This window comes from Herpailurus yagouaroundi, unplaced genomic scaffold (genome assembly GCF_014898765.1).
Source record: "Herpailurus yagouaroundi ecotype Mexico unplaced genomic scaffold, PumYag 192, whole genome shotgun sequence".
Lineage (NCBI taxonomy): Eukaryota > Metazoa > Chordata > Mammalia > Carnivora > Felidae > Herpailurus > Herpailurus yagouaroundi.
The window spans coordinates 19,200,212-19,271,532 of NW_024412423.1; the positions used below are offsets into that span (position 1 = coordinate 19,200,212).

General features: G+C 47.3%; 2 protein-coding genes across 2 annotated transcripts; both read left to right on the forward strand.

Annotated features, from left to right (window-relative positions):
- Window positions 1-27,688: 27,688 nt before the first annotated feature.
- Window positions 27,689-29,768, forward strand: IL3 (interleukin 3). The gene is made up of 5 exons (XM_040444743.1): window positions 27,689-27,847; window positions 27,945-27,980; window positions 28,995-29,087; window positions 29,217-29,252; window positions 29,362-29,768. The coding sequence occupies exons 1-5, from the start codon at window positions 27,689-27,691 to the stop codon at window positions 29,467-29,469; spliced, it is 432 nt and encodes a 143-aa protein (XP_040300677.1). The 3' UTR covers window positions 29,470-29,768.
- Window positions 29,769-41,490: 11,722 nt separating this feature from the next.
- On the forward strand, window positions 41,491-43,714 carry CSF2 (colony stimulating factor 2). The gene is made up of 4 exons (XM_040444744.1): window positions 41,491-41,761; window positions 41,858-41,899; window positions 42,558-42,683; window positions 43,402-43,714. Exons 1-4 carry the CDS (start codon window positions 41,603-41,605, stop codon window positions 43,501-43,503), a joined length of 429 nt encoding a protein of 142 aa, XP_040300678.1. The 5' UTR covers window positions 41,491-41,602; the 3' UTR covers window positions 43,504-43,714.
- Window positions 43,715-71,321: the final 27,607 nt, after the last annotated feature.

The window sequence follows — 71,321 nt, forward strand, 5'->3', positions numbered from 1 at the left end:
AAAGCTCATATACTAAATACAAATACTACATGAAATTTCAAAAATTTTCAGCCCCCAAATATTGGTTATATGAGGAGCTCTTATAAATTAGTTAGAAAAAACACACCTGGGGGCTCAGTCCGTTAAGCATCCGACTTCGACTGAGGTCATGATCTCACGGTTCATGAGTTAGAGCCCAGCATCAGGCTGTCTGCTGTCAGTGCAGATCCTGCTTCTGATCTCTGTCTCCCTCTCCTTGCCTCTCTCTCTCTCTCTCTAAAAAAAAAAAAAAAAAGACAAAACACACCTGGAAAGAATCAGGAGCAAGTAGCTGACTAAGCAATAAAGAAAGGAAAATACAAATGGCTAGTAAAAATATAAAAAATAAGTCAATCCCACAAATAATCAAAGAAAAATTCAATGGAAAGAAGGTATGTCTTTTCTATCAATTATCAAAGTTTAAAACATGGTCATAGATTCCTCTGGAAAGAATTTAGGACATGTGTTTGCATCAGCCTTTTTTTGGGTGGGAGGGCAATTTGGCAAAATGTACAGAAATTTTAAGTAAAGCACATTCAATCCAGCAATTCCACTTCTAGGAACTTAACTTCAGGAAATAATGTGCAGAAATAGCTATAAATGAATTTTCAAAGATGTTCAGCGTGATGTTACCTATAGTATAAAAAATGTGAGGTCATTTTTATACTATTAAAAATCTAACAATATCTAACAATAGTGAGTTTGATAAATCAATTATCATAAACACATACTACAAAATATTTTGTAGTCATTAAATATAATGGCATAAGAGAATACATAATGATGCAGAAGATGTTTACGTTGCATTAAGTGAAAACAAGTTATGAAATCCATTCTAACAACAAATATTTATTGAGTGGCTATCTCGTGGTAGTAAAAGCAGTGAATAAAGCAGATAAAATTCCTACTGTCTCACAGAAGCTTTCATTCCCTGACAAAATGTATAAACTGGAATGTAACTTATATAGTCCCAATTAACAAAAAGAAGATGTGGTTGGAAGGACATCAGGAAAGACACAAAACTGATGTGTCAAAAGTAAGGCATTGTCTCTGAGTTTGGGATTGAGGCTGGTTTTTGTTTTCTTTTTTGGTACTTCTCTGAGTTTCCTAAACTTTTTGTAATGAAAGTGTATCACATTTGTGGCCAGAAAAAAAAAAGAAGTCATCTTTTTTTCAAAGAATGCAAGTGGAGACCCATGAGTAGGTGGCATTTTGAAACAGGGATTCATTTTAGCACACATCATCTGGTGCTGTAGAGGACGTAGGCTGGGGTGAGGGTGGGGGTGAGGGGCAGTGGGGAAGAGCCCCATCAGCAGATGTGCATGTAGAATCCAGATAACACAGGATGAGCAGTGGGAGGAATGAAAAGTCCAGGCAGAGGAACATATTAAAAGTCTTTCTCTAATATCCTCCCCCACAGAATCATATTGATCCTGATTACAGCATCTTTCCCATGAGTCAATGTCCTCTCTCATCACCAGGCATAGCTGAGGCCCAGGCCTCCCGTGAGCAGCCAGGACACTAAGACAGGTTGCTCACTGCCTTGACTCAATCCTTCCTAACCTAGAATTTTTTTTTTAACCTCTGCTACCTTTTTGGAAATTAGGTTTCAGAATTGATCACTAATTATTTGATCATTTGTTGTTCATTTTTACTCATCAAATATTGTCCCTTTGGGCCCCTTCCAGTGTCCAGGCAGCAGGTGGCTGAGATCCTTTACTATATCTGAGCTGTTAGAGACCCCCTCACCCTACCCCCAACCATGAGTCCAGCCAATGCCAAGCCAAGTCTCTCTCTCCCACAGAGACCTGAGATCCTGGAGTCAGCCATGGAGAGATCTTGCCCCCTGGAAATACAGAGATGATCCGAGCATGCTGACCATCTCTCACGTGGCTGCTTTCACTGGTGTGGATGGAGCTCTGGGCTGGGGGGTTCATGTTTTCTCTTTGTCACATGAGCTAAGAGACAAGACAGATAAGAAGGAGGTGTTAACACCTCAAAACATTATCATGACATGTGTGATGGCTTGGCCCCATATTGTAGGGCTTCTCTCAGCCCAGGTACCACCATCATCCTAGGGCAGCTTCCAAAGGTGACCTGGACTGTAAGGACCCTGTTCCAGCCCTCTCCTTCCAGTCATTCACTTCTGTGACTCCTCTTCCATCGCCCTTACCCTCACACGTCTCACACAAACACAGCCTCGTGACTTTCCAGCACTCATGCCAGCTGTTGGAACTCCACTGTCCTTCATCCTTCATTTCCATTCCTGTTCAGCCCCAAGCCCACTGCTGCCCATTCCCCAATTCCCCATCAGTCACCTTTGTCCTGTTCAGTGCACAGGACTTACCCTCTGTGCTGATGCCACAATAAATGGGCCTCAGTCCTCTCCATACTATTTCCATCCCTGGGCCAAGCTGGGCCGCAGAGAAGAGGTGGGTGTATCACATTGTGACCATGTTGCCAAATCCAGGATCCACATCCTTGTTCTCCCCTTGCTTTTTTGCTTACCAGTTTTCAACTTAGTTCAGGGAAAACATTTTTCTCTTTTATCCATGACAATACATTCCCTAGGCTTTCCTTTCACCTAGCTGGCTGCTCTTTTGTATTCTCCTTTCTGTGCTTCTCTTCAGGAGCATTCCTACCTCCAAATATTGCAGTGCGCCAGGGATGAGTCCTTAAGTCACCATCTACACTCACTCGCTGGTGCCCTCCTACTACTATATACCAGTGACAACTAAATGTTGATTTCCCTGTCCAGTCTCTCTCCTGAGCTTCACACTCCTAGATCCAGCCTTCCCCTTGGTAGCTCCCATTGGACACCTAAGTCCATCTCCAATGAGCCACCACTCTGTGGACATTAGGGCTGTTTTCCCAGCATCCATGCCATGCCTCCTGCTTTGGTAAGCAGGTCCTCCTACCCACAGCTGCATGGGTGGTCTCTAATTGGTGAAGAAAATTAGTATAACCCCATTCCCATTGGCCACAGTGATTGGTGATTTAAACTGGTCCAGTAAAATTGAACAAAAGTTCAGGACTTTTGTTTAATAGTTGGGCAGTAGAAGCTTCCTCTAGTAGGGGTCAGGACTAAAACCAATGCCGCCATTTTGCACCACTGTGGGAAGCCAGACTGAGGACAAAGCAAGATTTGAGGACCCATGGAGAAGCTTTGATCAAACCATGTCCAAAATCGGGACTTTTCAGTTGTCAGAATCAATACATTCTCCTTGGTGTTTAGGCCAGTTTTACTTGTACTTTCTGCTACTTGGTAATAGAAGCATCATGATCCATATAAGAGCAAACAGAACTCTCATATTGCCACCACCCCATTAACCTTCTTTTCTGTGATCTTCCCCCATTTCAGTTCATGGCAGGCCATTCCATTCAGTGGCTTGGCCAAAATCCTTCAACTCATCTATGACTCCTTTCATACTCTCACTCCCCATATCCTGTCTGTCATCAACTCCTCTCAGCATTACTTTCAGAATTTATATGCAGCCCAACCACCCATGCTTACTCTTGTCCCATTGCTGTCCACTCTGTCACAACAGCCAGACTCACTTTTGAAAATTTAAGATCAGGTCATCAGCTTGGCTTAAAATCCTTCAACTTGCAATAGAATTCAGACCTAAGGCTATAGGTGATATAGGCCTGACTACCTTTCTGACTCACCCCCTTCCACTGCCCCCTCTCCATCTACACTGGTCTGCTCTTCCTCAGAGACTCCCTGGAACCCATGAAAGACCCTGGCACTGTTCTTCTGTATCCCCATTCTTGCTATGCTTGCCTGTCTCTTGTTGCTCATGTCTGAACTCAGATGTCTCCTCCCAAGGAAGCCTTGTCTGAAAAACCCAGTCTCATGGTGCCCACCCAGTCAAACTTGGTCATAGTTCCTTGTTTTACTTTACTAATAACACTTATCAGTGTCTGCAGCTATCTTGTTTGTGAATGTGTTCACTTCTTTATTGTCTGTCTCTGTCCCTCTCCTGGGAGCTCCTGGAACTCCGTGTTCATTGCTGTATCCTAAGACCTAACATTCACTGTGTTTGAACAGTGTGAATTCCAGTGATGTGCATGACCATCACAGAAGCACAAGATGGTCAAGCCTCACTAATGTGGGATGCTCTGCCCCACTGCAGTAGAAGCTCTGAGTTCTCTGCCAGGCTTCTGGACAGAGCAGGGATGTGGAGACAGACGAGAGAGTGCAGAGGAGAATCTGAGAAGCTTTTAGGAACTGGGGGTTCAGATGGCAGTTCACATCAGTTTCCAGCTGTGCTATGGAAAAAGCGTCAGAGAAAAAGAGCCCAAGAAACCTCTGTGGCTGTAGTCATGGGAAGCCCCAAGTCAGAGAGGTCATGGGGTGAGGGTGTGTGGGGAGGTCTGAAGTCACCCTGAGGCCTGTGGTCACAGATTCTACATTTTCCAGGGCCCAGAGGTCCTGGAGCCAGCAAATGCAATGACCAGGGAAGCTCCACGGGCAGAAGATGCCATCTGGGAGGGAGTGGGCACTGTGCCATCATGAGCGTTGGGTCAGATCCGGGACTCTGCTGGACTGAGGTTACTCAGGCCCAGGCTGGGGAAGGGGTACTGTACACATTTCCTGGCACATGCTTCCTTTCTCCTTTTAGAGGAGCAAACGTTGTTGCTGAGGCTTTGGCCACAGCTTCCTGCCTCCTTCTGAGATCAGAAGCCACAGTCACTGTCTTAGTGGCTTCCCTGTCAGAAGAGTCTTGACTTCAGAGACACAGGGCTGGGCACACTGTTCCTACCCCCAGTTTCTCCCGAGACAGGTGTTCAGTGAGCCAGGGGCATGCTTCCTGGCAGCCACCTTGCTGTACTGGGGAGGGGCAGACCTGGCTCCAGATAGACAAAACAGCTCTGGGCAGACCTGCACTCCGCATAGGCAGGACAGGGCACTCTGTCACTCTAGCTTCACATTCTGGAAAATCCCACCAATATTCTGGGCAAAGGGACAGATGGAAGTACTGCAGGGCCACCTGTGGTCTACCATCCCCAGGCTATGATCCTCACCCAAGCTCTCACTGGCTCTAGGACGGATACCTCTTCCTCATACTCTCTTGACAAAGTCACCTGTCTGGGGGCCATTTTCTCCATTATTTGCAGGCTGCTGACCATGCTGCTTCCTCTGCTTAGAATACCTTCCCCTGCTGTCTTCTCTCAGCTAACTTCTCATCTTATCCTTCAAGGGTCATTCATGGGACCCTCCTCCTGGAAGCCCTCCGTAAACTCCTCCTGGCAGGGTGGAGAGCATCCCTCTCTGCTTCCACAGCCCCTGAACAAACTGTAGTTCTCAAGGAGGCTGCCACTGAGTTCCCTGAGAGCCACATTGACCACGGTGTGTAAAATCACTATTCCTCCCTCCTCTTGTCAACATTCCTGGTTCCCTTAAACTGCTCGACTTTTTCCAAAGCATTTATCACCTTCTGACATACTATGTAATTATTTATTAGCAACTGATTTCTGTATTGTCTCTCTTTCTCCCTCCTGAGTTTCACAGGGGCAGGAATCATTGGCTATTTTTTCACTAATGTATCCTAAGCCCTTAGAACAATGCCTGGCAATTAGTGGGGGATCAATAAATATTAGTTCAATGAATGAATGAATGAATGAATGAATAATAGTAACCTGTTTACTTTTTGGTAAACTTCTTGAGGGCAGGGTCTGAAGATAAATCACCTTTCTTTCTTTTTTTGAAATTTTTTAAATTTAGTTTTGAGAGAGAGAAGGAGAGAGAGAGAGAGAGAGGGAGACTGAGTGGGGGAGGGGCACTGAGAGACGGAGACACAGAATCGGAAGCAGGCTCCAGGCTCTGAGCTGTCAGCACAGAGCCCCACGCAGGGCTGGAACTTGTGAATGGCAAGATCATGACCTGAGCCGAAATCGAATGCTTAACTGACTGAGCCACCCAGGTGCCCCAATAAATCATCTTTCTACACTGAACATTCAAGGGCATGGGGAGTGACAGACCTTGAGGAGCCATGCCTTGAACACCAGTCCACAGAGAAACTCTGAAAAAGTTGAGGAATAGGGGAGTGAAATGGCGAGATTTAAATTTTGGAAAGATTCCATCAGGTTTCTGGGCAGAGTAATTGCCAGGGCATGACTGGAAGACAGGACTCTAGGGAAGAGGCTGTAGCAGACATCAGGAGAGAGGTCATAGGAAAGGGGGCAAGGGGCAAAGCTAAGAAGAGTTTCCCCTATAGGACCGAGGGTGAGCTTGGAGACAGAAGTGATATGAGTGGGCGATGTGGAGGTGAGGGGCATGTGGAAGTGAGGATGACCACCTGGCTTGGGTGTCTGGGTGGATGTAGGTGCCAGTCAGCCACTGGCATGGTAACACTGGGAAGAGAAGGCTCAGCTAGAGGAAGAAGAGCCATTTTATAGTGAAATAAACTTCAGGTCCTTGTGGAGCATCTAAGGGGAGAGGTCGGCCTAGAGGGGGTGAAGGTAGTCATCCTGGTCTGAGTAATATAATAGAGTTCCAAGACTAAACCCAAAGAAGGCTGTTTGGGGGCAGGCAAAGGAATAGTTATAAAGGCAGAAGAAGTTGTCCGGGGGATAACCAGGAAGGCCTGGCCCTAGGAGGTTAATGACCAGCAATGTGCTGGGACAGGCTAAGAATTCTGAAAACATTCAGTGAGATCACTGGGGCAGGTGCTCCCTAAAACTGAATGCCCATGTGCTTCAGCTAGAGCAAGATGCAGTGCCCTCTTCAGGGCAGTACCTTGGGTATGCGACTAAAAGTCCACACTGGAGCAAAGAAAAAAGGAGAGATTAGGGTGGGGAGAGAACAGAACTGCCACCCAGACCTCAACCCCCTCCTTGTCACTTGTGGTTGCTGGGCCCTTGCTCTTCTTATCAATTTTCCTTAAATCCCAAGGAGCCAAGGATAGAAGATTGGATGACAATGACATAAAAGGAGAATGTTGGGAAATACTAAGCCAGTTGTTTTCCTGGCAAATTCTGTTGCCTCATAAGGCTTCCCTGATTCCTGCGGTTGGAATATGAGGCATACAGGACTTCCAGGGAGGGATGTTAACTCAGAAACAGAGAAAAGGCTGTTTGGGGAGCTTTCAAAAGCCTAGGCTCTTAAGGGATTCAGGACACAAGAATTGACTGCAAAATGGCTTAGGGCCAGACCTCTTATCCATCCCGATAAAGGTTCCTCAACTGGTAGAATGGGGTGTTTGGCATAGGGGCAGGCAAGGGGAGAGTAAGGATCCCTAGGAAAATAGCAGCCAAAATCCTGTCCCTTCCTTGGGTTTGTCAGAAGGATTTAAGGGATCTCAGTACAGAAGGGTGCTTCATTTTCTGGTTTAACTAGAGGTTTTCCAAACCACTAAAGGAGGAGAAAATCATTAAAACAAACAAACAAACAAATTTTTAAAAAACTAACCAACCCAAAATAACCAAAGAAAGAAAAGAAATAGAATAGTCAGGAAAAATGAAGTCATTGTATAACATAAAAAGTTTATCCAAAATATAACAGTAATATCACATTCAAATTAAAATACAACACTCCAGCCAAAAGATAAAGATTGTCACACTGAATTTGAAAACAAAATGAAGGGCACCTGGGTGGCTCAGTCGGTTAAGCATTGGACTTCGCCTCAGGTCATGATCTTGACGTTTTTGTGTTGGAACCCAGTGTCAGGCTCTGTGCTGAAAGCTCAGAGCCTGGAGCCTGCTTGGGACTCTGTGTCTCCCTCTCTCTCTCTCTGCCCTTCCCCTGCTCGTACTCTGTCTCTCGCTCTGTCTCAAGAATAAATAAACATTTAAAAAACTATAAAAACAAAATGAGAGACACACCTAAAATATGATAGAAGTCAAAGGTAAAATACTGGAGAAAGATACAACATGCAAGCAATTACCAAAAGAAAATGAAGTAAGACAAAATAGATCTCAAGGCAAACATCTTTTCAGAAACAAAAGAGTTTTTAATATTCATTGCCCCTTGACAGCAATGGACTATTCAATTCAAGAAGATACAATTTAAGTATTACATGCACTATCTCAAAGTACATAAAGAAAAACTGGCAAAACTGTAGGGATAATTAGACAAATTCACAATGATGGTGGAGGATTTTCACATACCACTCTGTGACTCACCACATAACATATGAAGAATTTCAGGGTGACTGGGTGGCTCAGTCGGTTAAGCTTCCGACTTCGGTTCAGGTCATGAGTTGGAGCCCCACATCGGGCTCTGTGCTGACAGCTCAGAGCCTGGAGGCTGCTTCGGATTCTGTGTCTCCCTCTCTCTCTGACCCTCCCCTGCTCATGCTCTGTCTCTGTCTGTCTCTCAAAAATGAATAAAACATTAAAAAGAAAAGAATTCTAAAAATTCAATAAGAATACAGATTTGAGCAATATAGTGAGAGTTCTGACCAAGTGGACATTTTGATAAATGTATTTTGTACAAAATGCTGCATTCAATAACTAAAGAGTTCAAATTGTTTTCACATATACATAGAACATTCATAACAATGGACCATATACTATATTCGAAGGATGACATGATCTAGAGCTACACTGCCTAATATGGTAGCTGGTAAGCATGTGCTAAGCACTTGAAGTATGGCTAGTCCTAATGAAAATGTGTTATTCATGTAAAATATACACTGCATTTTGAACACTTACTACAAAAAATCTAAAATATGGCATAATAATTTTTATATTGATTACATGTTGAAATGATACTATTTTGGACGCATAAGGTTAAAGAAAATACTTTATTAAAATTAATTTCCATTTGCTTCTTTTCACTTTTTAAAATGTGGTTACTAAAAAAATTTAAATTATATTTGTGGCTTCCATTATATTTTTAATGAATAGGACTGATAGAGAACATATTCTCTGACTACAATTAAGAAGAAATCAGTAACACACACACACACACACACACACACACACAAAGAGAGAGAGAGAGAGAGAGAGAGAGAGAGAGAGAGAGAAAAGAAAATAAGAAATAAAAGAAAATTAGAAATCACCAAAAACCTTGGACATTAAGAAATACACTTCAGGGCGCCTGGGTGGCTCAGTCGGTTAAGCGTCCGACTTCATCTCAGGTCATGATCTCACAGTCTGTGAGTTTGAGCCTCACATCAGGCTCTGTGCTGACAGCTCAGAGCCTGGAGCCTGCTTCAGATTTCGTGTCTCCCCCTCTCTCTGCCCTTACCCTGCTCATGCTCTGTCTCTCTCTGCCTCAAAAATAAATAAAAACATTAAAAAAAAAAAAAGAAATACACTTCAAAAACACCCCATACGCACATGTCAAAGAAGAACGCAAAATAGAAATAAAATATTAGAACTGAGTAACAAAAACCAGCTTATCAAAATTTGTGAGATATAGTAAAGTTTAGAGCAGGATTTGGCAAAATCTAGCCCCCAAGCCAAAACCAGTCTACAGACTGATTTTATAAATAAAGTTTTATTGGAACAGCCATTTGCATTTGTTTCTTGCCTGTTATTGCTTTTGTGTTATGATGGCAGAATCAAGTGGTTCTGGGAGAAACCTGCCAAGCCAACTATAGTTACTATTTGGTCTTTTACAGAAAAAGGTTTTGGTTTAGAGCCTTCATTACATATATTGGAAAAGATTAAAGGGTGAAAAGTAACAAATTAAGCATGCATCTTAAGAAGCTTGACAAAGAACAGCAAGATAAACCTAAATAAAATGCATGAAAAAAAATTATAGAAAGCAAAGAGTAATGAAATAGAAAATAAGCATACAATATAAAGGATAAAAAAAACTTAAAGTTGGTGTTTTGAAAACACTAAAACAATTCACAAACTTTTTTTTTTTTTAATTTTTTTTTTTCAACGTTTATTTATTTTTGGGACAGAGAGACAGAGCATGAACGGGGGAGGGGCAGAGAGAGAGGGAGACACAGAATCGGAAACAGGCTCCAGGCTCTGAGCCATCAGCCCAGAGCCCGACGCGGGGCTCGAACCCACGGACCGCGAGATCGTGACCTGGCTGAAGTCGGACGCTTAACCGACTGCGCCACCCAGGCGCCCCAATTCACAAACTTTTAATGAAATAATAAAGAAAGTAGAGAGAAAAATTAACAACCAATACCAGGGCCATCACTACTGATGCCACAAATATTAAAAAGATAAGAGCATATTTTGAAAAGCCATATGCTAACAAAATTTAGAAAAAGTTGGGGCGCCTGGGTGGCGCAGTCGGTTAAGCGTCCGACTTCAGCCAGGTCACGATCTTGCGGTCCGTGAGTTCGAGCCCCGCGTCGGGCTCTGGGCTGATGGCTCGGAGCCTGGAGCCTGTTTCTGATTCTGTGTCTCCCTCTCTCTCTGCCCCTCCCCCGTTCATGCTCTGTCTCTCTCTGTCCCCAAAAATAAATAAACGTTGAAAAAAAAAATTTAAAAAAAAAAACAAAAAAAACACAATTTAGAAAAAGTTGACAAATTAATATAAAATATGACCTCAAAATTGATTCAAGGAGAAATAGAAAACAAGAATAATCCTATAACCCACAAAGTTATGGATTCAGTAAAACTCCGACCCCAGTGGCTTCAACAGTGAATTCTACAATTCAAGAAAGACATAGTTCCAATCCTACAAAAACTCTTGCAGAAAATATAAAATAAGGAAACACTGCTGTGTTACCAAACTAGCATCACAGTCATTCTCACTAGACTGATCTTATCCTTTATTATCCAAAACAGAACACTTTTGAGAGCGAAAGGCAGTGCTATTCATAATGATGCCAGGAAGACAAGTATAAAATGGAGTTATCTCAGACAAATCAGAACTTGTATTTTCTTAAATCTCACTGTTAAACAATGATGCGACATCCTAAAAAAAAAAGTTAAGATACACAAACTAGCAATATATAAAAATGGTAATAATATATGATGACCATGTTGGGTTTATCTGGAATATGGATTATTTTATTGTAACATTAGAAAATAAATTAATGTGACTCACCACAGAAACAGATTAAAAAAGAAAATACAGGGATGACTGGGTGGCTCAGTAAGTTGTGTCCAACTTTTTTTTTTTTTCCACGTTTATTTATTTTTGGGACAGAGAGAGACAGAGCATGAACGGGGGAGGGGCAGAGAGAGAGGGAGACACAGAATCGGAAGCAGGCTCCAGGCTCTGAGCCATCAGCCCAGAGCCCGACGCGGGGCTCGAACTCACTGACCGCGAGATCGTGACCTGGCTGAAGTCGGACGCTTAACCGACTGTGCCACCCAGGAGCCCCAAGTGTCCAACTTTCAATTTCAGTTCAGGTTATGATCTCATGGTTAATGAGTTCAAGGCCCACATGGTGCTCATCATTGACAGCACAGAGACTGCTAAGGATTTTATCTCTCTCTCTCCCTCTCTCTTTTTCTCTCTCAAAATAAATAAATAAACACTAAAAAAAACACATATGATCATCTCAAAATATGTGGAAAAAAATTTGATAAAATCCTTTTCCATTCATGATAAAAGCTCTCAGCAAACCCAGGAATACAAGGGAACTTCCTTAATTTGATAAAGATATCTGCTGTATACTTAGAGGAAACAACACACTCAAATGGTAAAATGATGTAATCTTTCCCTTTGAGATCTGTAACAAGACAATGGTGCCTATCACTACTTCTATTCAATATTGTACAGAATGTCCTAACCTACATAGTAAAGAAGAAAAAATATATATAAAAATAAGAAAAGTAGCAGCAAAATGTCTCTATTCACACATGTTAAACTTTATATATAAAATCCAAAAAGATCTGTAAATTAAGTTTTAATATTGATAAGAGAGTTTACATATTTGCTAGGTACAAAATCAATCTATAAAAATAGATTATATTTCTCTACACAATAAAAAGACATTTATTAATATAAATTTTTAAAAATATATTATTTTTTATTTTTATAAATGTTTTTATTTATTTTTGAGAGAGAGCACAAGTGGGGAAAGGGCAGGAGGGGGGATAGAGGATCTGAAGTGGGCTCTGCATTGACAGTGGCCAGCCAGATGTGGGGCTTGAACTCATGAATCATGAGATCATAACCTGATACAAAGTCAGCTGCTCAATTGACTGAGCCACCCAGATGCCCCTAAAAGATTATTTTTAATATTACACCAAAATACCAAATTCCTAGGAGTAAGTTTAACAAAAGATATGTAAGTTTTCTACTGAGAATTTTTTTTAACTTTATTGGGAGACATTGAAGAAATAAAAAATAGATATACTATATTCATGGATTGTAAGTCTCTATATTTTAAGGATGCCATTTTACTTAAGTTGATATATAGAATCAATGTAATTCCAAAGTCCCAGAAGTTTTGGTTGTGTGGTGGGGATGGGGGAAAAGTCGACAAGCCAATTTAAAATTGATGTGGATAGGGGCGCCTGGGTGGTGCAGTCGGTTAAGCGTCAGACTTCAGCCAGGTAACGATCTCGCGGTCCGTGAGTTCGAGCCCTGCGTCAGGCTCTGGGCTGATGGCTCAGAGCCTGGAGCCTGTTTCCGATTCTGTGTCTCCCTCTCTCTCTGCCCCACCCCCGTTCATGCTCTGTCTCTCTCTGTCCCAAAAATAAATAAAAACGTTGAAAAAAAAATTTTTTTTTAAAAATTAAAAAAAAAATAAAATTGATGTGGATAAAGAATAGCCAAGATACTCTTAAGGAAGGGAGAAGGGGGAGGACTTGCTCTACCAGATACCAAGATGTATTATAAAGTTATCATATTTACAACAGTGTGATATTGGTTCAAGGGGAGACAAATAGACCAATGGAATAGCACAGAGTTCCCAGAAAGAGACCCACATCCATATATATATGTGAACCCTGGAAATATGATAGAGATAGTGATGCAAATCAACAGGAAAGAGCAGTCTTCTCAAAAAATGGTGCTGGGACAAATGAATATTAATATGTAAATAATTAAATCAGAGCCTACCTCATGCAATCTAGGTCAATTAAAAACATCAATGTGGAAAGCAAAACTATAAAGTTCTTAGTATACAAGAAAATCTCACAGTCATTAGGTAGGGAAGGAAGGAAATCCTGAAGAAGATACAAAAAGCACTACCTATACAGAAAAGATTTAACTGTGTATGGTCCCAATTTGCAATAGTTTGACTCAGGATTTCTCCATCTTATAGTGGTGGGAAAGTGATACATATTCAGCAGAAGCCATACTACGAATTTTGAATTTTTATCTTTTCCTGGGATAGCTATGTACAGTAGGATACTCTCTCGATGCTGGGGAGTGGCAGCTCCCATTCAGCTACCCCATCACAAGGGTAAACAATCAATATACATATTGCCACTTTCAGCACAGTATTCAATAAATTACATGAGATATTCAACACTTTATTATAAAGTAGGCTTTGTGTTAGATGATTTTGCCTAACTGTAGGTTACTATAAGTGATTGGAGCACATTTAAGGTAGGTTTGGCTACCCCCACGAAGTTCAGTGGATTGGGTGTACGAAATGCATTTTCAACTTAACGATATTTTCAACTTCTTATGGATTTATCAGGACATAACTCTGTTGTAGGCTGAGGAAGATGTGTACATTAAAATGAAGAACTTTGTTTCTTCAAAAGATACCATGGAATGATGAGAGAAGAAACAGAATGAGAGAAGATATTTGCAACATGTATAATCCACAGAGCATTAGTATCCAGACAATTTAAAGAAATCCTGCAAATAAGAAAATAGCAGTAAATCCCAGAAAAAAAATGGGCAAAAGGTTGACTAGGCATTTCATAATATAAGGAATCCAAAAGGTCAGTAAACATATGAAAAGTTTCTCACCCTCATAGTAATCAGGACAAAGAAAATTTAAATCAGATGTCTATCAGATTTGTATAAATTTTAAAAGTCTGACAATTTCATGAAGCACCTGGTGGCTCAGTCAGTTAAGCATCCAACTCTTGATTTTGGCTTAGATCATGATCTCATGGTTGATGAGTTGAAGCCCCACATTGGGCTCTGCGCTGGCACCACAGAGCCTGCTTGGGATTCTCTCTCCATTTCTCTGCCCCTCCCACCTCATGCTGTTTCTCACTCTCTTTCTCAAAATAAAAAAATAAAATAAAAAGTCTGACAAGTTCAGACAATATCACATGTTGGCAAGGATGTGGAGTAGCAGGAATTCTCAAATACTGTTGGTGGGAATGTAAATTGTCTGGCATTGTGAATTCATTTATTTATCATTATCTAGTGAAGCTAAATATATTCCAAGACCCAGAAATTACACTCCTAGGTTTGAGTATATACACATGTAACTACAAACTTCGGCTTAAAATTACATAGATTTATTATTTGACAGTTCTAAAGGTCAGAAGTCTTAAAAGGTAGGGCTGCATGCCTTCTGGAAGAATCTGTTTCTTTGACTTTTCCAGCTTCCAGAGGCCTCCTGAATTCCTTGCCCATCCATGGCTTCTTTCTCCATCGTCAGACCGTCAGTGTAGCCTTCCTTTTCAAAACCCTCCCTCTTTCTCTGACCTCTGCTTCCTTTGTTCCATCTCCTTCTCAGGATCTGACGCTCTTGAATCACTCTTATAACCCTCGTGGTTAATCTAGAATAACCTTCCCATTTCAAATTCCATAGTTTAATCATCTCAACAAAAGTAAGGTAACAAATTCACAGGTTCCAGATATTAAGACACGGACATCTTGGTCATGGGGGTGATTGGGGTTCATCTACTCTGTCTAATAAATATATGAACATGTGCACCAAGATAATTAATATTCACAGCATATTTTTTTGCAGTGAAAACTGGAAACAACTAGGCTCCATTCACTTAATGTTTAAAAGCAGGCAAAGCTAAATGATATTGTTTATGAACACATATGAAGGTGACAAAGCTTAAAGAAAACGAAGAAATTGATCATCATAAGCCAGGCTAAAAAGTTATCCCCAAGGGGGAGGAGGCCATGATCAGAAGGCAAATGTGGGGAGAATTCTGGAGTTTGGGCATTGTTCCTTCATTCGATGAGCACTGGTGATATGGGTGATTGCTTCATAATTATTTGTTAAACTTCGCATGCACGTTTTATACCCTTTTCTGTATGTGTGCTCTATATTCCATTTTTAAATGTAAAAAATACAATAAAAAATGAAATTTCTTGCACTTTGAATATGGGAAAACCCAAAAGAGCTAGAAAAATTTTTAGAGTGAAGAGGGTTTGGCAAGATGGCAGAACCATGGCCTTTTCTGCCGGCCTCTCTTCCTCTCACCCTGAGGGTACTCTCTGGGAGATCTAAATTTTCTTAGCTGACACTCCAAATGTCAAATATAAAGAGTACAAATTTGCAAAGGGAACCTGGAGCTGGGCCAGATCCTGCTGTGAGCAATGGGTTGCCAGCCGCTAGAGCCATCTTCATGTGGTGCTTCCACCTCCTTGCTACCCTGATTGCCTGGTGTCTGAGTCCAGAATGTTTATTCCTCCAGGACTCCCAGACCAGTCCCCTATTCCCCACCCAGGTCTCCCAGGGCACAGGGAGGAAGCTGATATGGCCTCCCTATGGAAACCTCTGGGCCTGGCCCACACGTTCTCATAAACAGAGAAAGGAAGGTAGGTGTAGCCTGGCCATACAGGAGGGCAAGAACTGTCCTTTGGGGAGGTGAGGAGGCTCAGAGAGCTATACAGTAGAGTGATCAGGAACTGAGTCTCAAAATGAAGAGGCATTCACCAAGCTGGGAAGGGGCCAAGGACGCCCAGGCTGAGGAAGGACCAGGGATCAGGGTGGAGAGAACCCTGGGATTGACACTCAGAGGACCCTGTCATTCACTGCACTGACACATCTGGGTGATGGGAGACTCAGGCAGACTCTCAGTCTCTGCTGAAAAAAATTATAAACTTTTTTTTAAATTGACTAATTTATTTATTTTGAGAGAGAGAGTGTGTGAGCACGGAAGGGGGACAGAGAGAGAGGGAGAAAGAGAATCCCAGGTAGGCTTGGGGCTGTCAGCACAGAGCCCAAAGTGGGGCTTGATGTCACAAACCATGAGATCATGACCTGACCCAAAATCAAGAGTGGGATGCTAAACCTACTGAGCTACCCAGGTGCCGCCTGAGTAAACATTTTTTTTTATTGTAGTAAAATATACATGATATAAAATTTATCATTTTAACCATTTTTAATTGTATACTTCAGTAACATTCAGTATATTCATATTGTGCAACCATCACCACCATCTGTATCCAGAACTTTCTCATCTTCCCAAAATAAAGCTCTATACCCATTAAACAATGATTCCCCTTTCTCCCCTACCTGCAGCTCCTGGCAACTATCCTTATGTTTCCTGTCTCTATAAACTTGATTACTAGAAGAAGTATCTCATATAAGTGGAGTGCAATATTTATTTATTTTTTGTCTCTGGCTTTCTGCACTTAGCACAATGTCTTCAAGTTTCATCCATATGGCAGCACATGTATCAGAATTTCCTTTTTTTTTTTAAAGTTTGTTTGTTTGTTTGTTTGTTTACTTGAGAGAGGGAGACAGAGAGAGCACGAGCAAGGGAGGGGCAGAGAGAGAGGAAGAGAGAGGATCCCAAGCAGGCTCTGCACTGTCAGTGCAGAGCCCAACACGGGGCCTGAACCCACAAACCGTGAGACCACGACCCAAGCTGAAATCAAGAGTCAGAAGTTTAACTGACTGAGCCACCCAGGCACCCCTGAATTTCTTTCTTTTTTAAGGCTGAATAACATTCCATTGTATATATAGGCTATATTTTATCCATTCAGCTATTGTTGGACACGGGTTGTTTTGGCTGTTGTAAATAATGCTGCTCCTATAGACTGAATGTTTTTGTCTCTCCAAAATTTGTATGTTGAAATACGACCCCCAGTGTGTTGGTATCTGAAGGTAGGGCTGTTGGGAAGAAATGGTTATGAGGGTGCAGACCTCACGAATGGAATTAGTGCCCTTACCGAAGAGACACCAGAGAGCTCTCTTGCCTCTCCTTCCAAGTGAGGTTATAGTGAAAAGAGCCTCTATTGTGACACTGACCTGTCAGCATCTTGATCTTGGACTTCCCAGCCTCTGGAACTGTGAGAAATAAATTTCTGTGCTTCATTAGCCACCCAGCCCATGACATTTTGTTATAGCAGCCTGTATGGACAAAGACAGCTATATGAACACTGGTGTACAAATGCAGACTAGATGTCTCAAAGTCAGAAACTAAGGCACTTTCAGTTAAGAAAATGATCATTAGAGAGGCCAGTATGATTAACCTACTAAGACCAGAGAGACCCATGGCTCCAATTCCACTTCTAACATGCTGTCTGTGACCTTGTGGCACTATTGGCATGGACATCTGGGCAGAAATGCAGTGTGGCATTCCACGTCATGGGCCTCCTCAACTCACCCCAGCCTCATGGAGTACTACGTTCAGTGGAATGATAAGACTGCGACTCAGTAGTTAAATCTGAAAAAGTTCTTCATAGTTGAAAGAGTCTCTTGGAAACCTAGGGGACCCAATACACAAGAAGATGTTTGGGAAACGCTAGTGTGCAACAGTCAGGCAAATGTTTCAACCTAAACCCCTGCAAATTAGAGATAAGATATATAAGAAGCCAAATACAGGGTCCTGTGTGTGGAGGGAGGAAGAGTGAAGGAGCTACAGGAGCCGCCATTCGGGCACAGCACAGAGAGGATAACACTTCCAGAGCTAAGGAGCTTAAGCTCCCAAAATAAGTGTCCAGAGGACATTAGGCATAAGTCAGAGAGAGGCAGAGAGGAAGGAGAACATGGATGCAAGTTGTCCTCTGGTCTCAGGGATCTACAGAAGAAGCAAGTCAGGGCTTTTGAACTGGGAGGAAGATGCATGGGAGCAACTGGCTGGATGAAGGGTGCAGAGGGAGCTTCCCAGGGCGCCACAGGGCTCAGGGTGCTCTGTAACTTCCAGTGGAGTCTGGAACACACAAAGCACCACTTTTACCTTTTTCAATCACTGCCTTGAACTGTGTCCCTTCCTACCATTCGTTCCTGACGCTGGTCAACTTCTTGGGCAGATTCCTAACTCCTGAGTCACCTGCATCGTAAAAGAAAATCGGGTGCAGCTTAAAGCCCATGTGACAGCCATTTGTTCCCCTCCCCCTGGCTGCTTGGTTCTGTCACAGAGAGCTGCTGGGGTTGCGGGAGGCGGGGGTGAAGGCAGGGCCCCTGTCTTCCTCTTCTCCCCTCCCTCTTCAGGACCCTTTCCGCCTTGGGTATTGGGGGTGGGGAGAATGGAAAGAGACCCTATCTCGTACATGGCAGGCACTGTTGTCATTCTCTTACCTGTTGCTGCTTTTCAGACTGCACTTGGCCTGGCTATGAGGCTCTCTGTGACAGGAGGGTCCCATGGGTATGTGTCTGTATCCTTCAGGGTTCTGTGAAGGAACAGACAGGAACCTCCCGACTTCATAGTTTCCCATCAAAGGAAAACCCCTTCATTCTATCCCTTCTGAGCCCCTGCTCCAGTCCTTGTGGTCATCCTACCATCTCCGCCTGGGTTCCCCTGCTTGGCAGGTAGCCTTCTTCTTTGGGGGTATAAGCCTTTCTAACTTCTGGGTGTTCACTTAGGCCTCAGAAAATCATATATCCTTTCTCCACCACACTGTGGGAGGCCAGAAGGCTCTAGGGTACTCTGTCCCACTGGTTATCTTCTTGGCTCAGAGAGGCATAGGGTTGGATGCCGGTTGTCTTTTCTAGGACAATAGGTAAAATCCTACTCAGCATCCTGCTAAACTGACCTTTTGTCTTGAGGGTGTGCTTCCAAACAAGCAAATGTCCTCTAGCTAACAGCTAACTAGGAAGAAGACAACGTTGCATTTGCTTAGTGTCCAGCCATTAAAGTTGTTTTTAACTGAGTTTGGTAAGAGGGTTTTAGAATAGACAATGGGAGCACATTTCATATCATGTGGGCTCTCCTGTCCTCATCTAGATGTGGCTCCCAGGAGGGAGGACAGGAGGAGTTGAGAGCGGACCAAAGGCTTGAATAGGGGTGGGGGGCTTAGGGAGGCCAGGATCTAAAACTAACAAGGACTACTTGTTCCCCGTACTAAAAGGAGCACTATGGATCCCCAGTGGGAATTTCCTTAGGAAGAAAAGCAGGCTGCGTTTGTCATGGGGCCTGGGCCACGTGGGCAAACCATAAGTCACCGAAGGGACATTCACAGGAGCTGTGGGCAGAGAGGTGGCCAGTCACTCTGCCAGGTGTGGCAAATAGGGTGGGAGATGCCTGGCCTGGGAGCTTTGGCAGGAATTCCAGCAACCAGGCCTGGGTCCGGATGCAGGCTGTGCATGGGAACGATGGGAAATGGACAGAGCAGAGAGGTCCTGGGATGCAGATGGGGGCAGATCATGGGGCGTGTGTGTGGTGGTGCCCGAGCTAGGGAGGAGAAGACCTGGATGGGCCCATGAAGTGTGTGGTACAGGGAGTGCCAGGGAAACAAAGACAGAATCCCGAGAGGAATCAAAACCACGGCATTAAAGAAATTAACTGTGGAGTGAGGAAATTGCAACCCAGACCCAAGTCAGACAGAGAAACCCTCAAGAAATGCAACATTGGGCACAAAGTGGCTCTTTATAAAGGTTTATTTTTCACAGAAGAGAAGAAACACTTTTGAAATCTGAAATACAAATGAAAATGGCTTCACATTACCTCTGGGCTCTGTTCAGAGACTTCTGAGAGGGTCTCCATTATTAAAATAAATAACTCCACGATAGCATGGACAATAAATAAGTTGCTATATAAATAAGATTGTCAGTGAGATCTGTGACAGAGTGGAGCATTAGATGGAATATCTAGGAGGAGAGCTGGGGACCCAGGACCTGAGCTCAAATCTGAACCCTGACAGTGCAAAGACCCCAACTAAGGTTTTCTACGTGAGGCTTTGAAAGTTTCTGGGCACTTCAGTAATGGCTTCAGGAAATCATCCAGGGCTTCCAGGAAGACAAGCAGCTTCTCTGAGAACTCATTAAAATCTTCTGCTTCGATATGCACTTCTCTCTTTGAAGAAAGCAGAAATTTCGGTCAGGTATGAAGGAGGTAGAAGGAATGTGACAGGTGTCGTACTCAGCCTGGGCAGTGGGCATCCCAGCCACACTCGGCCTGGACAGCTTACCTGGGATGTGGGCGTGGGCATGGTCAAGGTTTGCAGCAATTCCTGTAGACCAGAGACAAGAGAGGCCAGTCAGCCTTTTGGGGGAAAGCCAGGAACACAACAGGAGCTTCACCAGTATCTGGGAGGTATCAGTGTCTCCCTGCCAGTGACTGTACATTAGAAAGTACCAGGTGGTAGCTCTGCCCCCAGCTATGGAGGGGTTGGTGGCAGGAGAGGGGGTAGGAATTTGGGGGTGGGGGTGAAAAGTGCTGTTGCTATTTTGGAAAAGGGAAAGACAAGGTCATGCACTCTGACCTGGAATGGGGTTCTTTGGGGTCGTGGAGACCCAGTGCCAGAGAGACCCTCCCCAACCTCACAAACCTCCAGATAGTCCAGATTTTTACTGATGGATGACACTACATTAGAGACATTGATGAACTTCTCTGAGATGGTCCGGAAGGCAGCCAGGTTAGACTTCAGAAGGGTCTTGTCCTGTAGGACAAAGAGTGCATGAGGGAGGGCTAAGGAGGGGCTGTCCTTCTCCCAGTCTTGTGTGTCATCCCTCCTGCCTCCTTTCCAGAATGCCTTTCCCAGCATCCTCTGTCACCTCCCCCAGCTCTCTACGTGACCACCCTGCCCTGCCCCAGACCAGGAAGGACCCAGCTGCCCCGAGACAACTGAGGTGGTCACAGCACATCGTGGCAAAGCTTAGCCAAGGCATGGCATGTCCTACCTCCTGGCTTCAGATGGGCTGGGGAAGGAGGCTGGGTGAATAGGGAACCTCGTGAACCAGCTAACAAAAGAGCTCAAGGGGAAGGAGGCCAGCTTTGCCACCATAAAATTGTAGAACTCCCATACTTGGAAATAAACATCTACTACACAACCCCCCATGAGGCAATGAATATGCTGATGGAAGTATTTGCACTGAAGACACCAGACAAAAGATTAAGGCTCAGATGTGACCATCCAGGGGTGCCTGACCCAAATGCACCCAAGTCACCAGCAACACGATGGCAGTCACTTCCAGGGAGACAGGGGGCCCTTGGGTCTGAGCTCTCACCTTCAGCTCTAGCAGCAGATTAAACTCTTCAGGTGTCTGCAGGGGCAAAGAGAGAGAACCGTGAGTGCCTCTGGCCTGAGACTGCCAGGCCATCCCTGCCCATGTCCAGTGTGTCCCCAAGTACTCACAGAGGTAGTGTTCAGCTTATAGTAGATTTCAGAGATGATGTCCCAGTACTTGCAGGAGTCCTGACCTGGGGTACCAGAGGTCCCTGAATGCAGGGACTTGGGGAGGCTGAAGGGAAGGAAGATGAGGAGAAGCTGAAGACAGAAGGATCTCCACATCTTTGAGTTTCTGAAAGCTAACGTGGTCCTCCCTGGCCCTATGGAATCTGAAGTGGTCCGATCTGCTTGCCCTCTTATAGGCCCAATGGAGGGGGTAGGGCAGGGCGGGAAACGGGGTGATGAGGGATGTTCAGAGAAGCCCCAGATGGGCTGATACCCTTTTCTGATAGGGAACCTCCATGACAAACATATCAATGTATTCATCATTCTCTGGAACCCACGATCAGTAAAACTTGAAAAAAACATTCTCAAAGGGTTTCACCTCACCTCACCAAGGAAAATAAGAACCATTGCTCACCGGATAGAGTGGGCAACCTGGCTCTGAGCTCACCTGGGCCTGTTTGTGCCTCTCCCCAGCCAGGATCTGGTCCTGTTGTCCCTTGGACAGCTCTGATTCTCTGCCACCCACCTTTGCTGGCCTCCCCTTCTGAGTGACAGCCAAGATTTTGCCCGGCAACATCATTTCTATGGTTAACCATCTGCATGAAGGCTCAACCACTTAGAAAAGCAGTTCTTAGGAGCCTGGAACACTATGTTACTAGCATGAAGTCCCAACGTTGTCACCTCACAGTTTTGGGACAGTTTCTTTGAGAATCAGGAGTATGGAGCTGTAGGTCCTGTATGTCTGCCCTTCCCTTGGCTTGTGGTTTTACCTGAGATAAATACTATCAACACAACAGGAACATCTGTCCCAATTCTTTGTGTTCCAGGTGAGCAACCAGAGAGTGACAGGCACTGAATACACATACATTTTTAGGGGCATCTGGGTGGCTCAGTCAGTTAAACATCTGACTCTTGATTTCAGCTCAGGTCATGATCTCACGACTTGTGAGATCGAGCCCCTTACTGGGCTCTGTGCTGATACCACTGCGCCTGCTTGGGATTCTCTCTCTCTCTCTCTCTCTCTCTCCCCAACCCCCGTCCTCTATGCTCTTCCCCCACTCACGCTTTGTCTCTCTCATAAATAAATTAAATAAATAAATAAATAAATAAATAAATAAATAACAAGACTGGCATGACTATCCCAGTTACCTGATATTAGCGCTGAGGTTAGTAGACTTGAAATTGACAAACAGAACATCTACATTCCAAACCCAACTGTACTTGGGAGCACTTCCCTTGTAACACATCTGGTCTGGACCATCCTTCAGAAAGCTTAGCTTTCCCTTCCTCAGTCTTCCCCGATAGTCCAGGCTAGGGGAGAATGACCCATTTCTAGGCTTTCTCCTTTCCAGGCTTATTATTCTAAACTGTGATTTTCTATCTGTCTCCTCCATTAGACTGAATTTGGGGAGGAGGTCCACTTGGCACAGATGGGCCCCAAGGAGGCCATATCCACAGCATGGGATGGAAAGCTGAGGGTATACAGTGTGAGGCTATGCAGGCTCTGGGGAAGGGATACACAGCTGGGTAAAAAGGAGGCCACACCTCCCTTTATTCGAAGCTCTCTCCTAAGGTGAGCATATGAAATCTGATAGCACTGCTTGGCCAGCCAGGAGCCCTGTGCTGCCTTCTGTATTGACAAAACCAGATGGTGTGGTTCTGCTACCAGCGGAAGCTTGACTGAGGTCATGGGCAGACTAAATCTGACACGGGATATCATAGAGAGGGTGGCAGGGGAGTTTGTCATGATGACTGAGGCCTGGGTCCCTACTGGTGGTGGGCACCCCAGAAAATCCCATGAGGTCTGTGGGGGTGAGTGATGGGAAAGAGATGTGGATGGGCCCACGTTAGATAGGCCCCACAGGCCACGACCTTGAACACTGTGCCCCATTCTGAATAAATCCAGACCACAGGCCTACAGAGATCCATTGGAAGGGGCCCAGAGACCCACCCTGAAAGCCATAAAATCTTTTTTCTGCAGACTGCAATCAGCAGTCCTGGGTTGGCTCTCCTACTTCGGCACTAGCAGGGCCTCCCTTGTGCCACCCATGGCTGGGCATCCTCAGCTCATTTCCCTTCCTGATTGCAATCAGCCCGGTCTGCAGAGGAGGCTTTTCCTAGGTTGGGGCTGACGCAAACGCCTGGGGTGGAATCAATTTTTTTACAGGGGGCCAGGCCTCTCCCCAGGGGTTGGGCATGTCTGTGGCCTGCGGGAGACCAAGGAGGTTCCTGTGATTTCACCTGAAGCAGTTCCTTTATAGTCAAGGCAAACCTCAAGGGAGACTTCCAAAGGAGGCCCCTGTCTCCTGGTTGCCCTGAGATGTTGTGGAAGCACGGGGAGGGTACTCGGTTGTCCTCCTCAGCTGAGCAGCCCCCTTTGATGTGCATGTGCTTTGTGGAGTGTGACTCTGTTCCTTGCACAGGACTAAGTGCTGGACTGCACTCAAAGGGCCTCTCCAGGGGGACTGGGCCCAATACCTCCTGCCTCCCTTGTTCTGGCCATCCCTGCTCCTTTCTCTGTCCATCTCAGCCTCTTCCCCTGGCCCCATCACCCTGCCTCAGGGGCCTTCCATTCTATACTCTGGACTAGAAAGACTTTGGATTCTCCCAACCTCCTTTCCCTTTAACCCAGACTACCAGCCCCTTAAGGTTATACCCAGGCAGTCAGCTCAGAGCCTCTAACTCCACCTCCCTAAATCCTTAGGAGCTGACTTTGCCTCCTATTTCACAGGAGACACAGAAACCGTTGTCCTCATCTGCCACCAAACTGGTGGACTCAATCCATGGCACCTTCCCTGCTGGATGGACTGGACCCACCCAAATGGACTTTCCCTGAGGCTTCTGCTCAGGTGAGCACGTGACGCCTGATGCTGGGAGCCCTCCCCGTGTGTATCACCCTCGGCCACCCACTGCACCGGCCCACCATCCAGCTATCAGGCCCATTCTCAGCTCACCTCCAGCACAGAGATCCTCAAGCTTCTCTGCCTGGAAAGGTCCTTCTCTGACTCACTGACTCCTCCAGCTGCCCCATCTCTCTTCTTCCCTTCAGAATAAAACTTCACAGCATCTACTACCCTGTCTCACCTTCACTCATTCCTCAGCCCACTGCCACCAGCATCTGCCCTCAGGGCACACTAAAACTGCTCCCCCAGAGGCACCAGTGTCCTCTCTGTCAATAATCCCAGGGGCTACATCTTACCTTCACCATAAGGTCCCCCTCTCACCACCCTGGATTACTCCCTAATCTATTACTTTGTGGTGCTCAGCCTCTGGGGTCAGAGAGACCTGCTTGCATTCAGTTGTGGTGACATCACTTCCTAGCTGTGGGAACCAAACCTCTCTGAGCCTCAGTTTCCTCAGCTGTAAAATGGTGATAATAATAGTACCTGCCCCATAAGCTCATCACGAGGATTAAATGAGTCAACCAGTGAAAAGGACTTACTTAGTGTCCAGCATTTACTAAGTGTCACTCAGGGGAATTTAGCTGTTAGAGTCTTTACCCCCATGTAGTTCTCTGCCTCCCCATCATCTGTGGTCCAGAGATCTCCCCACCCCCCACTGACCACCACAGTGTCCTGACTATTCTTAGCCATTCTCCCCACAGTAGCTAACCTCGGCTTCCCAGAACCCAAACTTTCCAGGACCATACTCCTGAACACCCCACAATTCTTTCGATGCTTCTAGCATGAAGCCTAAACCTCATTCTCCTTTGATAGATTTTGTAAGTATTTTTAAAACTGGAGACAAATACTATAAATGTGGAGACTTACAGTAGCACTACTCAGGGGTTTTCTTTGCTATAATGGAATGCAAAGTCAGGACTTTTAAGGGAGGATTTGCAGGAAATGTTCAGCCTCCCTAGCTTTAAAACCCACTGAGCTTTAAAATTTCCTCAAAAAAAAATCTCTTTGAATTAAAAAAAAATAGAGGCTTCTCTCTGTAAGAAATCACACATTTTTGTACACAGGTCCCCAAAACTTTTATATAGAAGGTAACACCAATCCACGGTTGATTAGTCAAGAAGCCCTGTGTCTCTGGGTCAAGGATCCCCAGCCCTGCTTGTGTGGAGTACTTTATTTATTTTTTTTTTCAGTTTTAAGCTCCAAGTCTAATAGGGCGGATGAGAACAAACAGTCCTTTCTAGTCCAGAGAAAGAGCAAACGTTACATGAGAGAGGGCAGATGATAATAGCAGCTCACATTTATTAAGCTCTTGTATTATGAGTTGAGTTTATTTATTTATTTATTTATAGTAGAGGGAGAGGGGAAGAGGGGGAGAGGAGCAGAGTGAGAGAGACAGAGAATCTTAAGCAGGCTCAATCCTGTGACCCTGGGATCATGACCTGAGCCGAAATCAAGAACTGGACGCTTGACTGAGCCACCCAGGCAGCGCAAGAGTCAAGTACTTTAAATCAGTACTTCTGCAATGTCGTGTGAATCACCTGAGAGTCTTGTCAAAACGTAATTTTTGATTCAGAAAGTCTGGGGTGAGGCCTGAGCATCTACACTTCTAACAAGCTCCCAGGTGACCTGAAGCGGCAGTTCTGAGGTCCAAGACGGAAGTAGCAAGGCTTGCGATCTGTCTCTCCCTACAAGATTGTTTCTTAAGAGGAGGGACCAAGTCTGTTCTATTTCCAGTGCTTACACACAACTAATAGTTTGTTGAATAAATTATGCCTAGTGAGTACCTCGCTGTAAACTTTCCTGTGTTGCCTCATTTCACTGTGCCTTGGAGACACTCTTCGTGCTTTCTGAGGATGCTCTGAGCCCAGATCCCAGGGCCCTTCCTTGCCCGTGGCTGAGCAGGGAGCCGTGCATTCTGGCTAAGGGCACTATTCTCTCAGCACTGTCTTGGGTCACAGCCTCTTCACCTGCCTCCTCTTCAGCCACATCCTGGTCCTTGTCTTTACCAGATCTGCTCCTGCTCAGAGGCATGAAACACCCAAGTTCCTCAGCATAGCTTTCTATCCTTCATCTCCCCACACTGTTTGTATCAGACCTCCACCTGACCCCTAGCTCTTTCACCCCGCCTCTCCTGTTCCGCCACTCCGGGCCCCGTTATCTCAAAGAACTCTTCCCCGTGCCCTGCCACATTTTTCCACTTTGCCAAAACCCCCTGTCCTGGGCCTGTGTCAGTGCCTGACACACCTCATGGGGCAGTGGTCCCCCCCTCCCTTCAGGGGCTGCCTCTGGGCCCCCTACCCTCCTGGTTTTCCTGCTTCTTCTCTACCTGCTGCCTCTCTGGTTCTCTATGGACTCCTCCATGGTCTGTCCCGGCCCACTTCTCTGCTGAGCACAGCTTCCCTACCCAGCCTGTGCCTGCCAAATCTGAGCTCCCACAGACTGGGGTCAGGACCCCTGCAATACAGCTCTCTCCACTGTTCACCTGCCCCTATCACTAGAGACCCAGCCTGACACCAAAAGCTGCCCTCCCTTCCTCCCTTGCCTCGCCTCTCAGAGCTTCCAATTCTACTTCCGAAAACTTCCCAGGCCAGCCTCCTCCCCCTGTTTCCCAGTGACAGTTTTCTCAAAGACCCCTATCCTCAGGGGCCCAGGCCCAGCTCCTCCGTGCTACCAAAGGGACTGCCCAGTGCTTGCCACCAGACCTCTGCTAGGGGTTAAGGTCTCAAAACACAGGACAGAGTCAGGCTGTCAGACCAATGAAAGAAGAATGGGCATCCAGTGCCTGGGCTCCATCTGCCCCCTGCTAGGACCAGAAAGTGTTGAGGAGAAGCAGCCTAAAGGCCATGAGGCAAACCATTGGGGACATTAATACCAGTAACTCAGCATGAGGGTGGGAGATGTCAAGAGATGTGCTTCTTAGTGGATGAGCCCACATGTGAATACTTAGCTGTGTGACAGGCTTCCAGACAAATCCTTGTCTGTTCCTGTGGGCCTTCACCTGGACACCCACACAGGACCAGGTGGAGCCAGGCAGAGAGGGCAACAGAGGGTCAGTCAGAGCTGGCCAGGGGATGGTAGGGCCAGGTCCCACTGCGCAGGAGGCTTGAGTGAGCTCAGAGTCAGGCAGCCCCTCACCTGTCAGAGGGGTCCTTTCACCTGTTCCCACTCTGTCCAGTGGCCAGCCCATCTTATTCTCCTAGGCAAAATGAGGAGATACCCTCTGAGTAATTTTTTTCCAAGTTTCAGTGATCTCCAGCACTAGAAAGTGATGAATAAGTCTGTGGTTTGCTATGGGGGTTCCATGTCAGATAAAGATTCTTCCGACGTCCGCCCCTTCCTACACCACCAGGGTGTAGGCACACTGCCTCAGCGCATAAAAGAGGGGAGACTGTTCGATGCTTCAGAACGCCACGAAAGACCAGGACAAGACAGAAAAGACCCTGACAGCTTGAACATGAGCAACCTTCCCATCATGTACCTTCTCCTGCTTCTTCTTGGATTCCAAGCCCCTCAGGCACAGGGGCGGCCCTTTCCGACATACCAGCTGAACCAATACTCGGCGAAGATTGATGAAATTATGCAGATCTTAAACAAGTTACCCTTGCCTTCACAGGTGAGTAACTGGGATAAAGTTGGCAGAGGGTAGGGAGGGCTAGCAGGTGCTTCAGGCCAATAGGACTAATGGACTCTCTCTTCCTCTGCCCCCACAGGACCCCTTGGACCCAAATGAGACAGAGATCCTGAGGGTAAGCACTCAGCCCACACTTGGGTGCACTTGGATCCCAATCTACTTCCTCCAGGGTGACCTCAGGCATGTCACACCATCTTGCCTAGCCTCCGTTTTTCATCTGTAAATAGAATTAACAGTATCTATCTCAGTGGGATCACTGTGAGAATTAAGTGGGACAAATGCATAGAGTCACCAGACCAGTGTCTGGTGCTAAGTAGTGTTGAATACATTTCCTCAGCCATATCTATAACATGAAAATGCCTTTTTTTTAAACAAATACAAATGAAAAGGCAACTCTAGGTGAACAATTCCAAAGGCCTTAAGTTCATCATTTTTCAGTGGAGCAGCCTAAAATTTCCCCCATGACCATACCTGCTTCCTTCCTTTTCCTTAAGACACTGAGTCATTTTTCATTCTGATTGGTCCTTGGCATTATCACTTACAATTAGTTTTCCTACTTCCAGTTGGCTTCCATGGTTATCTCACCTTTGTTTGCATGGCACTCCTTGGGTCCAACAAGAGGTTGAATCTCTCCTGAGTTTATTGGCCATTTGTATCCCCCTCTTTAAGGCATGCACAGTTAACAGGCTGCACCCATGTCCTGCTGGGGTCTCTGCAATTTTCCTCCTAATTTCTAGGAGCCCTTTATCCAGTCAAGGCATTAATCCTATTATCTGGCCTCTTAGCTGCAAATATTCCCCTTGGTCAGCCCTTCACCTTTTGTAGATCTTCTTTTAAGCAATGCTTCCCCAACCCAGGTGCAGAAAGAGCCACCCAGGCCCTGTATGCAGCTTACCTGGAACCAGGGAAGGTCAGGGCTGAGAAAAGTTGGCTTTCTTTGGGGTGTGCACTCACCTGTAGACCTGTGCCCTGAAGATTATCTCAGGAACCCAACTGGGCAAGAATGGGACTAGGAGGGGATTGTCCAACGATGTCCCTGAAGGCAGTCTTGGAAAACTGGGGATGACTTCAGCCATGGGAAGGCTGAACCCCAACCTTCTCCCCTCATACGTATTCTTGGTCCCCTTAGGAAAACACCCTTCTGAGGCCAAACCTGGATGCATTCTTAAAAGCTGCAGAAAATTTCCATGAAGATGGACTGCTAATCTGGAAAAATCTTAAGGTGGGTGAAGCTGTTGAGAGCTTTGGGGATCCCTGCTTTGGCCCTGACCAGCCTCTGGGAAGCGGGGTAGCAGGACCTGCCCCTTTTTCAGGTGAGACCCTGACTGTACGCTTTGGTCTCTTCCCACAGGAATTCCTGCCACTCCTGCCCGCTCCCACACCCAGGGTAAGCTGCCCCTCGAGATGCCCCTGCAGGTGGTACTCTTAGCCATGACCTGACCTCTAGCCTGTCACCTACCTTCTAACCTAATGCCACTTTCCTGGTTTCTTCACAGGGAGACCCAATCCATATCGAGGAGGATAACTGGGTTGATTTCCAAAGGAAACTGACTAAATATCTGGAAATCCTTGATAACTTTCTGACTTTCAAGGAGAAACACTGAGTCCTAGAATTCTCCATCTGATACCCCTCCTTCTCTGGGCCTTCTCACCATGGGGCCTTGGACATCAAACACAGCAGAACAGCTGAAGATTCTGGGATATCTCTCACATAGTCCAGAACTGGAGGGATTTCACTTTCTCCTGTGGAGTCAGATGAATTGTTAATTATCTGATTTCTGAAATGTGCTGCCCCCATTTGGCCTTTAGTGATTATACTCTCATTTTTATGCTATTGAATGTATTTATTTATGTATTTTTATTTATTACCTTGTGCAATGTGAAATGTATTTATTTTAGCAAAGGAGCCTATGTCCTGCTCATTCTAAACAAGACTCAAGAGGGGGACTTGGAGGCTTGTTAATTTGTACCTCAGGTTTTAAACTGGTTTCTATGCATCTGAGAAAATAAACCACACTCTCTGAACAACTTCTCTGTTGCCAGTGTCTCGATTTGACTCAGTCTTAGTAACTCTCTTGCCTGGTGATTGAGCAGCCATCCAGCCCCCACCCCCAGCAAGCCTCCCTGCCACCAGATGGGCCCCGGAACCCACACCCTGGCAATCTGTGGTCTACTGCGAAGCCAGATGGAGTTTTAGAAAATGCAAATCTGACCAGGTTGATCTGATACTTTATTTTCCAGTCCTCAGGGGGGTTCTGGACCTTGTCCTTAACCTTAGGATAGCAAGAGAGGCCTGCCTCCACCTGGTGCTTCTATTTCCTTATGTCTGCAACTACCAACCTCCTTGATGCTCCAGCCAGTAGATACAGTGTGGCTTCTTGGATGAACCACACACCTTTTTTTATACCTCTAAATCTTTACCCACACTGACACCTCAACCTCGAATGCCCTGATCCTGACTTTGCATGGTGAGTTCCAGCTACAGAGACCAACTCAAATGCTGCCTACCTCTGGGTTGTCCACACTATTCTAGGACAGGGCTCTTGTCTGAAAAAGGTGGGTAGATGGGGACCCATTGGAAGGACAGCCATTGTAGCCCAGGGTGGCACAGTCTGATCTGAATGGTGGAGGTTAGGACATCACTGAGTGTGGCTTCCATGTGCCACCTGACCCCTGATGTCCCTTCTGACCCTCTAGCCCTGAGTGCCTCCATCCCTGGCTCTCTTGCATGCTGCCTAGGTGCACTTTCTCCAGGCTGGCATGGTGGGGGAGAGAGGGGAGAGTGAGCCCTCCTCTGTCACCATGCTAAGGAGCAATGTCATTCTCTCTGACAAGTACCATAAAGGCTTAGGATGCTGACATCAGATGCTAGGGTCCCAGCCCTCTTCTTTTCTGTTTCCCACCTTGATCCACTCCTCCCCTTGGGTCATGAGTAAGGAACAGCCTGGCTGCTTGAATGGGACAAGAAAACGTGAGTGATCTACTACCGCAGAAATATACCCTCCACATTCCTCTTCCTAATACAATTTTGTGTTCCCACGAAAACAATTTTCCTCTCACTCATTCTGCCTGTCTCCAGCCTGGCCCACGGACAGCACTGTGGGTGCTCAGGGAAGATTCTGTGTTGGACTTGGCCCTGGAAGGAGCTGGAGAAGCTGCTGCAGTTTCTGGTGGAGCCACAAGGGGCAGGCAGGCCACTGGTGAGATGCTCCAGGACCCTGGGGGAGGATCTGAGAGCATGGGCCCAAGCTTCCTGATTCTTGGCTAGCTTTCCCACTTCTACTTCCCTGCCAGTTCCCTCTCCACCCACACCTGGTGGCTGCTCCTGTTTTCATCCCAGCTGAGGCAAGCATTTGTGCCCCACTCCCTTGTTCCCAGGATGAGTCCCTGCTCACCACCTCTTCTTCACTACCTGGAGAATGCGTCAGCTGCCTTCCACCTGTGCTAGCCCTGCTACCCTCTGCCCTGGTGGAGAGGAGAGGGACCCAGTGACCTGTCCTGCCATGCTTCTCCCACACCTCGTCCTCAGCAGGCCAGAGCCGAAGGTGGATGGAACCAGTTCATACCGGCTCACAGAGCCAGTGTTAAGTCTTGAAAAGTTGCCAGCCAGTTATCAAACCATCCATACCTTGAGACAGGTCACAGTGAGTATTTATGCTATGAACATGGGCAAATGCTACAAAGTGGACTCCTTCCCCTGGGAATCTGTGGTTTAACTTTTACCAGCTGCTGGAGCTCCCCTCACTTGAGGTGTGGAGAGGTAGCCGGCAGTCTGCTATGTTGTTCTTACCTGGCTGTCCCCATTCAGAGCCCCTTCTCAAAGCTCTGTTTGTGCTGCAGCCACACTATTCTCACTCCAGGCTGGATGGCACTATCTTCCTTCAGTGCCTGGGACTTCAGACATTCAGCAAACTCTGGCTGAGCACCTATGTATCAGGGCTTATATCGGACACAGGGATATGGCAGTGAACCAGACAGATAGAGGGGATCTGGGGAGGGTGCTTTACATTGAATGGTCTGGGAAGGCTTTCTGAGCAAGTGACACATAGGTTGCAACGTGAATGACAAGAAAGTGCCAGATGTGTGACAATAAGGGAGGAAACAGCTCTAGACAGAGGGAACAATGCAAAGATCCAGAGACTGAAATGGGCTGAAAGCATTCACAGAACAGAGATGACCTATGATAGAAGTGGAATCTGGTGGGGAGCCCACAACCCTTCTTCAGCTTCTCTTTCTCTCCTCAGGCCCAGGCCCAGCCCAGGCCCTGTGTTAGTGACTGAGGACTACAGGAGGCAGGAGGTGGTGGTCAGGTCAGACACAGACCTGGCCCAGGAAGATCTGAAGGTGTGAGGGAGGGAAGTCAGCAAAGATAGCCCCACAAAGCAGGGGAAAGACAAGTGGAGGTGACACGATTGAGAGTAGGTGAGCCTTTTCCAATATTCTGGGGTCTCACCACTGCCCTTCTTACAGAACAGATGAACTGAGGCTCACCCTTGATCCCAAACCCGAGAACAAGCCTGGGGCCAGCACAGCCCTGGGTTGGGGCCCAGAAACAAGTCAGGTTGGGGCACTGTTATATCATGCTCAGCTGCCTGCAGGAAGAGGGCTTATGACTCCCTGGCCCAATGGGAGGCCCCAGGGTGCTCACATCTCCCTGGTAAGTCTGTCAGTTTCATGCTTTCTCTCCAAAGGCTACCCAGAGTGTCCTTAGTGCCAGATCTATAAGTCTATTTGCCACTAGTGGGCAGCAAAGCCCCATCAAAAGTCCCAGGATGGCCTTTTGAAAGTCAAAGTTTCCACCTTCCCAAATCCAAGGTGCCTTTTCAGCAGGAAAGTAGATGACTTCAGCCAGGAATTTTATTTTATTTTTTTAATTTTAATTTAAGAAAAATTATAGTTTTTCATTGGAAGGGCAATATAAGATAGCATGTATCCTCTTCACTGAAAAATTTGTAAATTCAGAAAAATAAAGCAGAGAGAAATTGCTAGGAAGGCCAGTGTTTAAGGAGAGGCCCCCTCAGAGAGGCATCACTCACCTCACTCCATAGTGTGAATCCTCCTGCTTCAGGACAGGCTCTGCTCCTCCCACCCTGTCCTGGAAACTTCATTTGACTCAGTTCAGTAAATAACCTGAGGACCCACCATAGCTTACCCAGGCTGGGGTGGGGGACTGGGGAGATACTGAGTCAGGCCCTTGGGGGCCTTTTGACCATGTCCAATTTGGCCTAGCACAGTGTGGTGGGGGTTATTTCAGACAGAGCAATGGATGAACAGGTATGGGTCTTGTTAGAGGGGCTTGCCACAGAGGGTGATGCAAAGAGAGCTTGAGAAGGGACTAGGGATTCATCTTGCAGAGAGAGATACAGAAAAGGATGTCTGGCAGATGACACTGGGGAGAAAGAGAATGAAGATCTAAAAGTACAGGGTAGGCTGGGAGCACAGGAGCATCTTAATAGGCCACTTAATAGGGCCAGAGTTGGGTGCTAAGCGGCTTGGTGGAACCAGGCCCTCCAGTCACTGCCTTTGCCCCTAGAGCCCAGTCACCCAGGGCCCCCAGCACCTCTAGGTCTCAGCCTCGTCCCCTCCCCCATTCATTCCTCTCTGATCCCAGGCCAGCCCAGCCTGGCCTGGCCACTGTGGAGACAGCAAGACTGAACAACCATGGCCTGAGAAGTGATGGGTGTGTGAAGGGAGAGACAAAGGATGGGGTCACAACAGAAACCATGTTTAACATCCACAAGAAAGATCCAGAACAGAGGGAGAGAGGTGCTGAAGGAAAGAAGAGCTGGTCAAGCAGAACAGGACCCCTGGCCTATGGTGGCAGGGAGGGTGAGGCAGAGGCTGTCTGGGCCAGAGTAGAGTGTTGAGTGAATTCCCACTGGGAACCAGGGCCTCAATTTTTCCCTTGAAAACCTCAGGTCAGGCTTCTGGAGGGGGTGTGAGAGATGGATCAGGCAAAGTTGCTGCTGCCCTCCTGGACCATGGAGGGCTCAGGGAATCCCCTCAATGACCCCATCTGTGATTAACCCCAGTTTACAAATAAAGAAACTGAGGCACAGAGAAATTAAGGGAGCCTCTGACTCCAGAGACTGTGAATCCTTAATCCACAGTGCTTTGGCCAATGCTAACTGAGGCACAGGAGCCTTTCAAGTGTAGTCTCCTGGCTGGATCCAGGCCTCCGGAGGGACCTCCTAGCTCTGCGGCCTTGTGGTTCCAGCCCCAGTGGTGAGCAGCACAGCCACAGAGCCTCAGCTCCACCCCACCGAGCCACCACACACATAGCACCCAAATCCTCTACATGCCCACTGTCCCCTCCTACCCAGTGACCCCCACATACACACACACTGGGGCTGAGATGCAGCGCTTGGCCCTCATCGCTCCTGTCCATGTGTCCCCCATTCCCACATGCCTCATGGAGTTTCTGAGAGAAACCACCGGCTCACAGCTCTCTCCTGCCTTGGCCAGCAGTCAAGGCCTCCCTACTCCCACCCAGCTCCTCAAAGACCCCAGGGTCAGCTTTCACTGCAGTTTTGGCTCGTTCTTTGATACCCTCCCCCTTCCCTCCGCAAACCCTCCGTGCTCCCTACGCTCACAAAGTCCTAGTCTGAAGCCTTCTTACTGCTTCCTCAGACCGGCACTCCCAACCCCAGCTGCCCCTGAGACTTCCTTCAGCAGCACTGTGCAAGTATCCTGCAAGTGTCCTGACTGAGCCCTGCCCTAGAGGGCACATGGGCTATGCTTGAAACCAACCAAGTGCAGCCAGGGACAGCAGGCTGTGTGGATGAAGACATGCACCTCTGAGGTGACCATGTTAGGGAGGAATGGGCATCTGGAAGGGGAGGGGAAGGACAGGGGCCAGCTGTGACTGGGTATGGAGAGAACATAGTCATAGCACAGAGCTATAAGAGCATGGGAGTGGGCAGTGGGTTGATGGAGTGCTCTCTCTTCTCCATTGTGTCTGTCCTGCTTCTTGTATGTGAGCAGGGTCCCTCCTGAATATGGTAATAAAAACAACAGACAGCCACTCCTCCCCCTCAGAGAGGTTGTGAACCCTGAGAGGCATGAAACACTGGGGATGGGCCCACCTGCATCAGTGGGTACCCAATAGGTATGACTGTTCTCCTCAGCTGATGGCCAGACTCAATGACTCCTTGTTCCTATGAGGCAAGGCCCTGGGACCTTTCCTCCTGAGGACAGCCTGGGACCACCTCCTCCTTGCCAGAACGAGGTGGAGGACAGGACTAGGGAGGACAGCCCCCTGTCCTGATGTTCTTAGTTGGCTCTTTCCCTGTGACTGTGCCATTTCCCAGTCAGTGGACCTCAAATACCCAGCTGCCCAGCAGGGTTTTCCTCCTGGGGCTGGGTGTGGGGAGGTATTGAGGCACTGGGGAGGGGTCTGTATAGGGAAACTCCCTTCAGGGAAGCCTACGTCCACGCCAGGAGAAGTCTCTGGAGGCCGTCCACATCCCGGTAATTACTCTCCTCTCAAGGCCAGGAAGATAGATGCTGGGGGCCGGGGAGGGGGGGGCAGGGTGGGGGGTTGTGGGGGAGGGAGGGAAGGCATCCAATCAGTCAAAATAGAAAACACCCCTCCATGTAGCCCGGCACTCTCCAAAAACTGCATAGTGTGCCTCCATCCTCTTGTGGAGATGAGCCAGTTGGGGCTCAGAGGTTGGAGTCATAGCCTGAGGTCATGCAGCAAGAAGGGCCAAGCTTAGAGGCAAGCCTCCAACTCTGCATTCATAGTGGAGGGAGTTGTTGCACCCCAGCAGGCTATATAGGGAACTAGGCTACAACCCATACTAGGGGTGGCCTGTGGGAGTGAGAAATAAATGTGTGTTCAGGGAGAGGGAATTTTGAATCTGTTGCCCCAGGGCTGGGAGGAGAAATCTCCAAGGACCACCTTTAGCCATCCCAGAGACACTTTGTGGCCACCCCCCACCCCAACTCTCTTCATTATCACTTTTATCACCACTCCTCTTGGGCCCTCTGCCTCACAGCAGGGGCTGTTCACTTCTGTGAGGGGCTAGGGGAGTATGGTGCCAGAATGAGTTGGGTGCTCTGCCCAGAGGCAGAGATACATAATAGAGGGTAGAGGGTATGGCCTTGGGGTTCAAGGCCAGGGCCCTCTGGGATCTGAAGAACCAGAAGCAAGAGATGTGCCTGCCTAAACAGTGCCTCAGTGAAAGCCCAAGCGAGCCCTGGCACTTCAGAAATGTCCTGAAGGAGCTCTTTCCAGAACCACCAGAACTGAAAGCCCACATCTGCAACCTTGATTCTGGCCCACCAGCCCCAGAGGAAGGCAGGTATGAGAGCTGGGTACAGATCCCCAGGTACTCAACCAGCACATTGGCCTGGATTTCAGCCTCAAAAACCAAGGACAGGGAGGGGCATAAGACTTGGGAGGTTGAAAAGGCTTCTGGTAAAGATTTCTCTTCCTTTTCATTTTTAATGCAGTATCCAATGGCTCTATCCCAAGGAGACAGATAAAGAAAGTGGCTCCTTCTGGATGCCTGATGACATTCCTACCTGGGGATGAGGCCAAGAGACAGAGATTCACAGGCAGAGGATGCATTTCCAGACTTGGAGAAAGTACTCTGGGCCGGAGGCATAAGTGGTGGAGAGGGCATCATGGAGGGCATGCCTGATGAACCCATCTGTGGGATGTTACCAGCCTGAGTGTGCAGTTAGGAAACAGCAAGGAAGTCCCAAGAACCAAGAAAGGAAGCAAAAAAGGGTGTCTCATCATCCTTGGCCCAGTCTTACAAGTTGGTGCTCCTGGGCACTACCCAAGGCCCAGCTTACTTTGTGCAGCCCTCTGGTGAGAAGAACTTCCTCTTTACCAATGACTTCCAAGTGTCTTGGGTCCTGACCTCTCCCTGACCTCTGGGCCCATGTAGCCACAACTGAAGGAGTCTTCCTGGAGGTTCCCTGGCCTCTTAAACTTGCCACATCCAGTCCAGTCTAGAACAATTCCCCAAACCTCTCTGCTACCTTGGGTCTCTCCCATTTCATCAAATAACCTCACTGTCCACACAGTTGCCTGAGCCAGAACCTTGAGTATCAGACTCCTCATTCACCTCTTGCCCCAAACCCACACATGCAACATGTCCCCTCAAGGCCTTCTTTGAATTTGTTTCACTCTTATTTGTTGATTCCCCCTCTTGTCTCTTCATTCTCTGTGCACGGTTGGTTGATGCCCTCAACATGGTGTCCATGAGTCTAGGCATTGCCCTCCCTCTCCCTACCTAATGTGACCACCAAACATGAGCTCCAAGTACAGCCACAAGTGGTGGGTCCTCCTATAGGCTTGAATGCAGAGAGTCCACACATGGTTAATGGTTAATCACCTTCAGATCCTCCCAGACCAGTCAGGACTCACCAGTACCAGGGACTGGGGACACCCAAAAAACAGGATCAGAATTAGGACTTGGACAGGCTGGGTCTTTTTGAGGTGTACCTCTGGGGACCTAGACAGAGGAGATGCCAGAGTGATCTGCCTGGAGCTGTGACCACAAAGGCCAAAGATGTTGCTTTGTGTGTCTGGTGTGGCCTGGAGTGACCGGGATCCTTTCTCAGGGAAAAATGAGCAACTCCTGGTGCTGTCCCTGCACCAGGGTCTCTTGAGTACAGTGCCAGGACCCTGTGAGCCCTGAATCTGGGTGGAGGTTGGGCTTTCTACCTCATTGCATCTGTCCAGAAAGATGCTGTCAGGGGCTATGGCTGGGCAAGGGGCATGTGTCCCTGATAATTCCAGCAAGGCTGAGTCTTCTGCCCAATTTGGGCTTCAGAAGCCTCCCAAAGTGATGGGAAGAGGAGAAGAAAGGTTGAAGCACTACCTCCTTCCTGGGAGGTTTCTCCCACAAAGTTTCTGGATAGACAAAAGTTTCCTCTGTGAGGCAGCAATAATTAAACCCATTGTAGAGATGAGGGACCCAAGGCTCAGGGAAGAGGGACTTCCTTGGGCTACCCAGGGATCAGTGGTGGAGAGCCCAAACCTGAAACACAGAGATGCCTGGGTGACAGGCTCTATTGGGGAAATTCTGGCCTTGGCCTTCAGGGTTTCCCTGAGACATTCACAGGCCACTCTGGCTTCCCTGCCAACACTTGTAAGAGTCTCCTTTTAAGCTGCCCTAATGGAGAACATCCTTCATCTGTCTAGCCAGGCAACCAGCATTTCCTGGCATTCTGATCCCTGAGATAGTAACAGAAACATCAGGGGAGCAGGAACAGATATGGGTTCAATTCCTGTCTCTGCCATCACAGACTGTGTGGTCGGGCCTCTGGTCGCCTAGACTCCCACACCATGGGTTGGCAGGCCTAGGGAGTATGTGATCAGCTGATATGTCTGTGTAGGGGTTCCCTGGGACATGATGCACTAGGACGCCTGTTTCCTTCAAGCTGTGGTAACTTCCTCTCTGATATGGAGCCTGGGGTAGCCACATACCCATTTCCTCCAGAGCCTATAGGAGGATGCTCACAGGAAACCCCTTCCAGAGGGTTTTCTCCTGGCCCTGTGGGAAGGGGCCAAAGAGGAGTCACACTGTTCATCACAGTCTCCGCCCCAACCCTCCCACTGTTCTATCTGGGGCCCTTGAGTCAGCACACCCGCTCGATGTTATCGCTGCCACTTTCCATGCGGTGCAATCTAGGAATGTCTGCCTGTGTCACGGCCTCAGTCTTGATGTCATCTCTCCAAAAAAAAAAAAAAAAAAAAAAAGGAGAAGAAGATGTGTTTCTGCCCACGAACCTCATGGCCAAACCCAGGAACTCTGTCTTTCCCATGATGACTTTGGTACCTATAGGCCAGCTGCTGGCATGGACCTCTCCTATGACTCCTGCTTTTCCTCCTTTCCCGCTCTACTGGAATCCTGGCCACCGGCCAGTGTCTCACGTTTCTAGCATGCCCCTAGCCCTTAAAAACTGCTGTGCTGGCCCTCAGCCCTTCTTTTGACTAACTTTTTGTGGCCTTAGTGGTTGCATGGACAGGAACCACTCACAGGCAGATCTGTCTTCTGCACAAGTAGCCTCCAAACTGCTGAAACTTCCTGTAGGTCCATAGACACTGCAAACCTGCTTCTTCATCCCTGGGTCCCCATCTTAGATACCTTGACAGTGGTTCTAACTCTTCTTATGTACATTAAAAAGCACATAAGAGAGGGTGTTGAGTAGATTAATCTTGCTCTTTCATTCGTAGAGCTATAAATTCCATAAAGGCAGGGCCCTGTAGGTTTTCCATCATCCTTGTATCCTCTTCCCCTCCTGGGAACTCAATAAAAATGAATGAATGACTAAATTACTCCATTATATCATCTAGTCCCATAAATTTCTACCTCCTAAATATCTCTGGAAACTGCCTCCTCTTTTCCATACCTATTTCTAAAACTTGCTGTCTCTCCATTCCCCAAACATTCTTCCACTAGCCTGTCCTCTCCCTCCCTCCCACAATGTGACTTGCCCACCTGATGTTACCTCCCCTTTCAGCCTGCACAGGGAGGCAGCATCCCCTAGGGAGGCTCTTTGGTCCCCATGGATCCCCAAGTTGTGAGAAGCGTTTTCTTGGGATCCTTCAGCTCTGAACTTCTTCCCTGCCTGGATCTACACAGTGGGAGGATCCACTGCTCGCTCTCTCTCTCTCTCTCTCTCTCTCTCTCTCTCTACCAGGCTGAGAGCCTCCAGGGCCAGAAGTGAGGGCCAGTGGGAGGGTCCCATCCACCTCCTCCCCAGCACAGAGCCTGGTACAGATTGGAAATATTTGTTGACTAACTGTCTGAGCTGTGACGACTCATTTCTAAAAGGAAAGTGACCTTCCATCTTAGAGGGACCACACCAGCTCTATGCCTCCCTGACTACTTACTTAGCCACTCACTGTGGTTCCCAGTCTCTACCACCCAGGTTCCAGATCACAGTCTGACACAGATCTCCACTCTGTGTAGCATCTGCATCTAGTATCCTCAACTACTCTGGTGCCTCCTAAGCACTTCCTAGAAGGGGCTGAGCAGAGCCCTCATGGAAAAGGGGGAAGGACCAGGGCCTGGACACTCTATACCTCACTCTAGCCTGGCCACCTAGGAATGTTCCACCAGGCTCAGAAGGGCAGGGCTGGCCTTATGTTGGGTCCCTGACCCTGGGAGGGGACGCAGCTAGGTCTGGAGGACTAAGGTATGTCTTTCCTGTGCCAGTGCAGCAACTCTCCTGCCCTACGGTGAAACCTGCCAGGGCTGCAGGCTCAGGGCATGGTACTTAGACCCTAAGTTCTACCTGCTCTCGAGGGGTGTCTACTTGAGTCCAGCAGAATGTCATTACTGTGTCCGACTGCATCAATCCAGACTGAATCTGGGGCCCCAAAACATCAGTCAGTGTAGGGAGCTTTTCCCATATCAGAGGGGCACCTGCAGAGGCATGGGGGCTCACATGGATGTACCTCATGTAAAAGTCCCCTGCCCAACACACTTGGAAGTACAGACACATCCAATCACACTGGCACACAGACACTCAGAAATGCATATGTGTGCAGCCACACCCTGTGGCTAAGAAACTCACAGCATGGGGCAGCAAACACAAACTCGTGCTGTCCTCTCCAAACTTCATTGTGAAAAGCAAACACTTGTCAGCCCCTCAAGAGACTGGCTTTTTCAAAAACAGTTCCTGTTCCTCAGAGAGGCCTCTGGAGCTGGAGGTGAGCTGAGGCAGGGGCCATGTAAAAAATTATGCCTGGAAGATCTTGTTTGAGAAGCCATTGTTCCCTGAAGCTCCTGGCACCTGCCAGGGGCTCTACAAAGGAGCGCAATGTCTATCTGAGAAGGGTAGTCTGGTCCACAGAAGGAGGTGAGGCTCTATAGCTCAGAGGGAAGCGTCACTCAGCAAGGTGGTACTGGAGTCAGAATTTGAACTCAGGGCCCTCACCCACCCCAGCTTATCTCTGCAGCCTGGGGGTTAAACAGAGCTTTGAAAACCAGAACTGTTGCTGTCAGATGGGATCTTACCACGAAGGAATGCTCTGCAATCTTGTTGGCTGGACATGATGCGCACACATGTGTCATTCTCTCTGCTCACAGGGGACTATGAGGCAGAGGTCCCTGGCTGGGCAGGCCTTGTTGACTGTTTTGGATCCTGCTCTGGATCGCAGGACTGTGCCATTTGGCTGGAATGTGCCTAGGTGGACTGTGGTGCAGGCCTGTGAAGGTCTTCCTCCCACTCAGATCTTTCACTGTAGCCAGAGGAAAGGGATCTAGGAGAAGAAGGGAAGACTGATTTTGGAATGGGCCCCAGGGTGGGCACAGCCAGCCCAGAGCCTTCTTGGGATTAGAGGCAGGGTGGGGAGCCTGGGTGTAGGAGCTCGATCCAGTGTCCGGATCCAGTGTCCGGGGCCCAGGCCCCACCCTGGCCACTCCAGGCCAGGAAGTCGAAACTGTGCCCAGAGGCTCCTCAGAGGAAGGGGGCAGCCTCATTGGGCAGACTAGCCAGGGAAGGCTGGAGGGTGCTCAAGGAGGCAGGCGGATGCGCTGCCAATTCTTGGAAGGACTTATTAACGAAAACCCCTGAGCCTGACCACCTGGAGGAAAGGCTCACCGTTCCCATGTGTGATAAGGGCCAGGAGATTCCACAGGTCAGGTAGTTCCCCCGCCTCCCTGGCGTTTTGTGGTCACCATTAATCATTTCCTCTAACTGTGTATATAAGAGCTCTTTTGCCAGTGAGCCCAGTGCTCAGAGAGAAAGGCTAAAGTCCTCAGGAGGATGTGGCTGCAGAACCTGCTTTTCCTGGGCACTGTGGTCTGCAGCATCTCTGCACCCACCAGTTCACCCATCTCTGTCACTCGGCCCTGGCAACACGTGGATGCCATCAAGGAGGCCCTGAGCCTTCTGAACAACAGTAGTGAAATAACTGCTGTGATGGTGAGTGAGGAAGGGAGTGCGGTCCGTGCCTGAGCCATCTCACTGGCCTGGAGTGGCCCTGTCAGTTTGATAACACGGTATTTTCCTTTTCTACAGAATGAAGCAGTAGAAGTCGTCTCTGAAATGTTTGACCCTGAGGTAAGATACTCCTCTCTGACACACCTTCCCAGAGGCCTCTACCTTGGGGGGTGGCTCCATTTTAGATGGACTCTCACAAAGTCCACTTTCTCTCCAGTCACCTGGCTGCCAGAAGGAGGGGTGTTCAGGTGGCCACGGGCCTTGCCCCTGTGGCAGACATGTAAACTCTTTTGTTAGCTGAGCAGCCATGGACAGACCTAGCATTCAAGGGGGTGGGAGTCACGAGGGGACGGGTAAGCAAGCAGGAGTTACTTTGAGACCAAGCCCTGTGGAGACAAGAGTGCTGACTACAGAGAGGCGCAGAGGTATTTCAGGGTCAAGCCTTGTTCACATAGCAGGTCTGGGGGATGTCCCATCCTGCTCCTTACTGCCCAAATGGTTGGGGGATAGCAACCTCCTTCCCTGGGGACTGGGACCCTCTTGAGATGCCAGGGAATGTGGCTGTGCTAACTGAGGGTGGCCTGAGCTGAATGGTGCAGATTTATGTTTACATGAACAGAGCAGTAAGGATGACTAGACCTGGCATCACCCTGTTCCCCTCCCAAAACCTACTCCTGGGGGACAGGGCTGAGAACAGGAAAGAGTGACAGGGAGGTTGTCATGCGCCCACCAGAGGGCACTTGGCCACTTCTCACCAAGGAATGGACGTTTCCCACAGGAGCCGAAATGCCTGCAGACTCACCTAAAGCTGTACGAGCAGGGCCTACGGGGCAGCCTCATCAGCCTCAAGGAGCCTCTGAGAATGATGGCCAACCATTACAAGCAGCACTGCCCCCTTACTCCGGTGAGTGCCCATGTCAGGGTCCCAAGGTGGAACGTCTTGGCCTAGGAGGGTTGAGGACTGGGTAAAAGGAGAGGCCTTTCACTGTAGCTGTTCAGGACCCTAAAGGGTTTTTGTGTCAACAGATTCATAATGATTAGCCCTTTCAGAGGGTCAGCAGCCCTGATTATTTTTATCTCTTGGAGTTAAAGCCATGGAGCTGGGAGCCTACATACTCCCTAGTGGGAGTAGGCTTATGCTCTTATTATCATTAATGAGCTCAGTGGTGAGGCAAACCCAAGGAAACTCAGGGCCTGCCTAAGGTCCAGGGTACATTCCTGGGCCCAAGCGCTACCTCCCAACAGGACTTTTCCCTGGCCCCTTGTGAGGTGCCTAAATTGCATGGGAGTTAGGAGGGGGTCATACCCGGATTGGACAAAGGCCCCAAACAGTCCTTTCCTGTGAGGAGTGAGGTCTGTGGACTTGACTTCTGCTCCTTCTGGGTCGCTGGAGCTGGCCTCTGAGGAAAGAGGCAATTTGTCAGGTGCCTGTCCCGGGCTGCGACTGGAGGAGTTGTGCACCCTTTGAGTGACATATGGTGGCAACCTGTCACCTGATCCAGGTCAGCAGGTGGGCCCAGAATGGGTTCTAACAGGCTGTGCAGAAACACACTGGTGCTTCCCTCACATTACCCATTCATACCTGGACCCAAAGTTTTCTTTTTCTTTTTCTTATTTTTAAGGAAACGCCCTGTGAAACCCAGACTATCACCTTCAAAAATTTCAAAGAGAATCTGAAGGATTTTCTGTTTAACATCCCCTTTGACTGCTGGAAGCCAGTCTAGAAGTGAGGCAGGCCAGTCCAGCCAGGAGCCAGCCCTGAGAGTGCACCTCGAGAATCACTGCCCTCGAACCTACGGATTGCTGAAACTCAGGATCTTCACTTTGGAGGGACCATAGTGTGGGGCCTGGCCATGGGGGGCGGGCGGGGCCAGACTTACACTGGAACACGCTGCCCTGATATGGGCTTGGTATGGGGAGCAGGCAATGTTTTACATTGGCAGGGATCAGTAATATTTATTTATATATTTATGTATTTTAATATTTATTTATTTATTTATTTAAGATCATACTCTATATTTATTCAACATGTTTTACAACAATAATAAATTATTAAAAGCCTCTTCTTATTTGTGCCGTTTCCAGTTTATTTTCAAGCTTGAGTGAATGCTGACAGTGAGGATGGGAGGAGCTGCAAGGTTGGGGGTGGTGCCTGAGGGGCGGCACTGTCGGAGCAGAGGGGAGGTGAGACTTGGCCTGGGTGCTACATTCTGCACACCTAGACGTGCTTCCCTGGATGCTCAAGGGTCCCACTGCAAAGAGAGGTTTTCAGGTTCACTTGGAAGTCCAAGGAACCTGGTCAGTGGGCACTGTGCTCCAGAAAAAGGGCCTTATACTTCCTGAGAAGGCTTGAGGGTTCCTGGGGCTTGGCTGGCCACTGGTTGAACAGGCCTGCCCTTGAGCGAGGCAAAACACCTATGCCCCTCAGAGGCCTGGACCCTGTGACCACACCCTGATCCTCATACTCAGGGTTTCAACCACTCCTAATTTGAACCAGGAGATAGACTAGCTGTTCAAGAAAAAAAAAAAAAAAAAAAAGACAAAAAACAAACAAAAATAACCACAGGGGTCAGAGCTCAGCATATTTACCAAACTTTCCCCCAAATGGGTGATCTTAATCTCTGAGAGTCAGAATGTAAATTCAGAATTTGTTAGTACATGGTTCTGGTGTGGCATTTTTCTGAGCTGGCTTTTGTTTTTACATGAAGTTTTGCATCTAATCAGGTGCGCTTCCCTAAAATCCAAGGCCTTCAGGCCAAGACAGAGCAGTGCTTTTCCCTTCCCTTTGCCAGCCCGGTTGAAGGCCATGTTCCTGAGCCCATTCCCTTGTGTCCCTTCTGTGGACAATGAGGAAGTGGGTGGGTCCTCAAGTGTCAGGTAAACAGCAAGGCCACCCTTCTCTTTGACAGGTGGGCCTGAGGAAGCTGGCTTGGTGCAGCTGTTCCCCCTGACTGGCTCTCTCTCTCCACCCCACCTACTCTCTCTGCTCTAGCCTGCACCTGCAGACAGCACCAGTCCTGGCCAAAGACCTGTCCCAACAGGCAGGCAGAGAAGGGTCATGACTCTAGATGTGACTACAAATAAAAATTCTTAGACCAAGCCTGATTCTCAGCAATAACAAGAATCCATGAAGTGTGCTGTGGTCATAGAAAATGCATGAAAAGCATATCTTGCCCACTGATAAGGTACTCTCTGTCTTCCACGTAAGCCAGTGATGACTGATAAGAGATTTAGCATTTCCTTAGACTCACATATATAGGTACCCCTCTCCACATAAATGTGGAGCCAAGCCCAGGGCTCAGATTGGCTTGGAGCTATCATCAGGTCATACCATGCACCTGTATGTGTTCCTGGCTTGTGCACTCTGGGGATCAGAAAACCATTCTGCCTCGATGAAGACAGCCAGCGCATCTGCTCACGACAATCACACCGCAGTCTGTGCTGAAATTCAGAAAGAACTTTCGGCTGACAACATTGTCTACAACGTAAGTCTGGGTCTTCATCAAACATTACTTTGCTCTTAGTGGCCCTTTGTGTTTCTGACCAGCTTCTCCTGCTTCCAGGGTTCCTTCAAAAGGCCCCAGAACACCAGTGAGGTAAGGTGCTGTCTCCCCATGGACCTTCTGACCACATCTGAAAGGGATCATCACCCCAGTCAGCACCCAGGGCAGAGATAAGAACAAAAGATGTCAGAGTGAGAAATCTGGGAAGAAAGCGGAGTTTGAGTTTGGAGCTGACAGCTCAGCCAACAGATGAGCGAGTGGCCAGTTTTTAGGCTTTTCCAGGCTCCCTGATCACCACCCTAGATCAGTCCTGGGCCTGGGGACAGACCAGACACTCACTGCACAGCTTACAGCACCCACCAGTGTCCTGTGGGACAATCAGGGTAGGGCCTGATTCTGAGTTCAGGGCTCCTAGCCAGGGTGACCAGGGATGGATGGGAATGGTGGTCAACTTGTGGTCTGATGTACACCACCATCATCCCAGTGCCCCCAACCCTGTTTCAGGAGCCCTGCTATGGGGAGTTTACAAAGGTCTTCATCTCTACCCTGAAGGAACTTACGAAATACAACGAGCATGACCATCATATAAGAAAGGTTTATAAGGACATGAAAGAACTCACCAGAATCTGCCCAAAGCTGGAAGTAAGTTGCTATTTGCTCTTAGGAGAACCTCATGCCACCACAGTCAGGGGGCCCAATGGGACAAAGGACTTCTTACAGCCCCCACTTGTCACATGTGAGGCCTCAGGTACAATTTTCTGATCCAAAGGAAGTGCACTCACTGACAGGGGCTAGGGCTTAGGAGAGTGGGGATTTAGGGGTTGTTTCAGAGTTTCTGTTATGCCCTCTGCCAAGTCCCTATGCTCAGGGGTCAGTGTGGAGCAGGTCTGAGACAGGTCAGAGTAGGGCTGGTTAGGAAGGGCTGCTCAGCCAACCTTGGTTCGGTGGCCAGTCCCAGGGAGCTCTGGTTTGCCCTGCTCCTGGGATTCCTTCAGGGCCGATGAGTCCCACTGGGAGCCTACTATGTGGAGATGGGCAGTGGTTTAGGGGGGGCATGTTCTTGGGAAATGACCAAGGTATTCCTCTATGTTTGGCCCCCTGTTTACACATCCCCTTTGTGCTCTGACCCTACTTGTCCTGGGCAACCATGGGACCTGCCCACACTTTGCTGCTCTCTCCCCAAGGCTATATGGTCCTCAGACCCTGTGCTCCAGACAGCGTCGAGTGTCCCCTTTAAGGGCCTGCCCAAGGTATCTCCCAGGGATGGAGGGTTTACAGGACCCTTGTGGGTAGAACAGAGTTTGTTTTTATTTTTTTCTGCTAAAAAGATGACTTAAATATGTATTTCTTATTTAGCCAACAGAATCACCCAAGAACTGTACTACTGAGAAAAGTAATTTCTCACAGTTCAAGGAAGCCTTACAGAGTGTTGTCATATCCATAGAAGGATGGAAATCCTGTAAAAGGGTCAAGAGCAGCCTGTGAGAATCCATCTTTTCAGTGAAGCCTGGTTAGAGATGCAAGAAATGGAACTGGAGGAGCCTCAGGAACAATTTATAGCCAGGGTGGGTGGGAGTTTGCTGGCCCTGGGCTGGCTGATGAGAATGTGGGTGGGTAATAAGGATGGGGGTGTGCCTGAGGAAATTATTTCTGTAAATGATGCAACAGCACCTGCTATTTCAATAAAGTTGGGGTATATAAATGCTGGTGAGTGAGAGTTGTGATAGAGTTTAGTCTCCCTGGGCCCTTGGTAAACTGGAAGGGGCAGAGGGCTGGGGTTGATGGTTCCATAGCCAGGACTCCTGACCTGGACAGTCAGGAGTCTCTCAGGAGGGGGGCCCAGGAGGGTGAGTGGGAGCCCCATCTCATCTGCTCTTCTGCTATCCCTCCGGTGCCAGTGGACACAGAGTAGGACACAATGATGCACATCAATGTCTGTGCATCTTATTACTAGCCCTCTTCTCCCTGTGCTCTTCAGAACTCGAATCAGGTCCTTTCAAAGATCCCTCCATCCCCAGCCTCACTCAGCACCCAAGCACTCCTGGATCTGAGGGCCAAGACTCAAGGCTCAAGGCCTTTCCCTCTGTGGTGTCTACTACTGCTCCTGGGCGGGGGTGGGGGGGGTGTCTAAATCTAATTCATCATCTCCCCTTGCCTGCTTTCTTGCTGAGGACTGGTATAACCAGAGAAGGGTCAGACCTGGTAAATGGCTCAGGGGCATAGGGCTTTGAGCCTACTCACAGAGGACTGGGCACAGTAGGGAACCTGGACCAGGTGGGTGGTCCACAGGGAGTAGGGATATCTCCAACCCTTAGCTTCTTTGAGACCATCAAATAGCTATCTGACTTCAAAGTAAAGTCCCTCACAACACCCTTCAGTGTCCCCTTGGTATAACAGCCCACTCCCCAAACTGCTATTACCCCCAACCCCCCAGCATATGGGGTCATGCCTGTAGTGAATTCACAAGTTACTCTGGTCCTGAAGTGATGCCAGACTGAGGTACTGAGCTCTGATCCCCTTATCTTCAATTCTAACCCTAACCCTGATTTGAAGAGTTTACTGGAAGTGACAGCCTCCTACAATCCAAACCTTCCAGACCATGAGCTCCTTCACCAAACCAGGAAAGATAAAGATGTAGTGCTCTGGAATACCATTAGGTATCAAGCTCCAACCACAATGTGGCCCAAGCCAGACCTTTAGGGAGTGTGCAACATCTACCTTCTGATAGGGCTTGCCTAGCTGTGAAGCTTTGGATTGTGTCTGCAGCCAGAGCACAGACCTTCCACAGCTCTGCCTACCCCTATCCCTTGCTCCAGGCTTCACAGACCACTCCCTGCTCATCTCCACCTTGATAGGCCACATCAGGCCAGATCAGCAAGTGTGACTGAGCAAAGTTGCCAAATTATCTCAGAACATGGAGGATAGCCCTGTGACTCAGTTCTGGGTATCAAGGCTGATAGGCCCAGGGGCCAAAGATAATTAAGATAAAGCCCAGAGGAAGCCCATGGTGCACTCCCCACAGACTGTGAGCTCTACATCTAATTCATCATCTCTCCTTGCCTGCCACATTACATGGGTGCTCAGGGTTCCTAAGGTTACTCCTCTGTACTGAGCACCAGAGCCTGCAGGATGCATGGCAGGGCGGGGTTGTGGAGACACACTGATGACAAGACCTACCACTTCAGTGCTTCAGCCTCCTCTTAGTCTAAGGCATCTAATAGTGGAGGTCTGGGGGTTAGCGTGTATACCTTCGTCATCCCCTTGCTGTGTTCAGGACATTAGGGTGTACACAGGCCTGGCCTGTCACTAACTCGCTGTGTGACGTTGAACATGCACCTCAGTTTCTCAGCCACAGTCCATACAGGAAGGGTGGGCTCTGGCCCCAAAGGCCAGACCATAGCCAAAGTTCAGGGTCTTTGTCAAGCTTGGGGCCTCAGAGCATGTGGCTCAGCTCTAGGGAAACTAAGGTTGATCAAGAGGCTCTGGTGCCTCCTCTGGGAAACAGGAAAGTTGGTAAGGACACAGGTAGGAGGGCAGCTATTCAACAAGAAATAATTGTCCCCATTCCCCTGCCACCCTTAAACTTTGGTCACCAAACGCCATCCATGAAGAGATCCTGCAGTGAGGGCCACTTGGGTTTTCTTTTTTTTTTTTTTTAATGTTTATTTATTTTTGAGAGAGAGAGACAGAGTACAAGGAGAGGAGGGGCAGAGAGACAGGGAGACACTGAATCTGAAGCAGGCTCCAGGTTCTGGGCTCCTAGCTGTCAGCACAGAGCCTGATGCAGGGCCTGAACCCATGAACCGTGAGATCGTGACCTGAGTCAAAGTAGAACGCTTAACTGACTGAGCCATCCAGGTGCTCCGAGCCACTTGGGTTTTCTATGTGCCCTAGTTTCCCCTCCAGTTAGGCTCATATCTAGACAGTGGTAATGGTTCCTGTTGGAACCAGGTGGGAGGGCCATGTGGGTACTGCTCTGGAGACCCAGGCAGGCCTGAGCCCACAGCTCTCTGGGAGCCTACTGGCTCTACTGCCTCAGAATCTATGGAGAAGCTGGTACACTGGAAGGCTGGAGCTCTGGGCTGGACACCTGGGCACAAGAGGTTTGGCCTGACCCCCAAATGGCTGGGATGGGCCTATGCACTCTCTTTCCCTAGGATACCAGGCAAAAGGTTCATATTATATCCCTCCAAGGAAGATAACCGTGGGAAGATATGGGTCAGGCCTATTCTGACCCTGAAGAAACACTCTTGGCTTTGCTAGGCCCACCTTAGACCAGGAGGAAAGGCAGGGCTGGGTAGCCTGAGAACACAGGCTCATCCAAACATCAAGGCTTACCAGGACAATTGAACAGTCCCTTTCCCTTCATTTCACAGGGTCCTCCCTAGGGACCACCTCAACTCTTTATCACCCTCTGCCTCCTAGAGCCCCCCTTCTCCCTCAGAAGTCAGTAGTACTGAGATTAGAACCAGGAATCTAAGACATGCCCTAAAGTGTCTGTGCAGCCTTCTCATACATGCGAGGCCTCAAGAACTGGAACAGCCCTGTTGGCAGCCACATGATGGTCTCTATCACAGGCCACAGCGTGGCTACATTCTTTGACTCAGCATTCACATTTTGGGAGAGCACACAGAAGGAGGAAGCTTTATCCACAGAAAAAGCCAATTGTTCAGTCCATGAAATAAAGTAAGGGACATGAAGTTAACATGGCAACATGACAAGGCACCTGTGAAAGGTCCAGAATGGCATCGATGCTGGGATAATGCCAAATAGGCCAAGGGCTAGAAAGGAATTGGGATGATGACCTGGGTGGTGGGATGGCAGGTATATTTTCTCCTTGGTTTTCTACCCTGTGATGACTGTAAACATGGCTGTGGCTGGATCTGAGGAGAGACACTGAATGCCAAGATCAGTGGGCATCATGTGGTTCCCTTGTTTACAGAAAATTTGCACCTTCAGTGTCTCCAGGTAAATGGAGTTCTTGGTGGCAGCTTGCATCAAATGATTCCCCAGTCGGTGGTTCAACCAAGACGCAGGTGATTAGCTTAAAAAGGGGGGTCTTCTCCCCTCAAAGTCCAGAGGGCTGTCTGCTCTTTCTGAGATAGCATGTACAGCAAAAGAGGCGTGGCTACTCTTCCTTGGCAGGCAGGATAGCTCTCACTACAGGCCTGGAGGTTGAAAGGTACTACTCAGGCATCCTCAATTAACCTCACAACTATCCCGTGCATGGAGTGAAGGGTGGGGCTACACATCTGGCCTGCATCACACAGACCCAAGTAGGCAGAACTGGCCCTGGAAACTAGGACCTGAGCCCTTATGCCTCTTGTATCTTGGTTGTCTGCACATGTGCATGCTTAGGAATTCAGGGTTTATATAAATGAGAGTGGAGGGCAGGGGGTACATGCACCAGGCACATATTGTGCCAACCTGGCCTTCTGAGTAAGTTGCTATTTGTGTTGAAGGCACATGGCTGAATCCAGCAGCTCCTGTCATGGACCCTCCCACACTATTACAGGGGCTTCGCAAAAAAGAAATCTGGCATTTGCGTCTCTCCTAGGCCTCAATCTCCTTAAAACTGTAAAGTAGGGTTGTGGCAGGGACAGAGAGGCACCAGCCCCAGACCAACCTGCTATGACATAGGAAAGCCTACTGCCCTGATGCTTAGGGCAAGGCCAGGAAAACCTGTTTCTGCTGAGAGTGCCCTGATGCTGGCCCAGTTTCTCTGAGGAGAGGGGAGGCCAGAATGCTCATGGCATCCAGGTCTATAGGGCAGGTCAGAGCAGGGCCAGCTCCAAGAAGGGAGCTGGGGATGGGGAGGAGCCATCTCACCTTCTGTTAGTGCTGGAAGCACCCTGCCCCCAAGGCCCAGACAGGCCTGGGACTTCTTCAGGACCACACAGGAGGTAAGCTGAACTGAATCCTCAGGCCTGGTTCGCAGAAGCCCCTTTTCTGGACCCTCAGAAGGGCTGTTGCCCTCAGAAATGGCTGACCAATTTCCCTCCTGTGAGGAGACCCTGAGCTATGGCTGCCAGGAAAGATGCAGCTTCACAAGTTATTTTTCACTGTGGTTTGAGATAACAGCAGTGAAATAGTTTCATGTTGCTGCCACTGATGTTATCTCTGGCCCAGACCTGCTCTTTCAACCTGAGAGATGATTAATTAAAAACCTTTCTCCCTTTTCTTTTTCTCAACTTCAAGGGAAGATCAGCACAAACTCCCCAGGTTCTGCCCTCAAACATACTTCCTGGCCCTCACCCAAGGGGAAGATCCGCATTTCTTCAAGATCCTGCAGTTCTTCTGGAGGCAGATAAAAGCTTCTTAAAAAAAATTATTTTGAGTTTTAACTGAGTTGTACATTAAGCACATGAATCCTTAAGTGTACATTTCAGTGACTTTTTGCATATGTCTATACCAATACAACCAGCACCCGAGAGCTCTAAGATACAGAGCATTTCTAGCACTCCTAAAGGCTGCCTCTGCTTTCTCCCTCTTAGTTACTATCTGCTGTCCTAAGTGTCCAGACTCTATCACCATAAATTCATCTTTCCCTTCTTAAACTTCATTTAAATGGAATCATAGACTGTGCTCTCTCTTATGTTTGACATTTCTTGTTCAATATTATATCTGTGCAATCCTTTCTGTTTTTTGATGGAGCTGTAGTCTATTTTGTTTCTGTGTGGTAGTCCATCATGTCCCACCACGTATTTCCCCATTTCACTGCTGATGGATATTTTGGCTGTTTCCGTTTTTTGGCTAACATTAATAAGGTTGCTACAAATATTCCTGTATTCCTTTCTTGGTGAGTATTATGTATGCATTTCTGCTGGAAATGCTGGGAATGGTGTGGAATTACTAGGTCATCGGGTATACATATTTTAGTTTTAGTAGTTACTGTCAAATATTTTTCCACGGAAAAGTCTTTTTTAAGCAATATTGGTTTTCCTACCTCTTGTAGACTGTGTGTCCATCAGACTCTGGATCTTTCCTCTCCTTTCACATAATCTGAAACTGCTTCCCAAAGTCCTCATCATTACTGGAAATTCTTCTCTACATTGTTCATTCTTGCCCAGTTGTCAACATTCTGACAAGCCAATTGTTGGGAAACAAAACCCAAATCTGATTAAGCCTCAGATGGTGCTCACAGGGCCGTTGGACCTGCCCTTGGGGAGCTTGGCTTGGGTAGACTGCAGGGAAGTAGGCACATTGATAACAGCAGAAATTAGCAAGTTTACACTTTCCACTTCCCCATGCTACTACGGCTGTGTAGGGGCTCCGTCAACTTCTAGCATCTCATTTTGGGAGCAGTTAGCTCAAAAAGGGCCCAGTCTGACATGCATGTGGATGGTGTTTTGCCAGTGCATTCTGCAGTGCAGCCCTTGTCCATAAGTCTCTTGCCCCATAGGCTCTAGGAGGCCCCAAGGAAACTATGAGGTGCTATCATCCTAGGGGAGAGACAAGGCTGAGGGGCTTAGCCCCAGGTAGTGTCCTGGGCTCCTCTCAGGGTCACCATCCCCTAGTGAACCCCCCATCATATCCTGGTACTTTCACTTTCCTGGTCCCTTAAAGAAATCTGCCTACTTCACCAGCCTGTAGCCCTGCCTCAGCCTAGCCCACCTGTCCCACACAGACTTCCACCTCAGATGGCCCAGAGGCATTAGTCTCTACACAGACCTCTCCTGCTTCTCTCTCCGTGGCAGCTAGATGGATTTATATACTCATGAATCTATTCAACAAATATTTATTGAGTGCCTATGAAGTATCAGGAATTGTGCCAGGCTCTGCAGGGAACCCAACCCTTGAGATGTTTACATTTTAGGGAATTAGTCTGGCTGTGTCCCATATGGTCTGCCTGTTGGCTCAGGGTGAATATCAAGCTGTATGATCTGGCCTAAGACCCAGCCATGACACTCTGGCCCTCATGATCCTTAAACATACCTTCAGCTTCTGCTCATAGCCCTGTCCCCTCATGGCAATCCTAGGTCCCAGGAACAGAAACCAGTCACAGTTCTCCTACCATACCCTCACCTCTATGCCTGGAATGTATCCCAGCCAAGTGCTTGACATCTGTTAAGTGTCTGACATCCATCCCCTCAGGAGACTCAACCAGTGTCCAGTAGGAATGGACACTTCCTCTATTGGGGCATACTCTTCCTCAATACTCACTCTGAGGCTTGCCTGCCCACCTACTGGGTCTTAGGGGACACTACCATCTGCTCCTCAGGGAATGTGGGGTCTCTTCTCTGAACTACTTCTCTATCCCTCAGGTCTGAGGAGGACGCTTCACTATATGGGTGCCAGCAGTGGCTACATTTCAGGGTCTGATGAAAATGAGTCTTTTCTCACCTACAAGTAAAAGAAATGCACATAGATTTTATGGAAATCAAGATGAAAAGGCATTATGAATTTTCAAAGTTTAGGAAATGCTCTGTGGGAGCAGATCAGCACTAGGCTATAAGGTACTCTTGTATAGCAAGGGATGCTGTTATCATTACCTTTATCAACAACAGCATCTGAGAGGTGAGCCAAGAGGATAGGAGCTGGGGGACCTGGGAACCCAATACCAGCACAACTGCCTGCTCCCTTTCCCACTTAATGGATTTGGGTACTATCTTAAAGGAAATAGAACGGAGGGAAGCCCAGCTCTCTGGCATTGTGTCACATTTCCTCCTGCCCAGAGCCTGGGGCAGCCCCAAGCTTTCCTGGTGGAAGCCCTGGCTCCTACCCAGGCTTCTTCTGCCAGCAGGTCTGGATAAGGGTGGGGTCATTTCATGTACTGGGAGGGGAAGCCAAAGAATCAGCAGCTGCTGCTAGAGCCATAGTTTCCAGTCAGAAACTGCATGGTAACTCATAGTCTCCACTCTCCTCCTATATCCCAGGAAGCTCTCCTTGACTGACCCCCACAGTCCTCAGGCCTCTTATCCCACTGGGATCTCTCTGGGCCAGCTGTTGTGGGCCCCTCCCAGGTCCTTAACTGAAACAGAAGCTCTAGCCCTCCCCAGGGCTGGTAACAAGGCTGTCCCAAGCCCAGATTCAGAGAAGGACTATGACTCAGTTAGACCCTAATACCCCATCTCTCACCAGTTAATCCCCTGGAAATGCACACCATCCAGTGTTGGAACCCAGGTAGAAATCAGGGAAAGCTGCAAGAGCTGCAGGCAATGTCTCAGGCCATTGTCATACCAAAGACTCCCCTGCCTATGAAACTCAGGAACAGAGATGGAGACTTGGGCTCTATGACCAAATAAAAACACCAGGTATGACTGCAGGCCTAGGTCCCCTAGTTACTGTAAGCCCCCATGGTAAGAAGGAGCATCTTTCCTTAGAATCAGGCAATCCAATGGCCCAGGAGTCACATAAAGACAGAACAGGTCCATAACAGTGACAGAAAAAATGACAGACATAGCTCAGGGCTCCTGAAAGTAACAGATAGACAGATACTGAGAGTCCCTGGCAATGACAGATTCAGCCAGAGCTTGGATGGGAAAGACGGAAAGACCAGTTGGGGATAGTGGCAGTGACAGATTGACAGAGTCGCAGGCAGTGACAGACAAAGACACAGCTGTTGCAGTGGTGGTAGTTCTGTCCTGAGCTTGGCCCTAGAGGCTTTTGGAGTTTCCTTTTGGCTTTGCTGATTGGACAGGGACCTGGAAGGAGGAAGACCAGAAGACCTGAGACAAGGAAGTTGAGGATAAAGGAATGTGATGGACAAATGTTTGTGGTACAAAGTATGAGAAGTTTCATATTGCATGGTAATGGTCACCAGAAATCATTCCACAGTGAAAGAGGTACAGTAATCTGGTAGACGTACTGACTCATCTGGTTGATACTGTCCAGTTTCTGTCATTCTGCCCTAGTGCTGGCCCAATGGGTACATGAATGGAATAGCCATAGGGGCAGACTCTGCATGAATCCAATACCAGGAGTTCTTACCACATGTGATCTAGTTACTGCCACTGTCCTATGTCTAGCCTACCAGCAGACACCAGCCCTGATAGAATACAGATAGAATACTGTGTGTCTCTTTGGGGATTTCCTTTGCTGAACAAAGTTGCCATGCCTAAAGTCAATAACCAACAACCTATATCCAATTACTGATGAGCATGAATGAATAAAATCTTGATTTCCTCCTCGCCCCAACTTAGGAAAACTTTGAAGGACCATCCCAGCTCTAGAACCCTCCTTTGGGTTAGCTGAGACTTTTGTTATGACTGCATTGAATCCAGCTTCTCCCTGTGCTTATTCCTGTTTCCCTTCCCTTCCACGAGCAATCCTGCATGCTAATCTCTGTCTCAGAGTCTCTGTTTCATGGGCCCAACCTGAGGCAGGAGCCTGGTCATGGTTTCAGCAAAAAGATCCCTTCAAGGGAGAAACATCTCGCCCCTTCCTAGGGGGTTCTTGGACTCTATAGAGCTGAATATGTTCCAAGTCAGCCTCAGTCTCCCTATCTATGAAAGGGTTAATCACCTCATCCTCATCTGGCCTGGAATGTCTCCTCTTAGCTAGAACCTTTTAGGCTGTTAGGTCTCTGGGCCCTGGAGGTCATAAGGACGACAACAGAAGCTGGCCAATTAGAGCTAAACATTTTCTGATAAATGGGACTGCAGCCTTTACCTGACACTGTCCAATGTGCCCACAGAGGCTGGACTCACAGTAGTTCCTAAGAAGACCTTTTCCGGGACAAGCAGGTCCACCATGCTATGAGTAGATGGCCCTAGGAGGAATATGGGGGAGGCTTTCTTTGACCTACAAGGCTGGGAAGGGGAAGTGGGGACAAGAGAGTGGATTGATTCTTGACTCTAGATCCAGGGACAGCAAGGGTCACAGCCTGCTCCCTTATTGGGGTCCATGGGGGTAGGGGGAAGTATGGCCCTGGAAAGAATTTCTGAAAGTTTTTGATCACAGTGACAAAAGGAAACTCCAAGAGCCTCCAGGGCCAAGCTCAGGACAGAACTACCACCACTGCAACAGCTGTGTCTTTGTCTGTCACTGCCTGCGACTCTGTCAATCTGTCACTGCCACTATCCCCAACTGGTCTTTCCACTTGCCACTGCCCATGAGTACATATATATTTTAATTTCAGACTATCTCTCTACACAAAGTCAGGGGCCAGATATACCACCTGAAGCTCTAGCCCATTGGATTTTTCCTTACTATTGCCTTTCAAGGTCATCCTTGAGTGGGGCTGTAGTATAGTCACTAACCATTTTTGGCTTCACCCATATACTGGTCTGACCTATTTGTGAACCAGGCTTGGGTTTTCACATCCTCCATTAGCTGGTCCTAGGGGATCATTCATGTAGCCACAAGTGCGATAGGCTCTTGTGCCACAGAGGTGGATGACACAGGGTTCTGGGTTACCTGTTTGTGTAGCTTATTTGTGCCCTCCAATCCTATTCATATTTGATTCCAGAAGTATGACTTCCATTTTATAATGCGTTGTTGCTAGGCCAACCTGACCTTATGGCTTAGTAAGTCTGGAAGAAACCAACTTGTCACAGGTAGTTCCAGCTGCATAATTGTCCCAGCTCCACTAGGGCTCAGGAGTACAACAGGAGTTGGTTTTCAAAATGTATATAATTCCCCAATGTAGATGCTATGGCTTTGCTCCAGAGTCCCAGGGAAACAACATACTTCCCCACTACTCATACCTTTAAAAACAATAGGTTCTGATCATTTATATGGCCCAAATGGCAGGGCTACTTGTACTACAGCCCGAAACTACTGCAGAGCCCTTTCCTGCTTGGGGACCCACTCACAGATGGCAAGCTTTTGTGTTATTGCCAAGAATATGGGTCAGAATAATATTCCCAAATGTGCAACAGGTTGCATCCATAACACCAAGGGGCCTACCAAACATGCTTCCTTCTTCATAATGAAAGGAACAAGATGTAGCAATTTTTCTTATACATAGAAGGAAATTTCCTGACATGCCATAGACCAATGAGTCTCTAAAAATTTTGCTGATGTGGCAGGCTCTGAAACTTCACAGGGCTTATCTTCTGGAGTGCATGTGTCTTGTCATGGCCACCAAAGTGTTAGCCACTTCTTGATCACCTTGTCTGATTGGCATAACATTACTGGTAGAGTAGACCAGTGTGATATTCTGTGGGATATCCAAATGGTCCAGATCTCTTGGGACTATGTTATGTAGAGGGAAGGAGAGATAACCTAGCTCTGTAAATTTATACTGTTTTCTCCAAGTGAATGCAAACTATTTGATGAGGATGGAAAAAGAATGGAGTAATCAGATCAGTGGCCACTCATTCAGTGCCTGAGGCCATGTTAATCTGCTGAATCAAAGATACCACATCTGGCAGGCACAGGGGCTGTAAATGTGGCTACAACTTCTTGAATTGGTAGTAGCCCACTACCATCTTCTAGGTGCTGAGTTTTACGAGTGAATTAAATGAAGATTTGGTGGACTCCCTTTAGGTCTTTAATGGTGGCACTAATTTGTGCCATCACCTTTGGAAGAAAAAGCAGGGACCCTGCTTGGAGGGTGCAGGCCCTGATTTTGCCCATAGATACCTCACAAATTTGAGATATCTAGTATAGCTAGGGAGAGAAAGAACCAAGCACCAAGGTACCTACCTGCAAACCTAGCAAATGGGCAAAGGAAGAGAGCTACAGTAGAAGTCTGTAAGAATTGGTCCCAGAGGAGAGAACCAGGAATAGTGGCATCATGGAGGCAAGGGGAGACCAAGAGGTCATAAAATATCCCTAATCTTGGAGGGAGCAAGTCAGTGTAGCATGAAGTGGCATCTCTTGCAAGGTCTTCAGGACAGGTGGAGTGAAGGGGGTAATGGAGAATGAGGAGATGATGTGGGTGGAGGAGACCTGGATAGTGCAGGCACTGGGAGACTTTTGGACAGGCTAGATGCCAAGCAAGATTCAGGTGAGAGCAGCCCGTGGCCTGTGCATTACCCCAGCCTCTCTTCAAGCTTTCCTCAGATCCTTGTTGGAGCAGGATGGACAGGAACTGTATTAAGGTCCAGATGCCAGCTCATGCCTGGGTTTCCCCAGGGGGCAGGTCCAACTGGTCCACCCATCTGTTCTGGCAGTTCTGAGCTCTTCTCAGACAGGGGTACCTCCAGCTGTTTTGAGGGCTTTCCAGAGAGAGACAATGCTTCTGTCCCATGGAACCTACAGGGAAACCCCCAGCTCTGACACCCACCCCTTGACTAAGGCCTCTAGAATCTGGGCCAGAGGCCAGGGTGGAGCAAGCCACTGAGTCAGGACAGCGGTTTTCTGGCTTCCTTAGTACAGTCCACAGTTCCCCTACCATCCCCACCCCAGATGATGACCCTGGTAGTACTGAGGAGCTAAAGCCCATAGTGTCACTGGGATGACTTACATCATTTCTTTAATGCTCACCACAATCATGTGACACCACAACCCCTCTTCTACAGATGGTGTAACCAAAGCTCTGAGCAGAGAAATAACTTATCCAGAGTCACATGGTCAAAGACTTGAACCCTAGCCTCTGAGACTTCCTTTCAGGTGCTCTTATATTACCCTCCTTGCTGTTTAGCATGAACCAGCCAAGATAAGATACTGAGAGGGATGCCAGGGATGCCAGGTCTTTGTTACGCAGCATCAGCATGCCCAGCTACATCTGGGGGCCTCTAAGCATCTCCCGTGCCTGCCTCAGGACCCTCATCTTGAGCTTTACCTGGCCCACCCACCACCCCCAGGCTGCCTCTCATACCTTACATCTCAGCCTTCCTCTGCCTCACTTCTTGAGCCTTCAGCCTCTGGTTCCCACTGAGACCCTCCTCCTACACATCCCTGACTCTTCATAACCACTGGTGTGGAGGATACATTTTACCAACAGAGAGACTAAAACACAGAGAAGCACAGGGAGCCAGGGCAGAGAACACATGGGTCTAACACTTTCCCTAGAGCAGACCCCCAAGTGTCCAAGAATGGCAGATGTGAGGGACAATAGCCCTGTGTTTTAGCCACCTCAGTGAGGTCAAGGGTGAGGCAGCTGGGGCAGCCCCAGATCCAGGGCCTTTGGAGGGAATCTCCTCTCCTTGTTCCCCACAGGAAGCATGCGGTGCTGTCTGGCCAGCCACAGAGGCCTGGACATCCCCACAGAGCAGCCCCACCTCTCCACCTCCTGGCCCTCTCCCCACCTTTATCACACTAGCAGTCACGCTTATCTCAGAGCCTGGCTTCCTGCTACTTTTAAAGAGATATGTGGCCTAATGCCTGGCTGCCACTCTGCTAAGAGGACCTTTCTGCATCTCCTGGGGTCACAGTAGGCCTGTGCCTTGCTCACCTCTGAGGTGGAAGTGCTCTTCTTCCCACTCAACACCTAGGTCACTCTGGACTGCCAAACAGCCCAATGACTAGAATGTGAGCTATTCTGAAGCAGGTTAGATGGATGGTTGGACTGATTCATTAAAAAAAAAAAAAATATATATATATATATATATACATATATATATATATATAAATATATATATATATGACATATATATTTTTCTATATATATTTTTCTATATTTTTTCTATATATATATATATATATAGAGAGAGAGAGAGAGAGAGAGTATATATAGATAGAGAACATAATTACTGTGTATCAAGCACAGTCTCGGGCACTGGGGACAAGGGAGAAACATGACAGATTCTCTGTCATCCTGGTATTTACATTCTAGTGAGGGACATAGATAGTAAAGCAGTAAACAAAAGAATTTTCCAGTATTTTCTTGATTCTCCCACCTTCTGCTGCTGAGCTAGCCTGGGCTCTTGAAGGCCACTTCCAAATGCCCTTGGACAGAGCCAGAGGTATCCAGAAGGAAGCAGGGACAGATGGTGAGAGCCCTGGGACCTGAACCTGATAGGGTGTGTCTCACTCTCAGGACATCGTGATCCTGGTCATATGAGGAATTGGACTTAAGATACAGCAAGTATCCTTCTGCCTGAAGCTCCAGTACCTAAAACTGCTGGAACTTTGAAGGGATCCAGATGAAGGAACATCTGCTGCCCATCAGACTGACTGCCACTCAGCACCTTCACCTGGACACAATCCAGGCTAAAGCCCAGAGGTGATGCCCACTGAAGCTGAAGCATGTTGGTAATCAGTTGTGCAAGTGGACATCCTCCCTGTCTGAAACATCTTCTGGGCTTCTGGCCATGGACAAGCAAAGAGGAATGTTAGACAGAGATTAGCAATACAGGCTGGGAGAGGACAACTGTAAGGAGAGGAACAGTCAGTGGTCAGCAGAGACTTACTGTTCACCGTATGTTCATACCATTGCTCACCATGAAGGAGACCTCTCCTCTCCACTCAGCATCAATCCCCAAAGATACCAAAGCAAGAGGGCTGGGATGTCAAGATGAAAGGGGTAGAAAACAAGGCAAGGACAGTTGCAACACAAATGGCAATATCAGGAATGAGGTAGAAGCTCTCCAGGGACATTCAGTTTTGGGGCCAAATAGTGCATTGAAGCCACGTCCATCAGCATACCTCAGTGGCTTGTGGGGAGAAGGAGGAGGTCTGTAACCCATCCAGTGATATTCCCCCAGATAGTTTGGCACACTGCAGTAGGACCCCAAGGGTCAAAGAGTATGAGAATTGTATTATTTTTCAAGAGTTGGGCTGTTCTGGACTCTAAGAATGGGCCCAGATAAACATCAGATCAGGACAATACTAGGGCAGGCACTCAAATGTTCTGCTTCTGCACAATTTGATAGCTTTCTTGAGAGACCCTGTGGAAACTTAGCTTGCCTCCTGAATGATTTTATAGGCCAGTGAAGCACATGTATTTGGGATTCACTTGCTAATGCCCACATTGGCAGGTGCCCATGGACCAATCTCCAAAATTTAAACAGAGTAAGAAGGATATCATTGTTTTTGTAGATGTCAGTCCTATAAGCGGCCCTCAAGTAGAGCTGGATATAGATTTGTTACCCTTGAGCTATCAAAGGTGACCCATGTTTACCTGGAGCCCTTACACCAGCAACAAGTATACATATGCAAAATAAAATTCCAGAGTAGTTCATACTTCTGCCTGGAGCAAAGGTTCTCTCTGAGAGTGAACATGGTTCTGGGTCTGGGAAGTCTCCAAACTCAGAGGAAGAGGAAAGTGTGGGCACTTCTGAGGAAGGTTATCTGTTTTCCTAAGCTCTTGCCATTCACATGCCCCTGCTTTGCCTGTCCCTCTGTGGTTACAGCAAGGTCAGGCTATCCTTCAGATGAAGCAATGTAACCACCAACACATCTCATGAGAAAGCCGGTCCGTCACATAGCTGTGCTACACAAACCTTAGTTGAACATATCAGAGACTTCTTAGAAATTAATGTCTTTTTTAAATAATTTTTTTAATGTCTATTTATTTCTGAGACAGAGACAGAGCATGAGTGGGGGAGGGGCAGAGAGAGAGGGAGACACAGAATCCGAAGCAGGCTCCAGGCTCTGAGCTGTCAGCACAGAGCCCAACGCGGGGCTCGAACTCATGGACCCTGAGATCATGACCTGAGCCGAAGTCAGACGCTTAACTGACTGAGCCACCCAGGCGCCCCAGAAATTAATGTCTTAAGAATGATATGCTTACTGTTAAAAATCTAAACAAGCAAAGTAAAAGACATCCCCTTTATTATTTTTTTTAACGTTTATTTATATTCGAGGCAGAGAGAGACAGAGCATTAACGGGGGAGGGTCAGAGAGAGGGAGACACAGAATCTGAAACAGGCTTCAGGCTCTGAGCTGTCAGCACAGAGCCCAACAAGGGGCTCGAACTCACGAGCTGTGAGATCATGACCTGAGCTGAAGTCGGCAGCTTAACCGACTGAGCCACCCAGGCGCCCCAAAAGACATCCCCTTTATAGGGATGGTACTCTGGTTAGCATTCTTTAAGCATTTCTTTTTCCCCATCCAGAGAGTTAGGTATACATTTATACCCTTTGTGAAAAAATTTCGTACTATACATGTTATAACCTCTTTTGTTCATTCAACAATTGTAATGTGCCATATGCTAGCAATATTATCCACAGTCAAAAGTTTATTTTGATTCCAAGAGCTAAGAGGAAGTTGTAATCTAATATTATATCAGCTATATTTTGATAATAAAAAAAGTATAGATTCTAAAGAAAATCCTTCCCTTAATCTCTATTCAGTGTTATAAGAAGGTATTGCTTCCTGCTCATCTGCCACCTGCAGAGTAACTGACATGGAAAGGGTGGGCACAGATATAGGGGCTGCCTGGGCACTAAGGTACCACGGAGGCAGAAACTCATCATCCCAACAGTATGTCAACATTGCTGAGAAAACTTTGACAAAGTGAAAGACCCTGTTAGCAACAGTGAAAGTTTTCTGAAGGGTGAGAAAACCACCTGAGAGGAGAATGACTTGGCATCTGATTGGCTCATTATTTCTACAAAAAGGCAATTGGTCAAAGTGGCAGAGAAGACCCCCAGTTGCCCACGTTTTAGCCACCTGCATGAGACAGGAAAAGGGAAAGTGACCTTTACTGCAAGCTGGCTATGTGATAGTACGAAGCACTTTCATATATTATCTTATTTAATCTTCACTACAGCCCTGGGAAGTGGATATTATCATCCATTTTACATGTTCAAAAGTGAACTCCTCATCTTCTCTTTCAAACCCAAGCCATCCATGGCCTTCCATATCTCAGGTGACTTCACTACCTTTTTTCTAGCTTCTCAGAAACAAACCCTTGGAATCATCATTGACTATGTGCTCCTCTTTCATATTCCACATCTAATCCATCAGCAAATCCTGATGGCTCTCCCTTTTGAAGTATATCCAGAATCCAACATTTCTCACCATCTCCAGTCTACCCACAATGGTTCAAGCCAGTATTATCTTTTGCCTAGAAACAAATTGACTGGTGAGACTTTTGGCTAAGTGACAACCTGAGGACTGTTTAGGGATTGTTGTCCATTCAGGGCTGGTCCCACTTCCAGCTGCATCCTTACCTAGATTCAAGGCACAATGGCCAGCCTAAGAAGTAGTCTTGAGTCATCCTGAAAGGCATTCGTTGTGGTCAGCACTGTTGATTAAGGTAGGGACGTGTGAGAAACACTACGGAAAGGGTATCTGTGAAAGATTACAGTAATGTCTGGGGCTTGCCCACCTGTGTTATTTAAAAGTCACTTTCCTATGAGCTCAGACTCCTGTTTTTCTGAGGACAGGGGGTCACCTCACTCCTACCCAGCTGCTGTCTCAATTTCTTGATTGTAGTATTGTACATGAACCACAAGCCTCCCTCTACACCTGCCCAGGATGCAGTGCTGGCTTATTTGCTATTCCTACCTTCCCATGGGAAGCAAGCTATCCTCTTCCTAAATTCCCTGCCCTGAGAAGACAGTCCAGAGCTTGAAGATAAATTTATTTCTCAGCTCCCTCCTCTGATCCACATCAGTACCAAGGCCCTGGCTATGGTGCTGGCGATAGAGGTGAGGGGTGTCACTTCACAAGCATGAAAAGGGCCCTTGGAGGCTCCCAAACACCTGGGACATTAGGCCAATCCTCAGCTCCTCCAGAATCAAGGCAGCAGGACTTCAGAAAAAGGGTTACTTTCAAACCAACCAACCAGCCAACCAACCAGCCAACCAACCAAGTACTGTGGTCACATTAAGACTGTTTCTGGTAGAAGTAAGACCAGAAAAAACTTAGTTCCTGCATTCCCACCCCATTCTCCCTGCTACCAAGGCAGAAACTGCTTCTCTGTGTGCTTGTCTACCATATACCTGCCTTCACTGAGAGACCATCACAGAGGCCAAGCCAGAGACAGCTGAAGACTCAGGGAGGAAGGTTCTCCTAAAGGCCAGAGAGGACTTCACTCCTGCCTTTTCCATTTAGGAAAATGCTACCAGCTGGCAACTGAGATGCGTGACTATCCCTGTGACTTTAGGGGCAGGAGTCAGGGGCCAGCCCTCCTCAGCCCTCAGCCTGGCAACGCTCCACCAATTCCAGGAGCAGGAGTGCTCCTCAGAGGCACCCAGTTGAGCCCAGGAGCTGAGATGAGACAAACTCAGGAGTTTGGGAAAGGGGGCTAACTAGAAAAAAATTCCAACAGAGGGGTGAGTTGCATCTAATTCTGTCTCTCTGAGTGAAGCCTGGGGATCCAGGTGTGAACACCACACAACCCCATCTTTCTAATGGGCAAGGAGCTCTGAACCCTGCATAGTTTCCTGAAAGTGCTTTATGAAATATCTCTATTAATGTATTTCTTTGGCGTAAGACTTTCTCTTTTCTTAAAATGAAAATGCTCCAAAAGGTCATAGTCTGGGCCCACACAGTTATTGATACCACAGAGTACATGGGTCTTCCATTGAGTGGGTTTTCTGGGAGCTACTCTCTACCCACATCCCTTCATTGATATCTTAAGGAATTTCTTGCCCAAACTAACTTTGTCTCCCAGGGAAGACAAAGTGCTCAAGATGGTTATGTAAATCTTGGAATGGAGCTGTGAGGATCCACAAATAAGTCAGGCACACAGAGGGTCCAACCTCAATGCTCAGGGCCTCCTAAACTTCTGGCATGCTGCTGAGGCCTAACCTAAGGAGGCAGGGCTTCCACACTGGAAGGCCCACCTGTGTCAGCCTGCTGCAGTGCAGGAGTCAGGAGCTGGGGGCAGGGATCACTTTGGTGACTAACAACCTAATAGTGGAAAATTACAACTTCCTGAGCTGGGTCTATCAGAGGTGGCCGCAAAACTCTTTATGATGTGGCCAAAAATTCCTCCTGCCACCACAGGCCTTGAAAATAGGTCAAAGATACCTTCTATGGAACTCTCAAGCAGGGCTTAGCTTATACCATCTAACTCTATGTTATCAGTCTATAAATGCTGGAGACTTGTGAGAATGCTCTCTTCCTCTCTGGATCTGAGCCCAGCCTTAGCTTTGGTCTTGAGTCCTTCCCTGTTTGGTTCTCTTCAGGGGACTGATTGGTTATGGAAGCCAAAGAGAAGGCTGCCTGTTTGCCTCTGGAAACATCTGTCTACAGCCTCTCTGGGCAGCAGAGTCTCCTCTTACATACCAACTAAGACCTAAAGGCCTGGCCTCAGCTCTGAGGCTACATCTCACCTCAAACCAGGACAAGGGGTAGACTGAGCACTGGCAGAGACTTCCATTGTATTTTCCCTAGCTTTCCAGAGGCCTCAGGCTTGTGACAAGGGATAACGGTTGGCTGCTTCCTGGATCAGACAGGCAGAGCTCCTTCTCTGAATGTTAGACATCCCCTTGGCAGTATCGTGCAGGGGCTAGCACCTTGCCTGGCTCTGAATGCCACCTATACAATATCACTCTGGGCCATCTTCTTTAGTATAGTAAGACCTGGTTTCTTCTCTGAGAATGGGGGTGGCATTCTCTGCTGCAGGGATTTCTGTGGAAATGGGAGGCGATCAAAGGTAAGCTGAGGTGAGCAAAGACAGCCCATCTTCCATTTTCTGTGTTCAGGCCTTAACAAACAGAAACCATTTATCTCTGAAGGTGCTCACCAGTGGGGTGCTCACAGCTTCAGGAGGACAGAACTCTCTGAAAGTTCTGTGCTAATTCCTCTAGTGTGTGTGTGTGTGTGTGTGTGTGTGTGTGTGTGTGTGTCTGCTGCTACCAGAAGGAATCCTAACCTCCAGGACTGAAGCAATGATGGAATCGCTAATGTGGCCATAATGGGTCTGAGTATCCTCCTTTCTAAGAGGCTCAGGAAGCGATGGCCTGGAGAAGACACCCTACTTAAGTGCATGTTAATCAAGATGACACTTTTCTTGGGCCAGAAGCTTCAACTAATCTCTGACCCAGGCCTCAGCCTGAGTGGGGGTAGATGGCCCTGTCCTGACAGGATCCTTGGAGCCTCCCAAGCAGCTGTCGCCAGGGTAAGAGGCCTTGTGTCAGCCTGGCCTACAGCCAGACTATGCTGAGTCACAAGATTCTGCTTGGAGCTTGACACCAGAAACAATGACTCAGGCAGCCTGGAATCCAGGGAAAACCAGCCCTGGCGTTTTAGCTGGGAGCACTACCCAGCTGGACATGAGCTCACCCAGCTAGACGGTGACAATGACTGTGGAATACTGTCAGTCCCTTGTAGATGAGAGAAGCAGGGGGGCTGAACCTTGAGCCTGAAACCTCCCCTGAAACATTCTTTGAAAACCCCATATCAGCTCATCTAAAATTAGCTTTCAGCATCTAAATCACTTCCTGTTATGGAAACCACAGGTCTGATGCTTCAGTCATCACCCTGCCTGCCTCTAGGGGGTGGAGGCAAATGACATAGGGGTGCTACTACAGAAAAATATGACAATCCAAAAAGACACAGCAGTCAGGAGCCCCTCTAGCCCTGCTGCAGAAAGGACAGCGAGGCAGGGCCCCATAAACCTTCTGATGCAGGGACCAGGACCAGAGTGAACACACATGCTCACTCATGCACACACAGATATATCCCTGCATACATACTTATACACACAGGCCTGAGCCTTCTCCATTGCTGCCAAGAGACTACTACATGCTCATCTCAAGCATATCTCCATGATGACCCTTTCAAACCTGAGACAGCAAGAGAAGAGGGTGGGTAACTGGCCTGCTTGGATCACCTGCAGCCCTGTCTCTACTTCTCTAGTGGCCCTGGCTACTTTCCGTCTAATGGGCTGTGTGCAAGATTAGCCTACTCCTTCACTCATTGCTTCAGCCAACTCTTTATACTAGCACTACCAGGAAGAATCCTTAATAAGATCAAGGAATATGCTAGAAATCTATAGCAACTATACTTTAACAGAAATACATTAGAAGAAATCCCATGAAAGGCAGGAAGGAACAAGACAACAATACCTGTTATCCATGTTACTGTTCAATGACATATTGAAGTCTTATCCAGGGAGTTAAGATAAGAAATATAGGTATGAGGATTGAAAAAAATCTAAACTTATTATTTTTAAATAAATAAATGATGATTGTTATTACTGCTTGTTTTACATTAAATACTTTGTGTATCTTAACTTATTTAATCCTAACAGCCATTTTATGAGGTAGGTATTAGTATCAAACCCATTTTTATAGATGAGGAAACTAAATAATAGTGATCTTGAGGTACTTGGCTAGTAAATGGCAGAGCCAGATTGAAACCCAGGTAGTCTAACTTGAGAATCTGTGTTCTTAATCACTATACTATATTACCTCTCAATAATGTGAGATTCCACATAGAAAACTCAGGAGTGAAATGATATGTCCAGATACAAGATCAACAAACAAAAATCAGCAGCTTTCCCAAATACCACAAAAGACTGATTCTAAAATTCATATGGAAGAATATTCAAGATCATTTTGAAGAACAGTGGTGAAGACTTGCCCTGTATAATATCAAAATGCATTAATAAAACAACAGGAATTAAAACAGTGGAAGGGGGCACCCGGGTGGCTCAGTCAGTTAAATGTCTGACTCTTGATTTCAGCTCAGGTCATGATCTCACAGTTCATAAAATTGAGCCCCACGATGGGCTGTGAGATGAAAACATGGAACCTGCTTGGGATTCCCTTTCTCTCTCTCTGTCTGCCCCTACCCCACTTGCGTTCTCTCTCTCCCTCCCTCCCTCTCCCTTCCTCTCTCTCTCTCTCTCTCAAAATAAATAAATAAACATTAAAAAATTAAAACAGTGTGGTACTGATACATAAATAAATAAGTCAAGGAGAGAGAATAAACAGTCTAGAAATATATCCACATATTCATGGGATTTATGAAGGAAGATAAAGTTTAGATTCAGGAATGGGTGATAATGCTAACTTGGACTCTTTTCAAGGTTGCTTTTATTTTGGTTTACTGCTGAAGTAGTTAATAATTAGCAGCACAAAGGATATTCAGGAGTTGATAATGCATGTGGGGGGTGTGGCTCTCCACTGCCTTTCTTGTTTTCTCATAAAGGCATCCCCCAAGTTCAAAGGTCTTGGTAGCCCTCACGGAATAAGATGTCCACCAGATGAGAAGAGCCCAGAAGAGTACTCATTGCCTTATTCAATCCCACCTATGTGAGCACCAGAAACAGCTTATACTAACAAATAAAGCACTAACTCTGCTCTTCAGTAGCATCATACAGGACTAATATATTTATTCTAAGCCTTGAAAATTCTTGTTGCCAGTGTTTTGGGCAATCTATCCTTACGTAGCTATAGAGTCTTAAAGTTTTTTGTTCATGTTTACTCTGGGTCTTTCAGTCAGTAAGCAGGCCTGAGTCTACCACAAGTGGTATTTCATATCAGTGTGAAACATATGAATCTTTCAATGAAAAGTATTGAGACAGTTGTTATTAAGCTGGTTAGGAGTACTAACCAATTATAAGTAAAAGATGTTAAGAAAACTCAACTCAAACAATAAATAAAATGTCCTGGTTCATGAAAAATGTCCAGAGGTAGGTTAGATTTCAGAACAGGATAGATCCAGTAGATCAATGATGTCAGCAAGAACCTTCTTTTGCTCTCTCATCCTTGCTTTCCACTGCACTGGTTCATCCTAAGAATAGCTTCCCTCGTGAAAGTAAGAGGATTATCAGAGGAACTAAGCCAAGAGTAAAAAGAAAGTATCTTTTCCAGAAGTTCACAGAAAACATTACTTCACGTATCACCAGCTCCCAAAGGGTGTTTTATCCATTTGAACCACTCGTGTCCTATAGCCAGGGAGATGGGATGCACTGATTGGCTTAAGCCAAGTAGCTTCCACTTTAAGAGGTGAGGGTGAGAACAAATTCACACAAACCACCCAGCTGGGAAATTCAGAATACTGTTAGCAAGGGAAGAGGGAAGAATACGCACTGAGCAGACAACAACAAAGCTTCCACACAGTTATCACTTAAGAGGAAAAATAAAGCTAGATCCCACTTCATACCATTCACAAGAAGAAATTCAGTCATATTAAAGCCCTAAATATAAAGAATAAACATAGTAGAAAATATAGGAAAATATGTTTATGACCTTGGGGGAGAAGAAGCCTTTAAAAAATTTTTTTTAATGTTTATTTTTGAGAGGGGGGTGCATGAGCAGGGGAGGGGCAGAGAGAGAGGGAGACAGAGAATCTGAAGCAGGCTCCCGGCTCTGAGCTGTCAGCACAGAGCCCGGCGAGGGCCGTGAACCCACAAACTGCAAGACCATGACCTAGCTGAAGTCAGACACTTAAATGACTGAGCCACCCAGGCATCCTGAGAAGAAGCCTTTAAAAAAAAAGTGTACTTATTTTGAGAGAGAGAGAGCAAAGTAGCGGTAGGGAGAGAGAGAATTCCAAGCAGCCTCTGTGCTGTCTGCACAGAGCCCAGTGCGCGGCTCGATCTGAAGAAGTGTGAGATCATGACCTGAGCTGAAATCAAGAGTGGGACGTTTAACTGAATGAGCCACACAGGTGCCCTAAGAAGAAACCTTTTTAATTAAGACACACAAAAAATCAAGTCACTTTAAAAATTGATCAATTGGAAAAACTGATTTTCTCCAACAAAATGAAACACTTTGATATAATCAAAAGATATTATAAAATAAAGGATGAATGAGACAGTGGGAAAAAATATTTGTAATACTTATAACAAAGAATTAATATCCAGAGTATATAAGGAGTATCAAAAAGTTAACAAATAATATATTAACTACTTAATAGAAAAAGGATATGAACAGGTAATTAGCATAAGAATAAACAAAAATGGCCAATAAATATATAAAAAGATGTTTAGCATCACTAAGGAAGTTGAGAAATGCAAAAGTTAGAAATTCTGTATGCAACATTTGATAATATCAAGACAATGGTTTCAACAGGCTTTTAGTAGGTATGTAATGTTGTGGCTGTTGGTGGGCACAGCTTTTCTCTAGAGATCAAGTTGACAGACTCTACTAAATGTAAATATACATACCCTATGAGCCTGTGGTTCCTTATGGCGTATCTACCCAAGAAAGATGCTTGCTCATGTGCTTAATGAAACATATGCAACAATACTCATCACAGCCTATTTGTAGTGGTGAAATCTTGGAGACACACAAAATGTCCATCAACCAGAGATGAATAGATAAACTGAGATGTGTTCGTGCTAGAGGACATTGCACAGCTATTCAAATTGCACATGATCTCTTTGAACGAACATGGAGAGATCTCTATGAGAAGTCACTGACTGACAACCGTAGGGTGACAGGTACAGTACATCATTTATGAGAAGGAAGGAAGGGAAGGAGGGAGGGAGGCTGAAAAGCACAGAAAAATGCCATTTTCTATAGATAGATATAGGGTTAGTAAGGAAATGTACAGAAAGAGCTCTGGAAAGATAAATGCCTTGCTGGGAATTATAGTTACTTGTGGGAACTGGGAAAGGGGATTGGGATCTGGTGAGGCAGTTTATTTTTTTATTTTTTTATTAAAAAAATTTTTTTTAACATTTATTTATTTATTTTTTTTTTTTAATTTTTTTCAACGTTTATTTATTTTTGGAACAGAGAGAGACAGAGTATGAATGGGGGAGGGGCAGAGAGAGAGGGAGACACAGGATCGGAAACAGGCTCCAGGCTCTGAGCCATCAGCCCAGAGCCCGATGCGGGGCTCGAACTCCCGGACCGCGAGATCGTGACCTGGCTGAAGTCGGACGCTTAACCGACTGCGCCACCCAGGCGCTCCTAACATTTATTTATTTTTGAGACAGAGAGAGACAGAGCATGAACAGGGGAGGGTCAGAGAGAGGGAGACACAGAATCCGAAACAGGCTCCAGGCTCCGAGCTGTCAGCACAGAGCCCGACGCGGGGCTTGAACTCACGGACCACGAGATCGGGACCTGAGCCGAAGTGGGCCGCTCAACCGACTGAGCCACCCAGGTGCCCCAGGTGAGGCAGTTTAATTAGCCTTATGATTGTATAATCATTTTTTTACAGGAAGATAAAATGTTACAAGAAGACAATGTACTCATGCATAATTTAGATAATTAAATAACAAAGTGGATTTTTTATAAAATCATTAGGGATTGGCTAAGGAAAGGCAAAAGTTTGGAGCCTACTCCCTCTGCTGGGGGTCCTGTGGCCCCAGGGTGACTTGATTCCAGATGTCACTGCCTAGGCCTCAA

Coding starts and splice junctions, on each gene's coding strand:
- CSF2 (XM_040444744.1), top strand. CDS start 41,603: ATGTGGCTGCAGAACCTGCTTTTCCTGGGCACTGTGGTCTGCAGCATC. Junction 41,762..41,857: donor GTGAAATAACTGCTGTGATG/GTGAGTGAGGAA, acceptor CCTTTTCTACAG/AATGAAGCAGTAGAAGTCGT. Junction 41,900..42,557: donor CTGAAATGTTTGACCCTGAG/GTAAGATACTCC, acceptor CGTTTCCCACAG/GAGCCGAAATGCCTGCAGAC.
- IL3 (XM_040444743.1), top strand. CDS start 27,689: ATGAGCAACCTTCCCATCATGTACCTTCTCCTGCTTCTTCTTGGATTC. Junction 27,848..27,944: donor AGTTACCCTTGCCTTCACAG/GTGAGTAACTGG, acceptor CTGCCCCCACAG/GACCCCTTGGACCCAAATGA. Junction 29,088..29,216: donor TAATCTGGAAAAATCTTAAG/GTGGGTGAAGCT, acceptor CTCTTCCCACAG/GAATTCCTGCCACTCCTGCC.